Source organism: Pleurodeles waltl, chromosome 4_2 (genome assembly GCF_031143425.1).
Source record: "Pleurodeles waltl isolate 20211129_DDA chromosome 4_2, aPleWal1.hap1.20221129, whole genome shotgun sequence".
NCBI classification, from domain to species: domain Eukaryota; kingdom Metazoa; phylum Chordata; class Amphibia; order Caudata; family Salamandridae; genus Pleurodeles; species Pleurodeles waltl.
The window spans coordinates 3,206,661-3,278,749 of record NC_090443.1 but is presented as its reverse complement, the minus strand read 5'-3'; the positions used below and the strand labels follow the sequence as shown (position 1 = coordinate 3,278,749).

The following is a 72,089-nucleotide window of genomic DNA, read 5'->3' as shown; positions in this document are numbered from 1 at the left end:
TGTAGGAAAACCTTGTAGGATCTACACAAATTACCCTGTGCTAAATTCAGAAGAATTTTGTCTACTTTTCAGAAATGTTTAGCTGTCTGGGATCCAGCATTGGTTTCACACCCATTTCTGTCACTAACTGGAAGGAGACTGAAAGCATAAACATAGTAAAAATGGGGTATGTCCCAGTAAAATGCCATAATTGTGTTGAATATGGGGTTTTCTGATTCAAGTCTGTCTGTTTCTGAAAGCTGGGAAGGTGGTGATTTTAGCACTGCAAACCCTTTGTTGATGCCATTTTCAGGGGGCAAAAAACACAAGCCTTCTTCTGCAGCCCTTTTTTCCCATGTTTTTGAAAAAAAAAAAATCTTCCCTTTATTTTGGCTAATTTCTTTTTCTCCTTCAGGGGAACTCACAAACTCTGAGTACCTCTAGAATCCCTAGGATGCTGGAAAAAAAGGATGCAAATTTGGCCTGGGTAGCTTATGTGGACAAAAAGATATGAGGGCCTAAGCGCGAACCACCCCAAATAGCCAAAAACGAGGCCTGGCACCTGAGGGGGAAAAGGCCGGGCAGCGAAGGGGTTAATACAATGGGACATCCAATAACACGTCAGCAACCTAGGAAATAATTCAGGTCGGAGGGATACAGAATTAAACAAGGACATTTCCTCTTCTGCTGCAAAAATGAATCTTCAGGCCTAGTCTAGTTAAGAAAGCCTCAATGCACATTAACATACATAAACCCTATTGTGCACCTTACAATTTGAATCAAATATACAAAGCAAGTTATTTAACTGCAATCATTATTCACATATTAGAACACAATTTTAAACGTGCATTCATTTCTCTGCACAGATATAACCCAAGTTAATAAATTCATTTAAATCAACATAAGTATGATTAATTCATGCTCATTTAATATACTTATTTCTAATATTCATCTAGTAATAATACTTTTGATAATATTACATGTCAGTAGCTTACTCAGTTATATATGCACATCATCTGTTGTGGCAAAACGCATTGTCAAATACGAATAGAGACCACATTGTCCACCATGTTTCAAAAGTGCACATTTTACATTCCATGTTAATTTCTCTGTTAAGCTTTTTAAATGAAGGTTTATAAGTCACTGTATGCTAACTTCTGTGCCACAAATGTATTAGCAAAGTTTGATCTCTATCACACTGAACAGAGAAGATTTGCATGTGGTCTAGTGCATAAGTTCCTAGCTTCTCACCTTGGAGGATCTAGGGTTCAAATCGTGCAATCTCCCAGTGCATTTTCAAGTTAGGGATAGCTACAAAAGGTACAAATTGTAAGTAATGTTATGGTGAACTCCTTCTTCTAGATTGGCAAATAAATTTTTTTCACTGTTAACAAAAATAACTCAGTTTAAGTACATCATTCTCCAAGATGTAAACAAACTGTTATTCTTCCTTTCTCTCTCTCTCTACCTCTCTCTTTCCCTCTATCTTTTCAACTGTTGTTTCTCTCTTTGGAATGGAAGACAGAGTGAGAGAGAATCAAAATGCAATGCTTACTGAAATCAAGGATTCTTACTGTGAGGACATCACATGTATGCTACGACTGTTATGTGTAAGATGAGGAGACAACAGGAAGAGTCATTGGTGGCATAGTAGTTGAGATTTTCATCTCTACCTTTGTAGGTTGAGGGGTTCAAGTCTTGAGATCGTAACCATAATGTACATTTTCAAATAATGGACAGATACAAAATGTAAAAATGTTAACAAATGGTGATCTCCTTTTTCTTGATTGGAAAATTCATTTTTCTTTTCACGGTGTCCACAAATATCTCACTTTAAGTATATCATTCAGTAAAGTTAAAACAACTTTTGGTCTCTCTATCTTGCACCTTGTCTCTCTTTCTCTATCTGTGTCTTTCAATCTTCCTCTTCCTGTCTCACTCTCTCTTCCATACTATTCTGGGATGGAAGACAGAGAGAAAGAGATGCAAAAACCAATGGTTTCTCAATTGAAGGATGACAAACTGCCTCCATTTCCACGCTTGTTACGAATGTCATATATATGTTTGGCAGCTAACTAAGCAGAGTGACATTTGGTCTAGTGGTTAATGCCCTAGCCCCTCACCTTGGAGGATCGAGGTCAATTCCTGCAACCTCCTAGTTCATCTTCAAATTACGGTCATCTACAAAAGTAAACAAATTAGTTAATGTTATGGTGATCACATTCTTATTGTTTGGCAAATACATTTTTCTTTTCACTGTGTCCAGAAATTACTCAGTTTAGGTCTATCATTCCCTGTAGATTAAAAAAAAACTTCTGGTCTGGAAGAGAGAGAAAGAGATTCAAAATACAATAGTTACTCAAATCAAGGATATATACTGTCAGCACATCCACATATGTGGGACAACAGATCCCTCCTTCTTGATTGGCAAATACATTTTTCTTACAAATGTCTCAGTTTAAGAATATAATTCAGTGAAGCCTAAAAATGTTTGTTCTACCTATCTGCCCCCATCTCTCTCTTTCTCTCTTTCAATATCTCTCCATTCCTGTCTCTCTCTTTCTCTCTCTGCCTTCCATCCCATTCTAGGATGACAGAGAAAGAGATGCAAAAGGTTTGGTTCCCAGAATATAATTAATCTTGTTTTAAAAAACTACACAAACACAATATTGATTGAAAGCAAATGATGTTTCGGAATGCAAGATGAAGAAAAGGATGTGAAATGTAACCAGGGGTTGCATTGCTGACAGATTACCTTATAGTGTTAAAATGATTCTTGAGAAACCTTTCAGCACTAGTTGGGAACTTCAACCTATTTCAGGTCAGAGTGTTGGATTTGCTGGTTTGACAGCAGCGTCGAATGGCCTCTCTGTACAACAGTCTGTTATGCGAGTCCACTTTTTCTACTTAGAGTCTGTTGCTGCTACTTCTACTACTGGACTGTCCACCTTGGGACTTGCCGAGGGCCAACATGTGATGGAACGATCATGGTAAAACATCATCTGCAAACTCACCTATCATTCTCTGATTTAGGATTGGATGTAGGACAGCACTCTGCCCCACTGTGTGACCCAGGCTGCCAGGAAGAAAAATAACATTCCAGCACCACACTGGAGGTCAAAATTATGTTTTTTGGGTGGGGGCTCCACCAACTGATGAGGGCCCAGGGTCGACAGGACTCATGACCCAGGGGAACACAAATCTACCAGCTCAGCCTCTCCACAACACACAGCACTGAAGATCACACATGGGTGGGAGAAAGAGAAGGTGCACTGCAAGTCAGGAGAAAGCACAAACCTGCCTGTAGGTGCCATGATTCATCTGCTGCCTTGCCACAGTCATCGTAAGGGGTGTCTTGCCAAAAAATTTAAATTCAAAAGAAAGCAAGGCACCAACGATCCATGTGAGGGCTGAAGACAGTGCTCATTCCCCTTACTATGTCTACTGATCACATGGTCCACCATGAGAGCTTATGAGACAGCCATCGAGTGGATTGGATGATCTGAATTAGAGCCTGCACTGAGCTAACCAAAAAAAAAACAATACAAACACATCAGCCCTCACCCCTCTAAGCCTGGGTGGCTCAAATCTCTGACAGAATTTGTCAGAAGGGCTCTGAAGTAGCATTGAATGGCACAGCAGGCCCTACTGCCAGAACAAGCTAAAGGTACACCAGTTGCATTTTTTTTTAAATGGTGGTAGGCTTGTTTAGCGCCTCATCCCTGGAGGTACTGGGGGTGCTATTAGGCAAGGTTAATGAATTTTAGTGCAATGAGGCGGACATCACTACTAAAATGAGTTAGTCTAACCCCTAATGTGTGGTTCTTGGCAAGACTTCCAAATACATTTTCTAGCATTCGAGCTAAGAATTTTTCAATTCTATTAAGGACACGGAGGCGAGGATTATGCTTCTCTTTCTTCCTTTTCAATTATTTCAGCAGCCAATTAGAAGTACAATCCACAAAAAACTAAATATCTGATGACGTAACATATCATGTGACAATCATAAAGAATACACCCTATATACAGCACACAACATAGTATCAACTCTCTCTTTGCACAAAGTCAGAACATGAACAAACACCACCTAAGGTGGCTAAATGAGTCCATAAACCTCAAGATTCACAGAACTACAATCCTAGAAGAACTCCAAGTCCAGCCTGGAAGAAACAAAGATGCCTAAAGAGCTGATACACCGGATCACATCCGAGGGGAAATCTCCTCCATAACACAACAGGATAATTTATCATCATTTCCTGGAAGGAAGACAAACAAAGGCCAAGCCATGAAACTGAACCAGAACCACTAAGTCTCCAGAAAGAAACAGGGAGGGAAAGCCTTATAATAAAAAATCAAATACAACAATATCACATTATAATCAATATAGTAAAATAACAGATCAAGCAAATTGTGGGTGGCATAATCCTCGCCTCCGTGTCCTTCATAGAATTGAAAATTCTTAACGCGAAAGCTAGAAATATTTTTATTGTATGTCAGGACCTGAGGCTCTGATTATGCTTGTTTAAAGCTGACCCACAACAGAAGCTAATGTCAACAATAGGTTTACAGTATAATGATTTAAACGTAGATTACGATGACCAGTCAGACAGCCTTAAAATGTCTTCCAACCTGGAACCTAAGGCAAAGGACTTAGAAGCCATGGCCCCTCTAGTTGAGGTGACACCAAACTTTGAAATGTCAATGCCAGCCTCGCTCAAGAGCCATCAAACCCATCTAGCCAAAGTAGCAGATGTCACCAGATGATATGGCTTCACTAGCTAAATTAACAACTATCCCCCCATATCAGAACGAAATTCTGCCGTACTTACCTCGTAAGCCTTCAGACACTGCACAACTCACAACTTAGGGTTGTCAACAAAACAAGGGTAAGACACTGATTTGGAGTTGCATTTAGTGCTGCGAGAAATGGAAAAAGTTACACCTTCAGGGTAAAAAACCCTACCTGCCAAGTCTAAGGCCCTTACATCAGAGACTCGTTTGCAAGATATTAAACAAAAAAGCACAGTGAGCTTAGCAGAAAGCTGCTTCCTGGAAAGAAATCTGTCAGCTGGCCAGGATTCCAGAAATCTCAAAACTGCGTTGACATCCCAAAGGGTAGAATAGAGAGGATAAGGTGGATTAGACAACCTAATGCCCTTCAGAAGTTTACAAACAATGGGTAACTCCCCCACCGGTTTACCTACCACCGGCAAATGCCCCACCCATAAAGCTGACTGATAATTATTGACTGACCTGTAGGCCAAACAGGACAACGCCAGGGAAGAAAAGAAATTCTTACCAGACTGCAATCCGTTGAAGAGGGATCCGTGTTCCGTGCATGCAGAAGCATGTCGCTTATGAGTGCTGGATGACCAGGCCTTTAAAATGAAGTCACTAGACTCTTCCAAAAGACTCCTGGAAGACTCCATCTTTCCCTGAAAATCTCCACGCCACCAGCAAGAGTTGTTCCCATAAGCTCAGAGGATGAGGAAGGCCCATCGGATCTAGAAGGAAGTTCCACCTGTGCGGAATCAGCACCAGAGGAGCACAGCTCAACTCCAAAGCCACTGGGAACCACGCCTGGGCTCTCCAAATAGGAGTCACCAGAATGAGATCTGCCTGCTGATGACGGGCTTGAGCCAAAAACCTGGGGATCATCAAAAAGGGGGGGGAAACGCATATCCCTGAAACGGGGACCAGTCCTGAAGAAACACGTCGGTCGCCAAAGCCTCTCGATCTGGTCTCCAACTGAAAAACCTCCCCAGATGCCGATTGAGGTGGAAGGCAAAGAGATCTATTGAGAGGGGGCCCCACAGAGCTTGGAGAACTCAAAAAACCTTTGGATGATATCTCCAATCGCTGTAGTCCTGAAGATGGCACGAGTGCCAATCTGCCACCGAATTGTTCTGTCCCGACAGATACTCCGAAACCACTGAGATCCGATTTTGAAGACAAAAATGCAAAAAATCCTTGGCAATATCTGCCAGAATGCAGAACTTTGTCCCGCCCAACATGTTGACATATCTCACTGCTGAGATATTGCCCATTCGAAGAAGATTACAACAATCCGTTTTGATCGGAGAAAGACTTCTGATCACAAACGAGCAAGGAGCTCCATACAATTGATATGAAGGTCCAACTTTGTCTTGGACCAATGGCCCCCTGTGGACACTGGACCGCAGTGAGCCCCCTAGCCCCTAAAGTCTGGCTTTGGACTCTATTACAATCTCCAGAGAGGACCCAAAGATTACTCTGCCGTCTCAGGCCTCCATATGATCTCGCCACCAGTGCATCTCTGTCCAAGCTTCCTACTAGAGGGGGTTCTGATCCACATAACTGAGGCTCTTCAGAAGATGGTAAATCTTCAAATGCTGCAGGGATCTGTAGTGAAGGGGACCTGGCAAAATTGCCTGAATCAAGGAAGATAGCAGGCCCACCATGCGAGCAATCGCCCTCAGTGATGCAGTCTGTCTGTACAACAGTAACCTCAATTCCGTGTTGATGGAATGAACCTTTTGAAGGCGAAGTACCAACTGAGCTAGGGAGGAGAAACCAGAAAACCCAGGAAATCCATTTGTTGAGACGGTAGCAAGACCGACTTCTGAGCGTTGACAATGAAGCCCAGACACTGAAGGAGAGAGATGGACCACTCCAGATGAGTGAGGACTGGACGTGTTCATTGAGCCATAATGAGGATGTCGTCAAGGTAAAATATCAATCGAACACTCCTTGCTCAGAGATGTTCCGCTATTGGTCGCATCAGCTTCGTTAAGCACCAAGGTGCTGACGAGAGGCTGAAAGGAAGCACTTTGTACTCATAACATCGCCTGCCCCAAAGGAACTGGAGAAACCGATGACGAGGTGGAAAAATCGGGATGGTCAAGTGTTCTCATTTATGTCTAAACAAACCATCCAGTCCCGTTCTTCAAGGATGTCTCTTAACAAGTGAATGCCCTCCATTTTGAAGTGGTGATAAATGAGCCACCATTGAACTCTTTGAGGTTCAGAAGAAGAGAAGAGCTCCTGCCCTTCTTGTCTACCAAAAATGTCAGGCTGAGGAAACCCAATGGGTGAGGGTAACTCTCGACAATGGCGCCCTTGCGTAAGAGCCAGGAAACTTCTGTGAAAATTAAATTGCGATCTCAAACGGAAAAATACATCGGAGGCAGAGGGGCCAGTTGGTGGGGAAAACTGTAAAATTCTAGTTTGTAACCCTGGATGGTCTCTAGAACCCAAGAATCTTGAGTGATCTTGTGCCAAGCATGTAGGAAAGACCCAGCCATGCCACGCAAAATAACTTCTGAACTGAAATTAGGCTCACCAGCAGATCCTGTGTCCAGAGAATAGACCTGGTTCCCTCTGGACCTCCCTCTCCAGAATCTGGAGCAGCCTGCTCTGGGACGGGAAGAGTAGAAGGTGGATGAGGAAGAACCGGAATTCTGGAAACTCCCTCTGCCCTACTGATAATAATCTCGTTGAGGGCCCTTGTTGTAGTTGCAGCCAAAGACTCGCCCTCTGTAGCATCTGGCCCTTCAAAAAATTGGACGCAGCACCTTTTTAATAAAAACCTGGGGCTGTGTCCAGATTGGTATAAGGAATTCCCTTGCATTGATAGTGCCTACCGCCATGGATCTCATGGCGGTTCCCAACCACCCGAGATCCTTGGCGGTATGCAGTCGTCCGAAGTGGCGGATGACCGCGGCGTTAATTCAATTTTTTTTTCGCCGGCCTATTTGCGGTCTTACCGCCGCTTTACCACCGACCGCCAGGGTTGTAATGAGGGCCTTAGTCACTTTAGAAGGAAAATTTGGTCTGGGGCATTCGGATCTTAGCCGAGAACTACCCTCTTTCTCAACCCCATGACGAACATGGGACTCTACATAATCCGGCACTTCGGCAGGAGGAATCCAGAGGGTAGATCTGGGGTGGATTATGTCTTCCGGCTCAAAGGTAAGTACCTTAGGGGAATTTAGAGCTTCTTCAGGGTGATGCGTCTTCTTCGTACGCTCATGGGGAGGATCTTCCCACTGGGTAGGGGTATGGGGCAGATGAGGAGTAATCCGATTCTTCACGTGCCTTGGTCCTCGGGAGGTGTTGTAGTCATGCTCTTTAGCCAGAGACCTAATAAGGCTCTCAAAGTCAGCAGAATGGGGATTTTTATCAACCTTGGGGGCTTGGGAACTGTGAGACAGGGAGGATTCCTTGCTACCCTGGTTCCCCGAGGAGGACAACCAACCCTGTTGCTCGGCAAGGCCGGTTAGATGATGTTTAATAGGCAGAATAGCCTGGGCCAAGGCTTGATTTACCGTGTAGCGAACACCAGGATCCAAGGCATAGACAAGGTCCTGTTCAAAAGATCCCGCAGGAACATCAAAATAATATTCATCACCCAACCCTCTTCGTGTGCAGCCATGCTGACCAAATGCAATCCAATAAAACTCCAAAGGAGCAGTCAGATGAGGTAATCACTTCAGTAGGGCAGGAAACCAATTAAACCCTGCAATCCAGTGTGCATACAATTTTAAACTTAGATGTGGAGGGAGCCCTGCCCACAGAAAATAGGCAAAGCCTATTACATTTAGTATTATTACAAGCCCAAGGCTAATGCTTATGGGGCGTAGATTAGGAAGCAGGTGCTCAAAGAGGACAGAGATCGAAACACACGCGTCTCGACGTATTCACTGCCAGTAGATAAGGCTGTAACATCACAAGCACGCTAATCCTCTGAGCTTATAATAGAAACTGAAAGAGCACTGCTCTGCCTAGCAATGCATCCTCGCTCCCCTGCTCCAACTCCACCGAAACATAGACAAGGCACAAGCGCAACCTTAGGGAGGAAGAAAATGCTCCCTGAGTCGCACGCCGAAACAGCAGAGATTGCTCTGCCAAGCCGCACGTCTCCACAACAAAGGTGGAAAAATAGAAAAGGCGGCGCAGAGCCCGTGCAAGGAAATGCCTACAAACAAATCAGGAATAGAATGCTCACTTCTCAGAGAGAGTCAGAGATCGTAACCACTAAGCTACGGGTAACGCGAAAAGCCTATTGGATAAGGCGCGAGGGGCGCAAGCTCCTACAGCCAATAATCGTGTAAGTTATAAACATGAAATACAACCAGACAATACTCAACAATTACAAAGGAACAATGTAGTACTTAACTGGCTACGAAGCAGCAAAGAAAGAGGAGTTGTTACTATGTTGTGTGCATTATATAGGGTGTATCTTCCTTGGTTATCGCATTATATGTTAAGTAATGGGATTTGCAGTTTTTTGTACATTTGACTTCTAATTGGCTGCTGAAATAATTAAAAGAGAAGAAAGAGAAGCATTATTGGAGCCTCCGCTCCTGACATAGAATTAAAAAAATTCTAGCACTCGCATTAAGAATTTTAAGTACTATTAAGGCCACGGAAGCGAGGATTATGCTCCTATTTCTTCACTCTTTATTCAACAGCAGCCAATCAGAAAGTTGAACAGAAAAATCTACATATCCCAAGAGTACAACCAACACGTGACAACCATAGAGGCAGACCCGCTATATAACTCTGGCAAACATGAAACAACTCCTCTTTCTTTGCTCGAACCTCCAAGACAAGTCTATTTGAGTCGATAAAAACACAAGCAGCGTGGATTCCATCTAAATGTAGAGGCGCAATCCAGAAGAGGAACATGAAGAACGAATAACAATGAAAATTTTACATCCATCTCCATAACCAGAGAAAAACACTGGACACCTCCACACATCATTTGTCCACAGTACCTGCAAGGAAATGAAAAACCAAGCCATAAAGCTGAACCAGGAAAAAATAATCATATAGACAGTAACAGGGAGGGAAGAAATACTGAAAATACTGTAATAAACATTGTGACAAAACAATCAAATATTTAAACAATAATACTATTACAGTGCGGGTGAGATAATCCACGCCTCTGTGTCCTTAATTGAATTAAAATTCTTAGCGCGACTGCTAGAAAATCTTTTATTCTATGTCAGGACCGGAGGCTCAGATTATGCTTGTTAAAGCTGACCCACAACCACAGAAGCAATATCTGCAATAGGCTTACAATAAAATGATTTAAATGCAGATTCGGACGACCAATCTGCAGTCCTTAAAATGTCCTCCAATCAAGAACCCAAGGCAAAATATTTCGAAGCCATGGTCCCTCTAGCGGAATAGGAGCCAAATTTGGAAATATCAATGCCCGCTTCACACAAGAGCCAGCGAACCCATCTGGCCCAAGTGGATACGAGACAGGATGACAAGGTTTAACCAATGAAATCAACAACTGACCCCCATATCAGAACGAAATTCATCCATACTCACCTCATAAGCTCTCAGACATTGAACCACACACAATCTTGGATTGTCCACAAAACTAGGATAGGAAACTGATTTTAAATTGCACTTGGTACAATGGGAAATAGAAAAAGTTACTCCCTCAGGGGAGAAAACCCTGCCTGCTAAATCCAAGTCTCTAACATCAGAAACTCGTTTGCATGAGATTAAACATAATAATATAGTGAGTTTGGCCGAAAGTTGCTTCCTGGAAAGGAATCTATTAGCCGGCCAAGACTCTAAAAATCATAAGACTACTTTCACATCCCAAAGTGTAGAATAACTAGGAAAAGGAGGATTAACCAACTTTATACTTTTCAAGAGCTTGAAAACTATGGGCAATTCCCCCACTGGTTTACCATCTATTGGCAAATGACCCGCCGAAATGGCCGACGGATAATTATTAACCGATCTGTACGCCAAACCAGATTAAGCTAGAGAGGACAGAAAATTCAGGACCAGACTGCAACCCGCTGAAGAAGGATCAGCGTACCATGCACTGCACCAAGAACACCATCGGTTCCAAGCGGAAGCATATCTCTTGTGGGTACTGGAAGACCAGGATCCCGCAATGAAAGCGGTAGACTCCTGCAAAAGGCCTGGGACACTCCATCTTTCTCTGAAAGACACCAACCCACTAGGGCCAGCTTTCCCTAAAGAATAAGAGGATGAGGAAGGCCAGGAGGATTCAGAAGGAGGTTCTGTCTGAACAGTATTAAGAGAGAATGTCCGCAACTCAATTCCAGAGCCACCGGAAACCATGCCTGGGACCTCCAAAGAGGAGTCACCAGAATAAGATCTGCCTGTTGATGACGGATCTGAGCCAACACCCTGGGAATCATCAAGAAGGGAGGGAAAGCATACCCAAATCCAGAGACCAGTCCTGAAGGAAAGCGTCTGTTGCTAGCGCTTCCGGATCTGGCCTCCAACTGACAAATCTCTTCAACTGTTGGTTGAGGTGGGAAGCAAAAAGATCTTCTCTTCAACTGTCGGTTGAGGTGGGAAGCAAAAAGATCTATCAAGAAAGGACCCAACCGGGAGAGGAGAGCTCGAAAAACCTTGGAGTGAAGCCTCCAGTCGCTGAAATCCCAAAGGTGACGAAAGTGTCAATCCGCAACTGAATTGCTGCTTCCCAGCAGATATTCCACCACCACTGAGATCCGGTGTTGAAGGCAGAAGTGCCAAAAATCCTTGTCAATCTCCACTAGAATGCGAGATCTGGTCCTGCCCAATTTGCTGACATATCTCACTGCTGAGATATTGTCCATTCGAAGAAGTATACAACAATTCGCCTTGAGAGGGAACAAGCTCTTTATTGGAAACAGGCCTGCTAGAAGCTCCAGACAATTGATATGAAGTTCCACTTTGGACCAACGACCCCCTGTGGAAATCGACCCGCAACGGGCCCCCAGTTCCCAAATACTGGCATCGGACTCTATCATAATCTCCGGGGAAGAACTGAAGATAGCCCTGCCATTTCAAGCCTCCATGTGGTCCAACCAACAACTCATCTCCGACCGAGCCTCCTCCGAAAGGGGAACCTGGTCCGCATACCTGAGGCCTCTCTGAAGATGAGAAATGTTCAACCTCTGCAGAGCTCTGTAATGTAGAGGCCCCTGAAAAATTGCCTCAATGGAGGAAGGGAGCAGGCCCACCATGCGGGCAATCACCCTCAATGATACAGTCTGTCTGGACAACAGTAACCTTAATTCTCTCTTGATTAAATGAATCTTCTGAGGGGGAGGATCAATTGAGCTAGAGTGGAATCTATCCGAAAGCCCAGAAAATCCACACGCTGAGACAGAATTAAGATCGACTTTTGGGCATTGATTATGAACCCCAGACCTTGAAAAAGGGAAATAGTCTACTCCAGATGGGAGAGGACTAGACTGGGACATTGAGCCATAATAAGAATGTCGTTGAGGTAAATTATTAGATGCACCCCTCGAGCACGGCGGGACTCGACTATCAGCTGCATCACCTTCGTGAAGCACAAGGAGAAGGAAAGGAAGAACCTTGTATTCGTAACAAAGGCCCTCTCACAGAAACTGGAGGAATCGACAGTGGGGAGGAAATATAGGAATGGTCAGATAAGCATCCTTTAAATCTAGACGAACCATCCAGTCTCCTTCCTGAAGAATATCCCTCAATAAGTGGATTCCCTCCATCTTGAAATTATGATAAACCAAGCATCTGTTGAACTCTTTGAGGTTCAATACAAGATGAGAGCCACCCCCTTTCTTGTCCACTAAAAACACCGAACTGAGAAAGCCTACAGGATGCTTTGAAGCCTCGACAATAGTGCCTTTTTTCAAAAGCAGGTGATGCAGGCCAAATAGGGCAGAATATCAGCCCTGAAACGGGGTAAATACCGGTTAGGATGTGGAGGGAGCTCTGCCCAAACAAAAACAGTCCCAGCCTGTATTAAAATTATTGCAACCCCAAGAATAGCACACTTGGGGTGTGAAACGGGGAGAAGACAGCCTGTAATTGATAGAGACGATAAAACATGCGTCTCAGCGTGTTCATAAGCACTAAGGGCTTTGCGCATGCATGCTGGATTAAAGCTGTGGCAAGAGAAAGAGGACTGCGCGGCAGCATCGTGCGTCCTCACTCCCCTGCTCACACTCCCTGACAGGGGACATGGGCTGATTGGCCGCCCCTGGGAGGTAGAAAAACACTCCCCAGGCAATAAGTGAACTGACAACCACGCTCTCGCAGAGCAAACACAATGCTGTAATCACACAATCACGTAATAATAAAGAAAATTGAAAGCACTTAACTGGCTGCGAAGCACCAAAGAAAGAGGTGTTGTTTCATGTTTGCCAGCGTTATATAGGGGGTCTGCCTCTCTGGTTATCAGGTGTTGGTTGCACTCTTGGGATATGTAGTTTTTTCTGTTCAACTTTCTGATTGACTACTGTTGAATGAACAGTGAAGAAAGAGAATCATAATTGGAGCCTTTGGTCCTGACATAGAATTTAGTAGGAAGGCAGTCCCAATTTGTGCAACCAAAAATGGCTTTCGTTTAGCATTTTCCCGCTTGAAATTGTCCCCGTTTCCATATGTCAATAGTGAAAATAAATCCCACGTCCCCTATTTTTTTTTTTAATCTCCGTTTCTGCTTTCCTAATGTTGGCATGAATGGAGAAAGCAAACATTTTTGCTACTTTTTTCCTAACATTAGCAGAACTGTAGGCCAGGCTCTAATGTGACCATACCACATTCATGCATCACGGCACATGCATTAACCGCTTCTGTGCCGCAGACATCATGGTTACGTCCTGCGGCACAGTGCTCCTGTGCCAAGGACGTAACCATTACGTCCTTGGCCCGGAGCCCGGGGGTTCCCTCCCAACCCCCAAAAGGCAGGGATGGAAGGGGAAGCCCTTCCCCTTCCACCCCCGACAGCCCACCCCGACCCCCCACTCCCCCTGTGACGTCAGCGCGCGATCGCGCGCTGACCTCACAGAGGCCTCCTCCCATTGCGCTGGAAGCTCAGCTTCCAGTGCGATCGGAAGAGAAATGCTCAGCATTTCTCTTCCGATCACGTGGAGGAGGCCTGAGAGGCTTCAAAGGGAAGGAAAGGAACTTCCTTCTCTTTCAAGTCTCTCTGAGCATTTTAGCAGCCGGATTGCGAAGCGATCCGGCTGCAAAAATGCCCACTAGACACCACTGGGCAAGGGTCGCTCGCCATGGGGGCACTTTTTTTGTAAGGCCTTTTCTGCCCCCAAGAGGGGGCAGAAACCTCTAGGCGCCAGGGATCATTTATTCTTTTTTGTTTTGTTTTTGTTTTTTTAGAGGTGGGGAGCGACCCCTTAGGCAAGGGTCGCTCCCCTAGGGGGCAAATTATATTTAGGCCATTTCTGCCCGTCTTGGGGGCAGATTGGCCTATTTTTATGTGGCCAATCTGCCCCCAAGGGGGACAGAAACCACTAGACACCATGAGGTTTTTTTTTTTATGTGAATTTCACGCAAGGGGAGCGACCCCTTAGGCAAGGGTCGCTCACCAGGGGGGCATTTTTTTAAAGGCCTTTTCTGCCCCCAGGGAGGCAGAAACCTCTAGGCGCCAGGGATCATTTTCTTTTTTTTTTTTTTTTTTAGAGGTGTGGGATTGACCACTTAGGCAAGGGTCGCTCCCCTAGGGGTCAAATTATATTTAGGCCATTTCTGCCCCCCTTGGGGGCAGATTGGCCAATTTTGATGAGGCCAATCTGCCCCCAAGGGGGACAGAAACCACTGGACACCAGGGAGTTTATTTTTTTTAACGTGAATTTCACGCAAGGGGAGCGACCCCTTAGGCAAGGGTTGCTCCCCTGGGGGTCTGTGACGGGCTGAGAGCATCTCGGTAGCAACACGACTAATGTGGACTTCCTGTCTCGTTATCCGTCATCGGAGTGCCCCGACCGGCCGCTCCCTAGCGGGAGTGTATGTGACGGGCTGAGAGCATCTCGCCCGCACAGGAACGGGACTTGTGCTGTCTCTGCCCCTGCTATCCCCGACCTTCCTGACCTCCTTCGCTGTGATTGGCTGGTTCCCCTCTCATCGCGGGCAGAAGGGAGGTCAAATACGGCAGCGCCAGAACCTGAGGGCGCAATCGTGGGAGGTGGAGAAGGAGACCTGGAGGACGCCGACTCACAACGAGGACGAGAAGAAGACAAGCAGAAGAGAGCCGAAAACATGCAAGGACGAGAAGAAGACGAGCAAGCTGACCTAGAGGGAAAGAGAGGCCGGTGGCCTGACTTGTGGAACCGTACATCCAGACGGGCGCCCATCAACAACACCGGAAGCCTCAACAACGAGAAACCCCGGGGAGGAGAAGCGCTCATTCCCGTCACGCTTCAGGAGAAGCGTGGCTCTACCAGGTGCGTGGGACCTGTGGAATAGAGATAGCGGGATGGGAAGAAAAATAAAAAGGGGGGGGTGGGGTGGTACTGGGCACCTTTGCACAAACAACTAGAGCACGTATAAACAAGATAGTACACTAAAACCAGAATAGTGAGTAATTTGATTGTTAACACAACAACTACATAGGACAAGACAGAAAAAGTGTGGGTACTGTGGAACAGAGACAAAGGAAATAATATAGGAAGAAGAGGCATCCTAGAAAGAAAGGAACAAGAAGAGCTGGAGACAGAGACAGATAAGGCAGAGCCAACCGAATAACAGGCAAAGGAAGAAAAGACAAGGGGGGACAGTTAAGGAGAAGAGAAGGTGGAAAACAGAGGGCAGAAAATGAAAGGACAGGACGACAAGAGAAGACAGGGAAAGAGCTAGATGAAAGGAACGTACCTCAAAGTACTTACCATGGTATCTTTCTGTCTCTCCGCATGTGTTTTCCCGGGGAACCTGTGAGACGAAGGAAGCCAAAAAGAAGAGAAGAGAAGAATAGACCAAAGAACAACCCCGTAAAGACTAGAAGAAAGAAGACAGGAACAGAATCGAAGCTCAGGAGAAGAGAACAGAGAAAGAGAGAGACTGTATCCTAAAAAGCTATCTGAGAATAAAAACCACATAACTCACCGACAACCGACTCCCGAGTTTTCACTATACACAGAGTACGTCACAGGGTCAAATTTATTTTAGGCCATTACTGCCCCCTTGGGGGGCAGATCAGCCTATTTTAATTAGGCCTATCTGCCCCCAAGTGGGGCAGAAACCACTAGGCACTGGGGATTTTTTTTTTTGTTGTTGTTTTACAGATGGGGAGCGACCCCTTAGGCAAAGGTCGCTCCCCTGGAGGGGCAAATTGTATTTAGGCCATTTCTGCCCCCTTTGGGAGCAGATCGGCCGATTTTTGCTACGCCAATCTACCACCAAGGGGGGCAGAAACCACTAGACACCAGGGATCTTGATTTTTTTGCGTCAATTTCACGTAAGGGGAGCGACCCCTTAGGCAAGGGTCGTTCCCCTGGGGGGCAAATTTATTTTAGGCCATTTTTTCCCCCCTTGGGGATAGATCAGCCTATTTCTATTAGGCAGATCTGCCCCCAAGGGGGGCAGAAACCACTAGGCATCGGGGATTATTTTTCTTTGCACCAATTTCACGCAAGGGGAGCTACCCCTTAGGCATGGGTCGATCCCCTGGGGGGGGCAAATTTATTTTAGGCCATTTCTCCTCCCCTTGGGGGCAGATTGGCCTATTTCTATTAGGCCGATCTGCCCCCGGGTGGCGGCAGAAACCACTTAGGCACCAGGGATTGGTGTGTGTGTATGTGTGTGTTTTGTTTGGGGGGGCAGCCCCATAGGGGCACATTACTGTTGGCCATATCTGCCCCCTTTGGGGGCAGATTGGCTTATTTTTGGAAGGCCCATCTGCCCCCAATGGGGGCAGAAAGCCCACCAGAGACCAGGGAAGATTTTTTTTTCAAAATAAGAGGGTGGGGGTATGGCCATACCCCCACCCCAAATAAATGGGGACAAAGTTGTTCTGCCCACCAGTGGGCAGATGGGGCAATTACCCCCGATCCACACCCGGGGGGGGGGCAGAAAGTCTACTAGATGCCAGGGAATAAAAAATTAAAAAAAATTGTGGGGTGGTGGCTACCAACCAGTATGGGTCTGGTTATGCCCCTACCCCAGCTGAAAGGGGCAACAGTCTTTCAGCTCTCCCCCGCACACTAAAACATCTTATCCCACGGCAAGCAAGAGGACATTTGATTATTTTGGGTTTTCGTTTTACATTTGGGCCATGGGAGCTTGGCTAGCTCTCAAAATCTTCCCACTTGGAATGGTGAGGACTGCACTTTATGGACTTTGGGATGCTGCCATGTAGAAAAATCCACAAGACCTAGACACATCTGACAACTAAACATCTGGGTGATTACAGGGTGGTGTTTTTCACATGCACCCGCACCATTTTCTTACCCACAATACCCTGCAAACCTCCAACTTTGCTGGAAATCATACATTTTTCCTACATTTTTGTGATGGAACCTTCCGGAATCTGCAGGAATCCACAAAATTCCTACTACCCAGCATTGTCTCATCTATACTGATAACAATTCTGCTGCACTTGTCAGCCTAAAAATGTTTTTTTTCTCAAACTGCCCTTTTGGACCCACTTTGGTTCCCCCTCAATTTCAACATGTTTTTGGCTCTTCCCTGTCACAAGCACTTGGCCCACCTACACAAGTGAGGTACCATTTTTATCAGGAGACTTGGGGAAGCGCTGGGTGGAAGGAAATTTGTGGCTCCTCTCAGATTCCAGAACTTTGTGTCGCCGAAATGTGAGGAAAAAGTGTTTTTGGGCCAAATTGTGAGGTTTGCAAAGGATTGTGGGTAACAGAACCTGGTCAGAGCCCCACAAGTCACCCCATCTTGGATTCCCCTAGGTGTCTAGCTTTAAAAAATGCACAGGTTTGGTAGGTTTTCCTAGGTGCCAGCTGAGCTAGAGGCCAAAATCCACAGCTAGGCACTTTGCAAAAAACAGGTCTGTTTTCTTTGGGAAAATGTGATGTGTCCACGTTTTGTTTTGGGGCATATCCTGTTTTATCGGGAGACTTGGGGGGACGCTGGGTGGAAGGAAATTTATGGCTCCTCTCAGATTCCAGAACTTTCTGTCACCGCAATGTGAGGAAAAGGTGTTTTTTTGGCCAAATTGTGAGGTTTGCAAAGGATTCTGGGTAACAGAACCTGGTCATAGCCCCACAAGTCACCCCATCTTGGATTCCCCTAGGTGTCTAGTTTTCAAAAAATGCACAGGTTTGGTAGGTTTTCCTAGGTGCCGGCTGAGCTAGAGGCCAAAATCCACAGCTAGGCACTTTGCAAAAAACAGGTCTGTTTTCTTTGGGAAAATGTGTTGTGTCCATGTTGTGTTTTGGGGCATATCCTGTCGCGGGCGCTAGGCCTACCCACACAAGTGAGGTACCATTTTTATCGGGAGACTTGGGGGAACGCTGGGTGGAAGGACATTTATGGCTCCTCTCACATTCCAGAACTTTCTGTCACCAAAATGTGAGGAAAAAGTGTTTTTTTGGCCAAATTGTGAGGTTTGCAAAGGATTCTGGGTAACAGAACCTGGTCAGAGCCCCACAAGTCACCCCATCTTGAATTCCCCTAGGTGTCTAGTTTTCAAAAATGGGCAGGTTTGCTAGGTTTCCCCAGGTGCCGGCTGAGCTAGAGGCCAACATCCACAGCTAGGCACTTTGTAAAAAACAGCTCTGTTTTATTTCTGAAAATGTGGTGTGTCCATTTTGTGGTTCCTGTTGCGGGCGCTAGGCCTACCCACGCAAGTGAGGTACCATTTTTATCGGGAGACTTGGGGGAACACAGAATAGCAAAACAAGTGTTATTGCCCCTTGTCTTTCTCTACATTTTTTCTTTCCAAATGTAAGACAGTGTGTAAAAAAGATGTCTATTTGACAAATGCCCTGTAATTCACATGCTAGTATGGGGACCGCGGAATTCAGAGATGTGCAAATAACCACTGCTTCTCAACACCTTATCTTGTGACCATTTTGGAAATACAAAGGTTTTCTTGATACCTATTTTTCACTTTTTATATTTCAGCAAATGAATTGCTGTATACCCGGTATAGAATGAAAACACACCGCAAGGTGCAGCTCATTTATTGGCTCTGGGTACCTAGGGTTCTTGATGAACCTACAAGCCCTATATATCCCCGCAACCAGAAGAGTCCAGCTGACGTAACGGTATATTGCTTTAAAAAATCTGACATTGCAGGAAAAAGTTACAGAGTAAAACGTGGAGAAAAATGGCTGTATTTTTCACCTCACTTTCAATATTTTTTTATTTCAGCTGTTATTTTCTGTAGGAAACCCTTGTAGGATCTACACTAATTACCCCTTGCTGAACTCAGAATTTTGTCTACTTTTCAGAAATGTTTAGCTTTCTGGGATCCAGCATTGGTTTCACACCCATTTCGGTCACTAGCTGGAAGGAGGCTGAAAGCACAAAAAATAGTAAAAATGGGGTATGTCTCAGTAAAATGCCAAAATTGTGTTGAAAAATTGGGTTTTGGGATTCAAGTCTGCCTGTTCCTGAAAGCTGGGAAGATGGTGATTTTAGCACCGCAAACCCTTTGTTGATGCCATTTTCAGGGGAAAACCCACAAGCCTTCTTCTGTAGCCCTTTTTTCCAATTTTTTTTAAATAAACGAAATGTTCGCTGTATTTTGGCTAATTTCTTGGTCTCCTTCAGGGGATCCCTCAAAGTCTGGGTACCTCTAGAATCCCTAGGATGTTGGAAAAAAGGACGCACATTTGGGGTGGGTAGCTTATGTGGAGAAAAAGTTATGAGGGCCTAAGCGCGAACTGCCCCAAATAGCCCAAAAAAAGGCTCAGCACAGGAGGGGAAAAGGCCTGGCAGCGAAAGGGTTAACAGAGGGTCTCTACGCGTTTGACCACAATTGCCGAAGATACGAAATCAACCAATCTAAGCTAATCCTTCATGTTCTATTATGATGCCGTTTCTTCACGACCAATAAAGTAATAAGTTACACTGAAGTTACGATGCAGGAAAATAGTTGGGAGCACGAACAGGAAGTGGAGTAAACATGCTCAAAATAGAACGTTTCACAAGATGTTATGTTAGCTAATAAAACACATTTAAGTTATTAAACTACAACATATATATATATAAAATATTCAACGTGATTCCTTTAGTCACATATGTAAAACAGACAATATAAATATGAATATGTTTTTTAAATTTTATTTGGCAATCTTACTAGAAGTCGTGAAGCAATAGCCATAAACTAAAAAAATTATCAGAAACATGAGCTTGATATTACATTAATGCTGGGGTGTTTACCTACCTTCGGATCGTTAGGGCATACCCTACTCCATTCCAAGATGGTTGCCGTATTGGCATGCTTCGGAAAGTCGGTGCGGAAGTAGGAAGTTTGGCACACTTCCCGTTTAGGTCCTAGCGCTGCCGCGGCTGCTGCAAGATGGGGGTTAAACTGGAGGTTTTCCGGGTGAGTTCGACAGAGGAATGCAGGGGCAGTACTGAAGACCCTTATGAGTTAGAGGTTGACAGTTTTCCGTGTGCGCGCTTATGGTATGTATGAGTTTTAGAGGGCACAACAGAATCAAGATGTGCACACAGCTCGGATTTAGGATGAAACGCAAATGAGAAGCGGTCGCTAGCGTGGACTAGATTACCTGACACTTTTCATTTATAGTAGCGATATTTTTAAAGTGTTGTAAACCTAATTCATTCTGGAACATGTGGTCCCGCATTTTGCATGTTTGTCCGGCAGTCCTAGCTCCGCTTCTGCTGACAACATAGAGGCACAACGGGACTCCCATTGTACTTGTGTGTATATATATATATATATAGATATATGGCTTGGATATATATATATGTAAGCTATATTTACAACGTGCTTAATATCTTGACGAAACTTATACATGCGTATCTACACACATGACGCGTGGTTAAGTTTTAGTCGCTGGAATAAACTCCTCTATATACATACAAGCCCTACATTTTGATTCCCTGACGCTTTTAACTCTATGAAAGGAAGATCACCTTCAGCACTCTATAAGCAGCCCTGCCAAGTACCACGCATCAGGGGTTAGACTCACGCATTTTAATGCTGGTGTCCGCATCACCACACTAAAATGCATTAGCCATGCATATATAGCTCCCTGACTCCTTGGGGGATCATTAGGCGCTCCTAAAAGCAGCCTCTTGCACAGTGCTTAATGTGTGCACTGCTGCCGTTGCCTGTGAAATAATTTAGCCTGCCAACGGGCCTGGGAAAACAGTTGTTATGGTGACTGGCAGAGTTAGAGACATTATTTCAGTCAATAACAAATTGCGCTCCTTCTGGTGGCCCTGCCTGGCCACTCTGAGACACACGTGGTTCATCATCAAGCGTGCACAGGCGACTAAGTTGTAAGTCCATGAGGGGTGGTTCTTCCTCTGCCAAGGGAACACACCGAAATTAAAGGACTATCGATATGCAGGGGGTTCTGTGAGCGTGGAAGCGACGTGAGTGTGAATGAGGTGTGATTTGACTGGAATCTAAGTATTCAGATATTTACAGCCACTGACTGTGCAGCCAGAGTGAAACACTCCTCAGCGAAAGAGTTGTGTGTAACACCTGTCCTCACAGACACTGTTTTTAACTGCTGCCTATGGTTGCAGCCTGTCACCACTGTCCCCAGCCCGGCCAACGCCCCAACACTTTGTTCACCCAGACACTTGTGCTACGGTCAGGTGAGTCACGTATTCTGCCCTGTGTTCAATTGATATGCAGACTCTAGCATGTGCCTAACCGTTTTAGGACACTATAAAGAACAATAGCTTGAAGTGAGACATGCTTTTACGATGACTGCTTTACTTTTAGGCACTCAGCCTCCTTTGTGCTGAATGCATAATGGTGCACTCACTGTCTTGGACTCTTGCCTGCATTTGTTTGGAGCACTTGTGTAATTTTAATTTTACACTAAAAATATTTCTCTCTTTGGGAAGCCTGCATCACATGGATTTTAATGGCATTGTTCGGCGTCACTGGACATGCCCTGTGTCTTTCTGGCAAAGCTTTATTTTTAATCCATGCTCTTGTGGTTATAAACAGACTGCAGATGCTTGCTCATTGAAGGCTTCTGCTGTTCTTGGCCTCCCATTCCACTTGCCGAACTGCCGGTATGTTGGTAACGATCATCCTTCAGTGCACAGGCCCTATCTGACGCTCTGGTTGCTACAGTGTTATCACATGCACTTTCTTCTGGTTGCACAAACACACCAAGTAACAGAAGATAGTTTTCTTCTCTCCTGCGTTCTCGTGTTTTCAGTTTAACAGTTCTCATTAAACAGAGCAATGCTGTTCATGCTCTGGGGAATAGTGACATGGGCAGTACAGTGTTATGGGTCGCAGCCTGTGACTGAAGCACTGTATGCACATTGTTTTAAAATGGTATTAACTTCAATTTCTGTGGCTTTGCAGCACTTCCACAATATTTTAGAGCTTTTTATTGATCAAAAAGGTTGTAATTCCTCATATTTACCCCTTTCCATGCACTTCAGTACCTGCCTTAAGTTTCACATATTTTTTCTGTTGAATGTCACTCATAAGTGCACTGAAACCATGGAAGTGTCACATAAAAGATCTGAAAATCTGTTGGCTCTGCTTCTTAGATCCTTGGCAGCTATGTATAAGCTGTACAAGAGGTACTCTATCCATTGCTTGGATGGAAGACCTGCAGCACAGGAGGGTTCTAGCAGGTTATGGAGATGCAAACCCATCCACTTACCAATAAACAAACTTAAACATGTGTGTTAAACAGCCCAAATGCGTAAAATAGAACTACTCGGGGGACCTGTCCTAGGAGTATGTCCTTGGTGTTTATTTATTCTATCAGGCATGTTTTAAAGTACTGATCAGTGGATAGAGGCACAGGGAGAGTATGATGATTTGCCTAGGCGCCATCAGTTTCTTAATTAGGAGGCCTGAGACTGCAGCACACTGCTACTTGCTGCAAAGGATGTTCATTTGTCATCATATTGCATTTTGGCGAATATACCATGAGAGTGGGTACTTCTTCCCTCCTCAGCTACTCCAGTCCATTTTTTAACATATGTTATTAGCAGTTTTTACATTGACTTTAAATACTCCCATTCTTGCCAAAAACTGAGCGTTACAAAACGGTTGCCCAAAAGTGCACATTTTGGCAAAACTGATGGCTGGGATTAAAAAAAAGTGCCTCCTGGAGCTCCTTTGCAACTAGCCCATTAGACTGCAACTAGGTTGACATTAATTTACACGGCAAGACCAAGGGACTGACCTTCCCAGAGGAATATTGTGTTGTGGGCCGTCCACAGCTTTAGAATACAGTATCTATTTCCAGCATAAATAGGCGCAGTTGTAAAGCTGATAGGTGCCAAGTATCGTAGTTTCATGGGCAAAACTATCCGTTGGGGCAGGTCCTGCGGAAGTAGGTGGTTCCTGGACAGGGTGTTTGTTAGATACTGATATTTACCATTGATGTTTCAAAGCTTAACGCTATTTTACTCCATTTAGCTTCCAGAGCTATTCATTTTCTAGACTTGTTTCTCAAAAAGTGCAATATTGAACAGTCATGGCTTGCTCCAGGAGGTGGTGAAGGGATTAAAACTCAAATGAAATATGAATAGTAATTGCGGAAGTTCAATCTCTGGCAGAGTGATATCTTTTAAAATGGTCTGATTTAGAGGAGATGGGTTTAGAATAAATTCCACAAAAGTGCTATGTGACTCACAGTTCCCTGCCTCCCAGCAAATGTCATCTGATGTCTCTGTGTGAGTAAAGTGCCTCTGCATGCACAAAATGTGCTGCTAAGGGATAAAGGAATGTTGGTCACACTGATCTTAATATGTTTCAGTTGATTCAGGAGTGCACAGTCAGTCCTTATACCGTATATTGTAAGTGAAGGACAGGACTGTAAAAGTATTGTTCTCATGCTTACATTCCAATCTTTGGGCAGAGAAAGATTTACAGCAAATGAATAGGAGAAGCCAGATTTGATTTTTAGAGCCACAAATTACTTTATCATAGCGTTCTGTTGCTTAATATTGACTGTGCTATAATATAAGTTAATGTAAAAATTTAAATCCTCCTATTTATTTCCCTACATTTCCCTGTTGTGTGTTTCTAAAAAGAGCATTTTTTACTCGTGCGAGCAGGAAGATGGGGTGGTGATGGGGTCAGGGATGTGATTGGTTGTGCAAGGTCTGTTGTAAGTGCTATTCTCAGGTGAAGGTTACTTAGTTCATGTATTGTGTTCATTGCTGGGCTCAGCATGTGTGTCTACTGGTCAAGGGAGTGATGCTGTGCAGGATGTGCACGTGCAGCCCAGGGAAATGTGGTGCAGGACATTCCGGTGTTGGTTCTGGTATCTGACCAGCCTTTTTAAAGACACACTTTTTAAAGTTTTGGGAGGCTGCAGAGAACTATTTCGGCTCCAGCACGAGGTAGTTGGATGGTCTATATAATTTGACAACATTCTCTGACTAAAAGGAGTGCAGCTTTTGTAGGTTTCAAAACCACTTATTTGCAAACTCGTGGCATCACTGAAAATGACGCTGCATTACCTGGGGTGGGCTAAATTGTCAGATTTCGATTCTGCCGATTCACACAGAATTACATTAAACTCCTGCCAGATTCTGCAGAATTCCGCAACAGGCTGCGGTGGGCATTTGGTACTAATTTGATAGCACAAAATGCACCCTCGCGTACAATAATGGATGTGAGGGTGTGTTTTGCGATATGAAAATAACACAGCCGAATTACATTTAGTGCCCTTACATACTCTGCAGTGATTAGGAGTAAATCACTGCAGAGTACGTAGGGCGCTGAGTGGGTAGTAAAACGTTGAATCACTGTTGAATATGTAGGGGCGCTGAGTGGTGTGCAGTGCTTTCTAAACTTTAGAAACAACTGCATAATCTTATTGCGCAAGTGGAGCACCAGAATTTTAATTAATCAGTAACTCCAAGTTACAAGAGTAATGCAGAATTATCAAAATTCCTTTGATTTCACCGGAGGAATGAAAACCTCCGTCTGGGCCTACGCATTACATTTGACATGACAACGAGTGCATAGAAAATCACAAACAATGAAATGGAATCCATATAAGAGAGAATCTTCTAGTGGCTTCTGGCCCAGATAAGATCATGAGAGATAATTTAATTTCCATGATGTAACTAAGTGAAATGCGATCACTGTACACAGCTTTTAATTTTCTGTTGTACCCTGTGTAATGAGACATTTTGGAGAGAGTTGCATTAAGGCAACAGCATGCACAGCATAAGTAGAGATCCTTGTGTACTCAATTTCATTAAATTGTTTTGTTGCATTTGTTAGCCAAGGGCCATTATTTACCAAAATAAAAGGTTTACAGATGTAGAGCAAGTTGATTTAGTGGGGAGGGGGATAGGGGCATGAGAAAGGATTGATTAGAGCAGGATGTGAACTTAGAAAGTGTCATAAACAGAAAGTTGTGCTTGGTAATAGGAGCAGTCAGAGCAGATTGGGCCTTAAAGAGCCATCTGAGGCTTTGATGTGGGGAAGACTTTTCAATGAGTTTTGTCATGGGTCAGATTTTTTTTCTGAGTTTGCGGTCCTTTTACCTGTACTAGACCTTTACGCCACCCTTTGGGATTTCTTTGGTTGTTGTGATGGTTTGTCTGCCGCTCTCGGGTTTCCCCTTTTCGGTTTCCTGAGTTACTGGTGTTTGGGGAAAAATTGGGACTACTGTTTCTAGATCAGAGCAGAGAGGCTTTGAGGTTGCATTAATCTATTTAGTGCTTTGGTTGAAGGTTCATTTTTAGGCCTCAGCGCTAGACGGCACCCTTGTCTCGATGTCTTGAACTGAGGTGTGCTGTATCTACATCATGAGCTTCAGCCCCGCCCACAGGCATGCCATTAGCTGACTCCATTATGCATTTTCCCCATTTGTCCATGACGTTCATATGGGTCAAGGCGCAGTGGGGTGACCGCTCGCATTTGGGGTCACCCCAAGGGGCTACAGGTGCTGCAGTGGAGTCGGGTGTCACGGATGTCGGTGACACAGCACTTGGGATTCACGATGTTGGGGGACTTCAGTGAGGCTGCGGCGACGTTGGGCCTTGGTTGGATGTTGGTCAGGGTCGTCACACTCCAGCGGGGACCACAGCTTCAAGTTGCAGGCAGTGGCTCGAAGTCATGCAGTGGTGCTGATTCTGGAGTCGCCCAGAGTTGGTGCGCCTATTTTTTCTTGGTTTCAAGCCAGCTTTCCTTTCACTCAAGGGGGCCCAGGAACAGTATTGGCACCACTTGGCAAGTCAGGGTCCTCACCTGGAGTACCCAGGAGCTGGCAGGTGAAGTGTTTGATGTCCCTGACATTTCTTAACAGGAGACAAGCTCTGTCCAAGCCTTTGGAGACACTTCACAAGCAGGGTTTCAGAAAGCAACGTCCAGTCCTTTCCCTCTTAAGGCAGAAGCACCAGGCCAGCACATAAAAGCAACAGGCAGAGTTACGGGCCCTCCTCAAGCATCAAACTTTTCTCCTTGGCTGAGGTTCTTCTTGATCCTGAATTAATCTAAAGTTGTGGGGTCAGCAGTCCAATACATATACTCATTTCTGCCTTTGAAGTAGGCAAACTTCAAAGGGAAGTCTTTGTAGTGCACAAGACCCCGCCTCTTCCTTGCCCTGCCCCAGACACACTCTAGGGGGTTGGAGTCTGTATTGTGAGAGGGCAGGCATAGCCCTTTCAGGTGCAGGTGACAGCTCCTTCCTCCCACTCTAGCTCAGGAAGACTCATCTGGATATGCCGGACACACCTCAGGTCCCTTTGTGTCCCTGTCCAGAGTGAATTCACAAACAGCCCAACTGTCTGTCTGACCCAGATGTGTATTCACCAGCCAGGCAGAGGCACAGAATGGTGAAGCAAGAAAATGCCCACAATCTGAAAGTGGCATTTTCAAACAGAAAATCTAAAAACCAACTTTACTAAAAAGCATATTTTTAAATTGTGAGTTCAGAGACCTTAAACTCCCCCTCTCTATCTGCTCCCAATGGGAAACTACAATTAACAATATTTAAAGGCAATCCCCATGTTAACTTATGAGAGAGATAGGCCTTGCAATAGTGAAAACCAGATTTGGCAGTATTTCACTATCAGGACATGTAAAACACACCAGTACATGACCTACCTTAAACATACACTGCACCCTGCCCATGGTGCTACCTAGGGCCTACCGGAGGGGTGACTTACATGTAGTAAAAGAGAAGGTTCAGGCTTGGCAAGTGGGTACACTTGCCAGGTCAAATTGGCAGTTTAAAACTGCACACACAGACACTGCAGTGGCAGGTCTGAGATATGTTTACAGGGCTACTCGTGGGTAGCACAATCAGTGCTGCAGGCCCACTAGTAGCATTTGATTTACAGGCCCTGGGCACCTCTAGTGCACTTTACTAGGGACTTACTAGTAAATCAGATATGCCAATCATGGAAAACCAATTCAATTTAGACAAAGAGCACTGCACTTTAGCACTGGTTAGGAGTGGTCAAGTGCCCAGTGTATCAAAACCAGCAAAAACGAATTACAGCACACACCAAGAGCTGCCAGGTCTAACACTGCCGCTTGTTTTTTTTTTTTTTTTAGAATATATTTTTATTAACATTTTGCTATTACAACGTTACATATTTATTCATTTCACATGCACTTTTATATCTGCTTCTTATTTTGTACTTTTTCGCTTATTGCTCGATCTTTAGTAACAGTCGTTTTATTTCTCTTTATTCAACCAGTTACTCTTTTACTTATTCAATCACTTTTCTTTGTTACAGCTCTTTGTTCTGCATAAGCAATAGTCAAGCAACAGGTTTAAACCCCTTCTTCCTTGTAACTTGGAATAATGATATAGAGGGTTAGGTGCCACCCAATTGGGTGTGGGAGGAAGGAGGAAGAGGCGGGAATAAAAAAGAACAGGCCACACAGGGCCAACCATGCGGCTATGTGCAAATGATTTTTATAGTTGTTGAACTGAAGGTGCTATGTCAGATCCATTTTTTATTTTAATTTTAAGCAGGGGGTGATATCGACCCAGGGCGCAGGGACGCGCCGTGTAGACGGAGGGGCACGCACACTGCCTATCATGTTCGATGGCGAGGTGGGGATCCACGGCCCAGCTGCCTTCAGGCCTCTACACTTAATGAAAGCCACGTGGAGGTCGGGTTTGTTCTGGGCGCCTATCTATGTGCTACAATCGCCTGGCTCCGACCTCGGCGTGGGTTGGGAGTCGCAGGTTTCTCTTGCTGGGTTCACCAATCTCCTAGTTATACTCTCCCAATTCGTCACTAAGTTCTCCCACCCCGGAGCTATGGGAACCCGGCGGATACTCCTGGCTTCTTCTGCTTTTAGGACCTGTAATTCAGCTCTAGCCCACGTTAATGTATCATTCTCCCAGACAGTCAGTAAAGGACAACCCGCAGCTTTCCAGCCCCTCGAGATTAGTCTCTTATATAGTGCCAGGGTGAGGTCCAAAAAGCGCCCCTTCACTTTTCCACGGAGTGCCGTTGGTCCAAGGCCCAGCAAGCACATCTCGGGGCTGGGTCTTAACTCAACCTCAAGCAATTCAGTTAAGGTAGTCAACATTTCCTTCCAGCCAGTCTGGATCCCAGGGCAAGTCCAAACCATGTGGTCGAAATTCGCCCCACCCCCCCCCGCACCTCGGGCAGGTCGCTGGAGATCCACAGTATATACGGAACAGCCTGTGGGGTGTGAGGTATGTTCTATGCAGGTAATTATATTGAAGGTACCTTAAGCGTGTATTACGGGACACCATCCGGGGGTAAGCCAGTATCTTTTTCCACTCTGAGTCTGTGAGTTCTCGACCAACCGTGCCCTCCCAGCCTCCTCTCAGTGAACGTAGGGGGTCTAAAGCTGCCTCAACCTGGGACCGATATATCTTGGTGATGAGACGTGTTTCCTCACCTAATGTCATCAGTGAGTGCAAGACCCCGTGTGTGTCAGGTTCCGCATTTGCCGTGTCCCAGTGAGCCCTAAGGGTATGTACCAGTCTCCCGTACAGTAGAAACTGTCCACCGGGAACACCCTCCTCCATCAAGTCAACAAATCCCCTCAGGACTCCCTCTTTGAAAAGTCCTCCCACTACTTCTATTCCCGCTGCTAGCCAATGACTGAGTCCCATACTTCCCGGCCCCCTCCCCCTGGGTTCTATAGCAAGTACTGCCAGCGGCAGAGCTGGAGAATACGGGTGACCAACTCCTACTCTTTTCGTGCATCTTTTCCAACATCCTATTGCCACTTTTATCATTATGTTGTTCCCAGGGAGAGTTATCTTCCTGTTTGCCATGTTTGCCGCAATCCACGCCGTATCAATCACTCCCTGGGCCGTATATAAATCCAATTGGCCCCGACCCGTAAGCCACCCGGCTATCCACTGCAATTGGGATGCAAGGTAATATGCCTCAAAGTCAGGTGCCCCCAGGCCTCCCGCTTGGGGAGGCCTGCAGATGGTCACGAGAGTGGTACGTCTTCGCCCACTATCCCAAATTAGTTCTCTAAGCAATGTGTTCAGATCACGGAACCATGCCCGGGGTATTAGCAGCGGTAAATTGGCAAAGTAATAGAGCAGTCGGGGGAGCATGATCATTTTGGATAGCGCCACTCTAGCCATCACTGACAATTTTAAAGAGCGCCAGAATGTTACTGATGATCTCAGCGAACGAAGCGCTCCACCTAGGTTACCCTCTCTTAGGTCAGCCATACCATGGTAGATCTGGATCCCCAAGTATCTAAATGTACGCGGAGCCCATTTCAGGTCCACCGGGCACGCTATGGGGCGACCATATCCAGACGTCAGGGGGAACACATATGTTTTATTACGGTTAAGTCTTAATCCTGATACTAAACCAAATTCCTCAAGTACGTTCAGGGCCCAGGGGAGTCCACTCGCCCCGTCTCTAAGGTATATCAAAATGTCGTCTGCATATAGCGAGATAATGTGATCCCCTGGTCCCCACCGAATCCCTCTGCCCGCTCCTTCACCTCGCACCCACGCCGCTAAGGGTTCCATCGCCAACGCGAACAACAATGGAGACAGGGGGCATCCCTGTCTAGTTCCCCGATGCACTGGGTAAGCAGCTGAGACCGTCCTACCCGTCTTGACCCTTGCCAATGGGGACGAATATAACAGGTCCACCCAGGCAACCCAGCCACCACCCAGGCCCATTTTTAACATTGTCGCCCTCAAGTAATCCCATCTGATCGAGTCGAAGGCCTTTTCAAAGTCCACAGCTAGCAAGGTCCCGGCTGGTGGCTTCGCCTCATCAGGCATATGCATTATAGAGAAAATCCGCCTAAGATTCAAGGAGGTGCTGCGACCAGGAATAAAACCGTTCTGGTCAGGGTGCACCAGGGTCGGCATAAGGGGCAGTAACCGATTAGCTAGTATCTTACTCAAGATCTTAAAGTCGCTATTTAGCATTGATAGTGGTCTAAATTCTGTTACCGATGGATCACTAATGTTTGTTTTTGGGAGCGGCACAACCAATGCTTCACGGAGCGTGGAAGGGAGCACCCCATTCTTTACCGCCTCCATATACATTTCCTTCAGTCTGGGAGTTAATAAGGATTTATACTTTTTATAAAAATCCATCGGAAGACCATCTGTGCCCGGGGTCTTCCCAGGAGCCAGCTGCGTGATTGCTTCGTTTATCTCTACTGCAGTCACTGGACCCCCCAAGCCGGCCCCGTCCTCCGGGCTCAAAGCCGGCAGAGACATCCGAGTTAGGAAACCATCAAGGATCCCCACCTCCAAGTCTGTGGGCTTCCTATACAAGTACGTATAATAATCTTTGAATGCGTCGTTAATGGATTCTGGACTAATTCTGCGTGTCCCACCCCTGTCCAATACACTTGCAATAGGACCACTATCACCATTCGGGCGCACTAGCCATGCCAAAAGTCTACCGGATCTCCCCTCCTCTGATTGCATGGATACCAAGTATCTTTGCACACTGTGGCATCTAAGACGCTCTTCTATTCGGGAGTGCTCCCTACGCGCACTCTCGTACTCTTCATCCGCTTGTCTTGTGGGGCCCTGTCTCAACTCCCCCTCGTGGATGACCTTCTCCAGTGCGTCTAATTCTCTCTCAAGTGTACGTTTTATCCCCACTGACTGTCCCAGACAATGACCCCGCGTCCCCACCTTGAGTGTCTCCCACTCTATGCCTCTGGAGGAAGTGGATCCCCGGTTATCCTCTATGTGTTCCTCTAAGTAGCTTTGTACCCCCTCCCTGTACGCTTGGTCCTCCAAGGCCGACGGAAGCATTCTCCATGCCGGTATAGGAGGTCTGTCCCGAGATACATTCAATGTCATCAATAGAGGATTATGATCAGATATTGTGCGGGCAAGGTACTCCGCGTGGGTCATATTTCGGGCCAGCCCTGCTGTGCAAACTATTCTGTCGATTCTAGTATGTACCTGGTGGAGGCCCGAGTAAAACGAATAATCCCTGGCAACAGGGTGTTGTAGCCGCCAAGCATCCACCAGTCCCCAGGCGTCCAGCCACTCTGCTAGTTTTTTTGCTGCTTTAATTGATGTTGCTCCCTGCAGTGGGGGGTTAGACCTATCTAGGTCGATATCAAGCACTGCGTTAAAGTCTCCTCCTATTAGTACTTCCCCCGTGCATTGACAAGTGAGATGCCCAGACAGGCCCGTCATGAATAATGCTTGTTCCTGGTTGGGGGCGTATATACAACTCAGGGTCAACTGGAGCCCCTGTAGTTTCCCTTCTAGAATGACAAATCTTCCCTCCCTGTCTATGTTGGAGGAATCTAGCACAAATGGAACTCCCGCTCTAATCCAAATTAGGGTTCCTCTTGCGTAAGCTGAATATTCTGTGGCAAATACCTGACCCCTCCATCTCCTCCGTAATTTCTCCCCCTCTCCGGGCGCGAGGTGAGTCTCCTGTAGCATAGCTATATGCACCCCTCTTCTTTTTAAAAAGGAAAGAATTCTATGTCGCTTACTCGGAGTGCCCATCCCCCTAACGTTCCAGGTCATAGTGTTGTAGCCCCCCATCGTATTCTTAGAACCCGTTGTACATGGAGTCTACGTGCCCCCGGCCCCGGCCAAGCCCCCCAGAAGCTTGCACCTTCATTATGATCAGCCCACATCGCACATATAGCCGGTATAACTAATAACAAAAAAACCCAACTCCCCTTCCCCAGGGTGCCTCCAAAACTGTAGGCTGCCCAATAAGTCCTACAACACTGCAGATCACACAAACACATCAAGTCAATACTCGCCGGTCAGGGTTGACAGGCGAGAAACAGGTCCGGGGGGGCGGCCAGGTCCGGAGGGGCCACCGTACTTCTTATCTTGACTCGCCTTTCAGCGCCGGTGCGGGTTCTGTTTAGATCAGTTCATCAGCCGTTTGTGGGGTTACCTCCGGCGCACTAGTCGATCCCCCAGAGCCCTCGGGCGAGGACACCACTATGTCTTCTGATTCCTCTTCAGAGACCGCCGGCGGGGACGATTCCACTCCCATCTTGGCTGCCGCTTTTAGGGCTTCTCTCTTTCCAGTCTCCCTTTGTGCCTGCGTGGGTGCTAGCCGTCGGCCGCCCCCTGGCCTTCTCCCTCTCAGGGCCCGCCGGGACCCCCCCCCACCGCGGCCCCCCGGCGCAGGCCGCGCCGGGCCCGACCCCGAGCTCTCAAGCCACTCCCATGCCTCCTCCGGAGTCTGGAGGAAAGTGGTTTTCCCCTCCACAATCACTCGTAGTCTTGCTGGATAGAGCAATGAGTACTGTATCCCTTCTTCTCGTAAAGTTCTTTTAACGGCCAGGAAGGAGGCACGCTTGTTTTGGACCTCCAAGGTGAAGTCAGGGAACAGTGTTGCTTCGCCATTGGCCACTTTAAACGGACCCAATTCCCTGGCTTTCTGCAGGAGGATGTCTCTGTCACTATAGTGCAGGAGTTTAGCAATTACAGCCCGGGGCGGTCTGCCAGGGGCAAGCGGTCTAGCCGGCACCCGGTGTGCACGTTCCAATGAATAAAAGGGGGTCAGGCATCCTGGTGCCACAACCGTACTTAGCCATTTCTCCAGAAACTCCACCATGTTAGTCCCCTCGACCCCCTCAGGGAGACCCACCACGCGAATATTGTTTCTCCTGTTTCTGCCCTCTGCGTCCTCAGCTCGCCGTTCGAGCTTCGCCACTCTGTCTGCCAGAGAGGTCACCTCCGCTGATACTTCTGCTTGTTTTGGAACAACTTCCTCTAGTGTTGCTTCTGCCTCCTTTACTCTGTCGGCCAATTTGTGGTGGTCGGCTCTCAATAGCCCCACCTCTATCGCCACCTGATTAATGTCACGCTGTAGAGTGGATTTGGTGTCCTCAATGGCACCCAGTATCTTGTCCAGGGTGTCCTGAACCTTGGTTTGTGACTGGCTCTGTGTGGTCAGCTCGTTGTCCGCCATTGGTATCAGTGTCATGGGTTCCATGGCTTTGTTCTTGTGTCTGCCCTTGGAGGGCATTGGATATGCAGAGGAGGGCGTCTCAGCGAGGCCGGCGCGCCGCGCAGGTAATTATGCTGCCTGCTGTTGGCCTGCCCGTTCACCCAATCTGTTGCCGTCAAGATCTCAGGTTCTGGTCGCTCTAGGAGGAGTCTCAGACACCAAGCCAGTCATCTCCAGCTCGTTGGGCCACAGTAAGCAGGTGCGCCCAGGATCCTCGATGTCGCCGTGTAGCTCGCCTCCGCCGAGCGTCCCCACCAGCGGCGCAGTCGGAAACAAGGTGGTCTGGATCGGGTCGGGGGTGGCGCCTCCCCCAAGACCGCGCCGCCCTGCGCGGGAGGGGCAGCCGCGGCAGGCCCCCAAGGCCGCGCCGTCTCCAGCAGCCAGGAGGGACCCCAACCCCGGGCAACAATGGTGCGCAGTCTCAAATTTCGGATGATAACAGCAATCAGCACGGGGCGGACCCTCGCCGCCACACCCCGCGACGGGCGATCAGTGTCCAACTTGAACCGTCCTAGGCACAGGGGGCCCCCCCGCCACCATACAGGGGGCACCCGGGCAACGGCAGTCGTACGGCCCCCAGGGGGCACAGGAGAAGCGGGCTCCCTATCAGTCCTCCTCGGGGCGCCTCTTGTCCCCTTGTCTCCTCACCGTCCGTGCCCCCGCAGCCGGGAAGCACCAGGCCCCGTCTCCCGGGTGGGAGGCCAATTTCACTCCGTCCGGCGTCCCCACTCGGCACTCCGATCTGCCCCTCACACCTCGGGGCGGGCCCGCGCACAGCCTCCGCGCCCGACGCGGCACGCCGCACGTCCCAGGACCGCGGCCGCAGCCCGCCAGCAGGCCCCCGGGCACGATCCCCGCCGGGCCACACGAATCCGCAGGGGGCCACCCCCGGGGCAACGGCCCCTCGCCAGTGGCCCCACCCGCAATCGCCGCTCACCTCCTCCTTCGCTCCGAGCCAGCGGCACCTCAATTCAGCGCGGGGCGGCCCCGCCCGTCAGCTAGGCCGCAGCCCCGATCGGCCCCGGGAACCCAGGCGCTCACCCCGGGGGCCAAGCCGCGCCGCCACCGTCTCCCCACGTCTTCAGCAGTCGTTACGCTCCACTTTGAGCGCGACACTGCCCGCCCCAGCGCGTCTAGGCATACGTTTGAAGTCGGCCCCTCCGGAGCCGAGCGGTTAAGCGTGCGCCATGCTCAGCTCCGTGGCCACGCCCCCCTAACACTGCCGCTTGTTTAGTTTGTTTTCAGCTGCTGCGATGCACATTTTTTGCTGGTTCTCAGCACTTCTTAATGAACACAAACATTTGTGTTTTCAGCTGATCCTGGCCCCCTACCCCCCAGCCCCTCTCTCCTGGTGAAAGAAAACAAACAGCAGTGGGCTCCAGTGCAAAGACACACCAGTGCCCAGCCCCGGCATATCATCCTCACCTTCACCCCCCAGCCCCACCTCGCTCCCCATTTAACATGTTAACACTCACAATGAGGTGTGAGGCGTCTCAGGGAAATGAACAGCTGTAAAATATCTGTCTGATTAGGGCAGATTAATTAATTATTGGTTGCTCAACAGGCTGGTTCAGAACTTTCAGTTTTGGGGTGTAAGTCTTCTATACCCTTTCCCGACTCCACTGCTTTCGTCATAGCTTGTGTTATCTCTGAAGGATGCCAGTGTCTGGGAGTTTAGTGTGTGTTTTAAATCACTGAGGAGTTTGTTGGCATCATTATAGTTTTCAGCCCAAGCACTGAGTGGCATTAAGGTCTGTCCTGGACCACGTTCACTAAGAGCGTTGGCAATGTTAATGCTTAGTTTATACCAGTTAAACCAGCCCCAGAGCCGTACAGAAATGCATTAACATTGCCAGTGCCTATAGCCCTCGGATTGCCAAGACCTATTGGCTTTGTCATTGCTTTTTTGGTGTTACTAACCTTCCAAGCATTTTCGGGCCACTTCACCTTTGTTGTATTCTTGTTCCTTAATGATGGCTTTTTTGTTGTTGTTGTCTCTCATTCATCATAAGGTTTAGGAAGCAAGCCACTGTGGCTGATATGTATTGGTTGATTGGCTCCCTTCTAGATACAGTGTCATCTCTTCATAGTTTCTGATGCTTGCCTCCTTTGAGGCTTTCCATATAATCCTCTTCCACTGGACCTTGTACCAAACAAGGAAGTGGTAGAGATTCCTTGATTGCTGACAATTGCATCCATATAGATTGAGTCCCTTTGGCCCGAGCAACATCCGCAATCTTATAGGTCTAAGATCTTATATCTAGTCATACAGAAAAGTATCCTGCCTTCATTGTTTATTGTGCGTTAAGTGTATTTCTCCACACAGTGGTGGTAAGGTGAAAACATGGTCCACTGTTGACAAGGGTGCTTAGAAAACCTCACTGGTAGGGTATAATAAGCTGCTTGTCTTCAGTCTGTCCTTGTTGGTTGTGGAGAATTATTTTCGTGAAAGATCAGGCCTTCAGTATCAGCTGTTCAGTTTGTTGGAAGTATGTGTATGTACCATTAATTTTTCACATAGTGGGAGAATGACACTTGCACTGGGAGATCGGAAATAACAGTTTGGATGCACAGGCAGTGAAAATTGTTTGAAGGAGTGAAAGCCACCATATTTAGAGATGTTTAAGCATTGATTCACTGTGAGATTGGGTCTGGTGATGTGTTTGTCTTTCATTCTGTCAATTACTTGATGATTTTTTGCAACAAAAGCCAATCTTGGGTTTCGTGAATACTGGAGTTGTCTGCCAGGAGGTAAGTCATTCAGGACTGTGTGAATGGCGGAGACCAAGTTTGTTCTAATGCAGACTCTTTGAGGACTCTCACGTTAATTATTTCGGCTCTTGACACGGCTTCGTTTAGATGCCTGGCCGATGTCCCTCCTTTCTATCATGTTTAGTAGACGGATTAAGTCTTCCACTTATTGGCAGTTTGCAGGTGCCCTTAGATAATCACAGTATTCTTGAGGTGTCTGTGGTCAACCGTGATGTGATTACAAGTCTCTGGCTAAAGAGACTATACATAACGGGGACAATTAGCCTTAACCTCACTAACCCTGTGTCAGTTAGTAACCGCAGCAGGACCTGTGAGAAATGCATTTCCAGACACCGCACAACCAGTTTAGGGTTTTTTGTGACTCTCTTTCTACACTTAGTACTGGCATTTACTAGCTAACATGCTAAATCCCTGTTGATCTACAAAGGGTTTAGTATGATTGTGGTGAATCGAAGCTATAGTTATGCCTAAATAGCAGCAACCTGCTTCTTAAATAAAGTGTGATCTGGTAGATTTTCGTAAGACTAGGAGTTTTTGAAGCTATGTTGAGACTGTGGATGTTTACTTGGGTCCAGTTGAGGGAGGGCTAGGAGCTAACGTTGTGGGGAGTATGAGATTGGTTGTTTGCGGTTGTGTGTGGATAAGCAAGGGCGGTGTTAGGAGCTGTGTGAATGTGTGCCAGTGGAGTTTCTTCTTGAGCTGTGTAAAGATCTGCATGCACCAAGGATGTGGTTAGAGATGTGCACAGACGTGGTCCAGTCTGATAAATAGAGCGGTACTTAAACCACCACTGGTCCCCAGTACTGTTTTCATGAATGTGGTGTAAGCATTCCTGTGCAGCACCAATTTCGTGTTCTATCCTTTCTTGCAGATGATGCTCTACCTGTCGTTCCCAGTTACCATGTTCTGGATTTCCAACCAAGCTGAGTACTTTGAGGAGTATGTAGTGAAACGAAAGGCAAGTATCCCCCCACATTTACCCTTTCTAAAAAACAACAGTGCTGCTATGCTATACGCAACTCTGACTGTTCTCAACATTTCTTAGCTTCCAACCAACAGGAAACAGGCAAAAGCTGCGGACCTGGTTTATAACTCCAGCCAGTGCTGGCGTACTGCAGCCTAATACAAAAGAGCTGCAATTGACTAACACTGCACTTTTTTTTTTTTTTTACAAATGTATGTCGAATAGTATATCTCCGCATCTCAACTGTTCACAAAGCTGTTACGTCCTTGAAAGGTTGAAAGGTGCACTGAGTGCATAAAATGTGCACGGTATAGGCTAGTTCTAGCTTTCTTCAAGAAACTGGCGCTAAGCCGGGGAAACTATTTGTGAAGTAAATTGTCATTCCGCCTGGTTTCACAGTCACTCAAGCAGAAGTGTAAGACCTTGAAGGAATGTGATCTTGTGGGGAGATAAATCAATTCAAGAATAAAACGGTATAAAGCATTCATATCTCAGGTTAGCTGAACTTTCTGGCGTTAAGTGTAAATAGGGTTGTCTCGTACGATGCCAGTTGGAATGTTGTTTTACTGGTTTAAGAAATTCCGTACTAGAGGAAAACTGCATATCATGCACGAAAGTTTGAATCACATGCAACACTTCTAATAATGATATACGCCGAGTGTTTTGAACGTGTTATTACAGAGGAAAAACACCCTAAGTAGTGTTTGAACAAGGAAAGCTTGTGATATCAGTATAGTTTCTCTATCGCTGAGCTAGTCCCTTGCCCATCCCATAAAAGCTGGTAAGCACCTCTACTGAAAATGAGAGCGCACAGTGGAAACCTCATACAGATACCTAACATTTGATATGAGTCAAGCAAATAATAGATCTCAAAGAACAGAAGGGAAAACCTAGGGGTAAAGGCGTTTTGTTTACATCTGATAGAGCAATAGATGCAACGTTGACGCTGATCCCGAGAGTGACAGATCTATTTCAGGTTTGCGCAGAAGCAGTTACAAGTCTGTGTGCTGATTCTTGGCATGCACTGGTGGACTGCAGAAAGTAGTCGCACACAAGAAAGATACGGAAATGGCTGCAGGCTGTCATAGATGCATTTGTATGGTTGTTAAAAAAGGCTACTGATTGCCATTTTAAACAAGGCCTGATGCGAGAGCTTCGACATGGGTATCTTAATGAACTTAAAATGGCCTCTTTTGGTGGGTGCCTCTACCTACAGATTCCCCACCTTGAGTTTCAATCAGAAAATGCAAATTATCATCTAAAATCCAGGGCCTCCCCTGGTGTGAAGTCACAGAGCAGTACGTATGGCGCCACTTTGGAGCTTTGGCGTAAGTGCTGTTTCTTTGCATGTTTCGATGTGAACCTGGAGACTTCTCTGTTTCCCAAGTAACCTTAATACTTTTTACTTTGCACTGCTTAAAGGTAACGTAATCAAAGTAGAGATCAAGTTGCCTTAAGAGACATTTTTATGGTTTGTGGGACTTTTTTCTGATTCACATGAGGTCTGTGTGTCAAGCCTGGACTCCGTGCACACTTGTGGTCTTTCCTGGACCACGCCTTCTTGACTTCAGGATCCATAGAAGTCCTTGAAGGATCTTACTACACATCTGAAGGCTGCAATTAGCTCCAACATTTACACAGGTCACAATCTCAGTATAAATAGGTAGAAGCTGCCTTTTTTTATGAGCAAGTATCTTGCTCCTAGTTTAGGACTTATAGTGCTGATGACTCCTCTTCATTTGGACACCGATCCCTCTTCAGATATAGGTCTTTGGATCGGTGGAGTTGCTCACTGACTTCAATAGCGCCTTCAGTGTCCTGCTGTGGTGAACATGAGCCTGTTGTTGGTGCTCTGCCCTGTTTCGGCTCCACGTTTGGCTTTTCTGGCTAGTAGGACTGCTGGGATAGCTACTTTCACCCAATCTTTTAACTATGTTCTACCCTATTCTAACTTCCTTTGGTGCACCTTGGGGTCCCAAGGCATCTGCAGCTATCTCACTCATGTGCTTACTTGTAGCTTCTTCCTCGACACTGGTCAACTCCGTCTGTGAGCCTGACACTGCCCTGCTTTGCTAGCTGTTGTTTTGCCTTTTTGTCATAGACTCCGTTCTCAGGACACAAGGGGCGGTCTCTTTTGATGCTTTCATGATATTGCAAAAGTAGAGCCGGATGTAGATTCCCTATGATCTTGCTTGAACTTAAGAAGTTCCCTGTTTTGGGTCCCAGACACTATATAACATCAGTACCTCTACTGTAATTACTCCAGATTCTCTCCGGTCAGCCCCATCCATCTTTCATGGAGGTATTGAGCAAGGCAGTTGAGGTCCTAAAAACGTCTCTGTGCTTGGATGCCTGGCAAAGATGAAAACTTAAATTTTGAGCGAAATTCTGTAAACCGATTTCTTTATGTCGGAACCCTAATTGCCTTTAAATGAGGCGTGATTGGGCTCGGTCATGTTAGTTTAGAATAGACCAGTTTCTGCATAAGCTGTCAACTGTAAGGTGGCTTGTCGTCACTGACTGGCCTGGTTTACCTGCCTTTTTTTGTCATCTCTCACAGCTATATAGGGTGTAGGGCTATAGGTTTTCAATTTTACAGGTGCCTGAGCTGATCTTTCCTTACCTTCTCCAGCTGACTGGGAGTTGTGGCTGGAACTGATCGGCAAATATTTTCCTTTGGGAGTTTTTGTATTTGGATCCTCTAATTCTGTGTGGCTCCTGGTGCGTTACTTGCACACACTGTGGTTCCTCTGTTGCTGAATTGCATGAGATGAGACTTAGCTGAAGAGCTACATGACGAATTTTGAGATGCTTGACCAATTCTTAAGCCTGCTTATAACACAGCAGGCTTGGTAGCTATATTTATGGGCTCCTTGGTTGTCCTTCGTAGATGAGCCGAGTTGAGCTGCTTGGGCCTTCAAGGAGATACTGGTGCAAATGTGCTGGATGTGCTCTTGATGGATGTTAACTTTCTAAGAAGTATACTTCCCTAAACATAGATCATGCTGCTAGGGGTGTGTGTTAAAGCCTGATCTGTTGGTTTACCATCTTTTGCAAACATACTTGGATTTCGTGGGAAATTGGGACGTTTTACTGCTCTGTAACCTAACAGGCATTACCAACACTCAGATACTGAACACCAGCTCTTCCTTCTCTCCCGGGGATGTGGTGCCTTCATAGGGTACAGTGGCGCTAAAGCTACAATTTGTGTTATCTTTATCCCCAGCTTATCCTGTCAGAGCAAGTTTAATGCCTCCTTAAGGAATGGGTTTAACACAGTGGTGATGCTATTGGGAATGGTGCTGTTTGGGCTAAGTCTACGCTTAGGTTACTGTGCTGCTGGGCCCACTTATGCTGTCTCCCTTTTGATCTCCTAGTGCTCAATTCCCAGGCAAAATGAAGAGGCTAACTTTCACTTCTGTGGAAAGCAACTATTCCTTACAGAAAGGTCCTCCGTGATGACTTATGAAGTTGTGCCCAATAGTTGAAAGTATTTGGTCTAGTGATATAGTTGAAAGTATTTGGTCTAGTGATTGCTGATTTGATGGCTGTTCATTTCTTCCATGGTAGGGGATGGTGCCTAGGTTATGCTGTGGTTGATCATTTGACCTGCACTTAATTGAACTGGTGATCCCTTCTTCTTAGTTCAAGTGTTCCCTTTCTTGTGTTGAGAGAGGCCGAGTTCTTCATGGCAGTCTGCCCTGTTTTCGAGGTAGTGATACTTGGTCATCAACCACCTTTTTGAGTAAGTGGGATTATATGTTTTCAGCAACTTCTAGCTATTAGGTTATGGTCCCACTGGCGGCTTCTTGAGGTTGGGCGTAGCCCTGACTGGTAGGTATCTTTGTGCGAAATGTAATAGGAGCAGATATTGGGATACTTCTCACCATCTTGTTGGCAAGTGGAGCCAGTGTCTGTGAGTGCTCTGTTGAGTCTTGGTTGCTCCTTGACATTCTCTTTCAGATGTGGTTGACCAGGTTGTCTATGACTGTTAAAATCAGAAGTTTTGCTTGAATGGTCTTCATTTCTGTCAATGCAGTAGTGATCATGCTTGTGCCTCTTTTGAAGGCATTGCTTTGGAAGGACATGAACTATTTTGGAACAAGAATCTCCTTCTGATCTACTTCTGTTTCCTCCTCCTCCTACTTGGATTCTTCTGCCACCTAGGATTAACTGGTGTTGGAGAATTGGTCCCTGTCCACTTGCTCTGTCGATTGGCTTTTGTAGCTAGGTAGGTGTTCAGGTGGCATAGAACCTTGGTCCTTTTAAAGGGAAGGGACCTCTTGAGATGCCTATCCTAAACAGGAGTTTTCTTCTGGTGAGTCTAACCTGTTGGTTTCCCAGGAGGGTATTTCTACACTATGAGGAAATCTGGTTGCATCTTCTTTCGGGCTACCCTTCTATCCATGCTCGAGGGGAGTCTTTACATCCTTCTACTTTCTCTTCTTAATATTGCCGTCAGTTGAGCCTGTTTGACTTTGATCAGGGGTCTTTTAGCATCAGAGATGAGGGTCCAGTTTGTGACTGCCCGTAAAAATTGCCAAGTCGCTGATGAAATTAGATAGACGTGGGAGCTTAGAACCGGGGGAAATGGACCCTAGTCCCCCATATGTAGAATGAACTTAGGATAAATGGTAAGTTCCCACTTGCAAATTGATAATTTATAAGCATCCAATTGCCAAATATACAATGATGTTCCGTACTCCGAAACTAATGATCAAACTTGAAATTTATTAAGCAGTTGTAAGTCACTTCATGTCGTGCTACAGGTAGATGGAGCATAGAAACTAGTGGATACACAGCCAACACGTGTTTCGCTCTATGAGGTGCGCTCACCAGGGCTTTCTCAAGGCATACTTGTTTTTCATTTTCACTAGTAACAGTGTTCAGAATACTAACATGATAATGGTCAATCCGTACCAATAACTGCCGGAATAGGCCGAGCACCTCATAGGGCGAAACACGTGTTGGCTGAGTATCCACTAGTTTCTACGCTCCATCTACCTGTAGCACGACATGAAGTGACTTACAACTGCTTAATAAATTTCAAGTTTGATCATTAGTTTCAGAGTACGGAACATCAGTGTATATTTGGCAATTGGATGCTTATAAATTATCAATTTGCAAGTGGGAACTTACCATTTATCCTAAGTCTTTTAGTATCAGACCTTGCTATGTGGCATTACATTCTTACTTTTCTGGACTGTTACTGTTTGGTGTCCCAAGTGTTTTTTGTCAAGCCATGATGTTCTGAATATGTTTGCAGGTTTCTGTTACTTATGTATTTCACCTTTCTCCTGTGGGGGTGGTTATGTTCAGGGCAGTGGCGGTTGGTGCTGAAAGTGGTTAGGTGTAAAAGTTCTTAGTGCCCTGTGGCAAGTGAGTGTAGTGAGCAAGCCCTACTGTCAAAAGGGGGATTTGGCAGTTCTCCCCTGTGAAAACCTTGAAAAAATAATGGGAAAATTGTGCATTTTTAAGCAAATTTGAGAAAGCAAGAAGGTTAATAAAGTAATTGTGACATCAATAAAGAGATTTTGTATGATAATGATGTAGCTGGCTGCTTATTCAGTATAACCACATAGCTGTTAGTTGGTCTGAATTGGCTGCCCAGCTCGCTGTGCCCTGGCTCATCTCGAGGCCCAAGCTATATCCTCCCTCCTGCCAGCCACTACTGCTTTTGTGCTGTCCTTTATCTCCACCTAGTTCCCAGGCAGTCAACCTCTTGTGCTGCCTCTCCTCCATGTAACACATTGCTTGTGTGCTCTCTCCCCGACTCTAGACGATAACAGAAGTCTCATGTGCTATCTTTTTACACCTTCACATTTCTCGTGTGCTCCTTCTCCTCCTGATGCTCTCTTTCTCTGGACCATCAGCCTCCTGTGGTATCCTTCAACTCCAGTGCTTTAGTCTTGCAATTCCTCCTCCCTGTGCTCTCTCCTTCACTACACCCCCATCCTCAGGGGCGATTTCAGATCCAGAACATTACAGGCAGTGAATTCTCAAGATCATTTTAAGCTCTGGTCACAAACAACATACACAAACTCTTGTACATGCATAGAACTATCCAGAGAACTGTTAATCCGACAAACGTCCAGAGCCATTCGTACAGTAACATAATTGATCCATATTATCCTTAAAATTCCCTGTTCACAAATCCCTTACTTCACACAGGTGTTCGATTTCAGGACTTTATCTTCACAACTTTGTGAGGTTATTTGTAAAGGTTTGTAAACTTCATGAAGATAGCGATTTTCATATTTTTTAAAAAGGCAGGAGCGAAGATACATCAAAATTATTTTCGCTCTATAAATTAAAAAAGAACAAGCATTTGCAGTGCAGGAGGTCTCACATTTTCTTGATTTACAGCTATTGGCATTGTAAATTCATAACTGGACTTTTCTTGCCACATAAATTGGTCAACCCTGCCTCATAATTTCAAAATAGCTGTAATTAGAGTTGAGTGAGTTCCATAGGGCTCTGGGCTCTGGTGTTATGGCACCTGTTGCTCCATTGATAACTAGACCTCAGGAGAGAAAGCAGATGGGGAAGAAAGTGAGATGCGAAAGAAACAGACAAAGGGAAGAAAGAGAGGGGGTTGTAATGAAATAAAAGAAAGAAGGGAAAGAAAGAAAACGAGAAAATGAAAACAACTAAGAAGAAATAGAGCAAACGTGTGAGACAAAAAAGGGAAGGAAGCTAGCGAAAGAAAGATAGAGGAAAAAATAATAAAAAGTGTGAAAAGAAAGATAAAAATGAACCCTAGAGGAAAAATGAGATGGTGAGAGAAACAAGCGGCAAAAGAACCATGTACTGACACATTTCCCACAGACACAGAATGGGAAAACATCTTTGTCACGTCGATCCCAACAAGTAACTTGTGGCTTCCACATACAGACAGGAAAAAGAGGGATTTATAGTAAAAAGTGAATTGACAGAAAAATATAGGAAAAACACCAGAGAAAGGAAGGGAGAAAGACCTAAAAAAAGAGAAGGGATGCATACTGAGTCAAAGGAAAGAGCTAATAAAAAAGACATAGAAAGAATGAAGGAAAGAAAAAAATAGTGAAAGAATGAACGCCTGATGAAGTTAAGAGAAGAAACAAGGAAAGAAATAACAAGAGGAAAAGGGAAGTTTGAAAGAGGAGGTAGCAAGAGGAAAAGGGAAATAAAAAAAAAAAGGGAAAGGAGTAGAAATAAACAGTTGAAAGAAAGAGCAAAACTGTTAACGTGTGGATTTTAAGAGCTGGAAAGAGAAATGTGGGAACGAAAGAAAACATTGAGAGTAAACAGAGTAAAGGAAAGAACAGAGTGAGGTAGGTGAAACATATCCTCACAAACAAAGATGGCAGTTAAGAATAGATTTAATTGGCTCCCCCAGGTCCTCAAATAGAAGTTAGAGTAAGGAACAGCAAGGGCACTGCATAACAGCAGAAGGTGCATTAGAAGAGCTGGATTTGAACCCCAGTACAGCAATATTGGGGCTCTTCAGATCAGGATAAGAGGTATAGACACAGCTGTGTCCTGGCCCAGTGATGGAATAACAGAAAGGCAGTGGGTGAGGAATGAGAAACTGAGGGCCATGTAATTCCTGGTATTGGAATAATGGGGTGCAGCAGGTTAGGGTTGAGGTCCACTGACAGAGTTGTATGTGGTCTGCAGTTCTGGAATAGTAACGGGCAAACAAGGTCAGAAGTGAGGTATGTTAATGGAGCCATGTGTGGATCCTAGTGTTGATGTGCCAGTGTTTTGCGGAGTGTTAACCTGGAGGTGCCCTGGTGAAGCTGCGAGTCGGGCCCAGTATGGGAGTGACATTGCCTCTAAACCACAGAAGCAAGGAGTCCCAAAGGGCATGTGTGTGAGCCTTAGTACTAAGAAGAAATGTGCACTGAATGTTAGAATTCATGGATTCTGGCGGAACTGTGGTGGTTCCCATCAACAGTGGCGTTGGATGTTAGACTTGAGGTGCACTTGCTGAGCTGTGTCTTGCTCTTTTGGGTCCAGTATTGGCTTGCCATTAGGACTGAGTATTCGAATTGAGCTGCTGTAATGGAACTGTATGTGAGCAGGGTCCCAGTATTGGAAAGGAAGTGGTCTTGCCGGGGTAGAACTGAGGTTCACTGATGGAGCTGTGCCCGAGGGCCTAGTACTGAAACAGTAGAGTATACTGACTTGAAGAACTGAGGTGCTCTGGCATACAGCGTGTGTGGGTTTCTGGCACGGCTGAGGGCTTTGAGTGTGTGAACTGAGGTGCACTGATGGAGCTGCGCCCGGGGTTCCAGTACTTGAACAGCATAGTGTACTAACTGTAAAAACCGAGGTGCTCTGGGAGACGGCCTGTGTGGGGTTCAGGCACGGGCATTGCGGAGGGGCTTGGAGTGTGTGAACTGAGGTGCACTGATGGAGCTGTGAGTGGTATCTCAGTACTGGAGCAGAAGTGGAAACTGTCTCTAAGGATTGTGGAGCCCTGGTAGAGCTGGGTGCCTAGGCTATAAGCAATTACAAGGGATCCTCTGCCCTTGCTCTCAGCACACAGGAAGGCACACTTGGTAAAGAAAATCCAAGCCAAGGAAGGCCTGGAGCTAGGCATCTGAGAAACTGTGCAGAGAGCCCACAAAGACCAAATGTGACCAAGATGGCCTGATTTATAGCCTTGCTTACAGCTAAGCCCAGAGGAAGAATGTTCTGCAAATAAAAAGAGAAGCTTCCCTGGACAGGAGCAGGAAACAAAGTAAAAAAACAAAAAACCTACAGACCAGATAAACAGAACAAAGCGTAATTATACAGTAGTTGGTCCCTGCTACCAAACACAAAAGGAGGGATAAACAGCATGCCTGACCACTTGCAAGCAAGGATTTTTAAATGACACAGAATCTAACAAATGAAATAGCTGGAAGTCCACAGAAGAAGTATACTTAAAAGTATACAAGAGGTCGTACGTTTACGCTCAACCTAAAAAACACCACCTAACTGCCGGTATAATAAAAACCTTGACCATCTATTTGCATGCCATCTCTCCTTATTTCATGAGGAGCCTTCCAAGGAACCACCATGAACATAAGCCGTGCCACTATTGCTACAAGTATATAACTTCTGCACATCATTCCTAAATAATGTTATTAACGGTGCATTTACACCAGCCCTCCAGTTTGACAAAGAGCCCTGCAGATAACAATTAATCTCACACTGAGAAAAGTTTTCTGCAGGAAGTTAACTTTTCCCTATTACTAATAAAATACACTGTTCACAGCACCCTGGCTCCAGTCTTTATATCTCACCAGGAACTGCCCAAGGGGCCTGGAATGCAGCTGTTGTAAAAATGAAATATAGCCAGTTTCTTTCAGTTCATGCAAAGATGTGCTTGGCTGTGTTTCTCTGTTTTGATAGAAAACATCATTAAGTATGGAAATTCAGAATGCGCCCTTCATTTGCAGGCAATTATGAGTTTCCCACTCTAACCTTCTTACAGGAATTAAAACGATAATGCAATGCTTACCAGAAGTGGCAGGGAGTTAAGGGACTTCCGGTAATTTCAACCCCACCTCGTCTTGAGCAGAGAGCAGGAGTCAATGACCTTCACCTGCTCCTGCCCCCATGCTATCAGGGTTTTCCCGGGACTATCGGCCAAGCCTTCAAACTATCTCAGTCAGGGCACGAACACCGTAAAAGGAATTTCAAAGAAAATTATTATAGCCTAAGGATTCATTTTACAGCTGCTTAGCTGTCTGTGGACAAGGTCATTCTGCCGATCGTTTACCCTTCTTCAGTTAGTAAAATGAGGATGATTGAGCTAATCAGCGCATGTTGTTTAGAGCGCCACAGTATGGGTGCTTAAAATGATATGTACTGAATACACATATAATATGTTTTTTTTACAGGGACACCACACTTACAAACTTTCTCTTACCTGTGTGGAGGAAGCACAGAGGGCTCTTTTCAACTCAGTGCATCCAGCATAGCATAGTTACCATACTAGTAACCAACACTGCAGCCTGTTTCTCTTCATGCCTCACAAAAAGGAGAGAGAGCGAGAGAGAGAGAGGAAAAAAAAAAAAAGAAAAAGAAAACGCGAGAGCGCTCCGTCCCTCGTATTGGATCATGTTCTGCACACACAGCAGAGGCCCCTAGTAAGGCCACACCGCTTTTCTAAGCCAATCTAGATAGACACTGCTCCTTCTGTTACAGCAGCGCCCGGATTGTCTGGTGCAGACAACCTCACCACTCATTACTGGGACTGGGGGCTGTGGCTTTGATTCACCCCAGCTACAGTATGCGCAGGTGGAGACTGATGGCCTCTAGTGCTCATGTCGGGTTGGCCAGAGAGAGGCAGCAGTTTTACCCGGCATACGCATTTGGGCCCCAGGTGCGCTGCCTGCTAACCGTGGTGCCTGTCAATAATAAGCCTCACCTCCTTGGACCCGAACTGGCTTCTCCAGGACCCGGTTCAGCCTCAAAACACTAAAATGCAGAATGTAAAACAAGTGCTTTACTCACATTTAATTGGGGGGAACAGAGAGGCCAAAATATGAATGGGGTAATGTCGTAATGGAGGGATGAAAATGCCAGTTTGTCATCACCTGGCGTGTCAAGTAATGTCTTGCCTTCTGGCACCTCAATTTACATGTAGTGTTATTTACATGAAGCCATTGTGGTTTGTTGGATCTTCTCAGGTCCCTTTCTTTTCTTATACATTGGTTTAAAAAATAGAATTTGATTAAAATTAGAAATTATACGTAGGGGGTCTTCTTATGTCCCACAGGTTATGAGTTTGAACCTTGTAGGAGTTGTATATGTTTTCCAGATAGCTTGGCATCACTCTTGCCACGTGCTACCAATTCTTTCCTCCTTTTCTGCTTGTTAGTGGCAAGTGTATTAGCTGTATTGCTACGTGAGGTTTCTTGTTCCTTGTCTTTTGTCATTGATTCCAGCTTAGATTTACAGGACTGATTGTTTTCATGAGTCTCCACAATGCTTCAGATCTTAATACAGAGGATTATTGCTGGGGATTATTATTGTGGTATTATTTCAAGAGGTGAGGAATTTGCAGAAGAATTAGTTACTTAATAGAGAAAATACCCCTTTTTGCAAAATCACCCCCACTTTGTTATGAATTCAGTTGCTTTTTTTAGACTCGGTACACTGCGGCTCTACTGTCTAGTGCCCAGTGTGTGTGCTCTGACCCCTAAAACATGTAGAAAATGGCTAATCCCTGACTGGCATATTTACATTTCCTAAAAGGCAATAGCATATGGTGTAAAAACTGCACCTATGGTTTGGAAAGTTTAATCTCACTTGCAGACTGGAGCACTTACTGTGCCATTAACTAGTGTGACCAGGAAAGAATTGGTGCAAGACTTTCACTGTAGAGTGATTGCTGCAGTTTAAACCTGCATTGTGACACACTAAATTAACAATTTTTGACAGATAAAACTCTCCCTTTAAAAATATTAGTAAGTCACTGCAACATAGATATTGTAGCCCACGAGGTAGGGTGCATGTATTTAGAAGCGGGATATGTAGACAATTACCATTAGCATATTCCTACAGTGACAAGGCCCCAAAAGCTATTTTCACTGTGGAAAGCCTAGCTGTCCTAGGTAGAAAATCATAGTACATATTAAAATAATAATACTAATAATAGAAAAATAATAAAGAGCTATTCTTCACAGACATTATAAAAATCCAATTGACTAAGTCAGGCTTTTAAATAAATATTACGGAAAAGTAACTTTTGAAACACTCACATTTCTGTGCCTGAAGTTCCTGGAAGCTAATTTGCATTAACTTTCCAGCTTCTCCCTGTCTGTACTTGTCCTGAATAAGATGAGAATGAGTTGTGAAATTCCCCCTATAAGTTACTCAGTAGGTCACTGTGATGGACAGGTTGACCTGAATGTGGAAAGATAACTCTTTAATCTCAGCAAAAGGGTGGGCCTGTGCCCTTCCTGTTGACACCACAGTGTTAAATGCTGCATGGCAGGTCTGCCAGAGGCACATGTAAAACGTATGTACCCTTCAAAGGGAACAAACAGGATACCAGGACAGTTCTGGTGCATCACCTCTCTGGTTGCTGAAGGACCCTCCTTTTGTCTTTCCAGACCTCTGTCTCCTGGGTTGTTGCGTGTAAAGGGCATGTTTCAAACTGTATTTTAATGTTAGCTACGGGCAGACATTTGTTATTTACATAGTTCACTTCCATACAAACCCCTATCCTTCAGAGCCCAAGTTTAGATTTTTTGAAGACTTTGGCCATTGTACCTTTTGCCTGACACATTGCATTTTGGGCCTGTTTAGCAGAATGGCAAACAGCAATTATGAAAAAAGTAGGTACACCAGGGCCTGGTAACATTTACTGCAGTGATCAGAAAGGGACTAGGCATGTCTTATGGACTCCCCCACCCACAGAGTGGTGAATCCTACAAAGCTGAAGCCTCAGCCAGCCTTCTTCAGAACACTTTCTGGACATGTGGAAGAACAGAAGAAGGACTATACCTGCTGTTTGAGAGCTGTGAAGAGACGTGAAGGGCTGGTCCTGTTCCCACTTGTACCCAAGTCAAAGTAGTGGACTCCAGGGTTAATTTGAATGACCTGCTGTGTGGCTACAGGGACAAAATAAGCTGCAAGTGGCCTTTTCGCTAAAGTGCCCAGCGGACCACTAGCAAGTGGAACTGGACTTGATCCTACTGTTGTCCTCAACCTGACTTGAGCTGCCTCCCCTGAAGTCTTGGGTGCCATAGCTGTGTAGTCCCATGGTGATTTGGTCACCAGAAGAACATTTGGAAACTTTAGAAAATTTTCTTTCAGACCAAAGATACTTAAAAACATTTTTTTTTTAAACTTTTGACTTCCAGATTTTTACTGGGACCAGTACACTTTGCGTGGCTGACACGGGCTACATTGTGTTCCTCCTGAAATTGTGCCTTGTTCCTGGTCTACTGCAACTATTGACTATCATTGTGTTATGTTTGCAACTTTTAAACTGTTTTGATTTCTCTAAATACTTTACATATTTTCTCCAAGTTAAGCCTGTCTGCTCTGTGCCACAGCTACAAGGGGTTTTCCTCAGGTTTAAATTACTGGAATCTTTGACTTGTACCTAACAGGTTAGTAACTTTATTCATTGTAGTGATCTACCTAAATTATTAATAAACCTTTTCACATTCCCCTTTGGTAATGGTGTTTCTGGTGGATACTGTATATACCTGCAGATTCTTAACGACCTTCCCACCTCCACCCCATTTTGAAGTGTATATGATAAGGCTCAAAGTTAGTTTTTGCACTGCATTTCTCTGCTTCTCTGAATCTTGTCTTCGCCTCTAAGGGTTTTAGAAAAAAGGATGTGAACTGATGTTGAAGTGCCTTGCTGGCTCTGCTCTCCTGTGAAGTGGAGTTGTGGCTGTTCCTTTTGCATACACAGGAGCTCGAAGAAGACTGCAACTTTAGGCTACTCTGATGTGTAGAGTGATGTGTTCCTTTTTATACATGTCCTGAAAAATGAAAGTATTTACTTTAGCGTGATTTGTGACAGGTGTATATGGTTACCCCAGAATTTAACCTGCATGATGAGTCAGAAGTGACAGTATTTATATTGGTCCTTAATGACCCATATCCTTTAATTAAGCAGTCTTAAGTGGAAGCATGAAATTTGTTAAAGTGTTTGTTTTCTTCCCACAGAGGGAGATCTATCCACCAGAGTTCAATGAACAGGTAAGCGGTTAACCGATCCTGTTTGTGAATTAGAACCTCACTCATCTGTGAATGGACAGATGTCTGTTACTCTTTGCCTAGCTCACTGTAGATGGATTCAGAGTGGTGTGGACTGTAACATTTGCTGCAAATGTATCTTTAGTCTTACAGGTTACCAGTTCACAGGATCAAATCTCGGTTTGCCCTCCAAAGACTTTCAGGTTTCCATTTCGAACTTTACGATGACTACCTTTATAACAGTAATTGTCGTAACTGGACCTGTCTTATTGAAGTCACATTTTAACCTCCATTCCCTTGCATGGTTGGATGGGACACAGGATTTGTTTTCCACTGGTGTCTTGTGGTCTGTCGTACTACTGCTCTGCAGACTTGGCCAAGTCCACCCTTTCTGCACTTCACTCTCAGGGTAACAAAGGTGAGTAGTCAAAGGCTTTTCAAGAATGTAGTGTGAGGAGACGGGGGGACTCAGAACTCCGGCAGCCATCAGCAATTTCTATGTCGGGTCTCAGTAGCAAGGGAAGTGTCATATGGTATGAATATGTTTGTGCATTCGCCACACACCCTTTCAGTCTTCTGAAGCCAGGCCTTGAGTCAGTTTCTCAGTGGGGAGGCAGCTTGGCAGTTGCTGGATGTTGTGCTTCCGTGACTCCCACTTTTGATATCTTCTTTGGTGTTGCTTGATCAGGGTCATGGTATTGTTCCTCACTTGGCCAGCTGAGTTATTCAGTGTTGCACTCTGAATTGATGGGTGCCCATTTTGTGCAGCTGACGCCTCTGGGCCGGGGACAGGTGTCATGCGTGGGCAGCTCCTTGGAAGGAATGCACCACATGTTTACAGTAGCAGCACCAGTCCTTCAGGCATGCTGCACGGGTTCTGGACTTCACAGTTTCGTTCCGCAGTTTGCCATATGAACCACATTGTAGAAGACCCAATGACCCCTCAAAATTCAGATCAGTACCAGTGACGCTCCCACTTTTGCCAGTCTGCTTCTTCTGAGTGCTCCACACACCAAGCACCACAGCTGGCCCTCTCTTCCTCATACAGGGCTATTCAATTTCCTTCCCAATGAGAGCAAGCAGGCAGGCTTCGAGGTGCTAGGCAGTCCAGCAAGTTGGCAGACTTCAGATGGTATCCCCTCACCTCTGGGAAACTGGCTATTATGCAGATCCAGTCTCACAGCAGTTCTTTGAGCACACTGCCGAGATTTCCCTTACTTGATTATTAAGAGCTTAGAACTGTAAGAAAGTGGGGTGGTTTGGCCTCCGCAAGTGATCCCTGGCCGTACACCACGCTGAGAGGACCCAGTGCCGGAGCCACAACGGCCTCAGCATAAGGCACCAGCCCCTGAGAGTCATGCTTTTGCCCAATTTGGGGCGCGACTTCACCAGTTGGGGAAGGGGCATGAGCCAGAGGGGAGCTGCCCGAGAGCCTGCAACATCCAGGCCCTGCTTCCTGACGGCGCAGAAAAAAAGAGGAGGCCCATCTCAGGCATGCTGGCCCAAACACCTGGAGGCCGCAAGTAGCAGAGGTTGGAGTGGGGCCGCGTCCACTCGGAATTGAGGCGGCTGTGAAGAGAGACACTCCCACCCTCCCCCCAATAAGATGGCGGTACGCCTGGTCGAGGCACTCTAAACAGCTGGGACCGACCTAGATAGTGGTGCAAAACCGGGAGACGAGACCCTAGGCCCAACGTGAGGAGATCTTTGATCACTACCCAGTTTGGGCGATTTTCAACTTGCAGCCTGTGGACAGTGGGGCGGTATAATAGCTAAACCCGTGGTTCCTGAAGCAATGCTAGATATGGGAGGGCCTGATTGAATCAGCATTCACTATATGGGAGGCATATAAAACTGTCAGGGGCCAGGGGCTCTCCCCCATCTCAGGACTTAAGAGGGACAAAAGGGCCCAGCTGGAGGAGCTTGAGGGAGAAATTCTGGAAAAGAAACAACTCCTTACCACAGAGGTCAGACCGTCAGTGTGACATACTCTAGTCCTGAAATAGCAGGATTATACAGATCTGGCCATCGAGGCCGTCAGGGCAGTGCTGCATGACGTTGGAGGCAAGACGGGTAAGCTCCTGGCTTGGTTAGATAATAGGGATCAGTCCACAAAGTGGGTCCTGGGTTCTCAGACAGAGACGAGGAAATCGGTCGGTGAGGGAGACCGCAAGGATGCACTGCCTATCTTCGGGACATACAACTTCCGCAGTCGTCAGGTGAGGAGCTGGAGTTGCTAGAGGCTGACGTTGATAAGGGGAAAGTGGTGACAGCAGTGGGAGAGCTGCCGCTAGGAAAGGCCACGGGACCAAATGGCCTTCCAGTCGAGCTTTACAAAATGATGCTCTTTAAGCTTGCCCGCATATCCTCACTGTTTACAAATAGAGTAAACTGCAGGGTTCCCTGCGCAGGACCAAAGGATTGCCACCATAGTAGTAATACATAAAGGGGGGAATCCACCAGAGGATAGTGCAATTTATAGACCAATCTCTTTGTTAAATCTGGAAGTCAAGATGTTTGGCAAGGTACTGGATAACGCTGTTCTACAAAGTAATCAGCCACTCGCATATCCACCTGTATCAGTCCGGATTTATGCCCAACCAGAGCACCAGGCTTAACCTTATGCTCCTATATTGTGTTCTCGGTCCAAGGGCTAACCTAAGGGAGAAGGCGCTAATCATGTCCCTTGATGCCAAAATGGCATTTAATATGGTGGAATGGGATTACATATTTGCAGTACTGGCCAAACCGGGCTCCAGCCCCCAGCCCCCAGTTTATGCCATGGGTCTGCCTCCTGTACCCAAGTCGTCAAGTAGCGGGGCCTGGGTCAAGGAGAATGGGGTGTTTTCCAAGGGGTTTAGACTCCAGCGAGGCCGCAGGCAGGGCTGCCCTGGTCCCCAATGATTTTTGATCTGACACTGGAGCCTCTGGTGGCGTGGATATGCCAGGACCTGTTGGTCAGAGTATTGCAATGGAGTGGCACGTGGGAAGATAGAATATCCTTGCACGCGGACAACGTGCTCCTGTACATCGTCGGCCCAGAAATGATGGTAGCCAGATTAATGCAGATCATTACTAACTTTAGCAAATACTTTAGTTATTCTATCAGTTGGCGCAGGTCTATAATTCATCCATTGTGAGTTGAAGTTCTGAGCTTTCACTAGATTGTGAGGTGAAGGTGGTGCGGACAGGAACTCTACACTTTGTAGAACACCCCTATGATGTCCGCATGGTATATTTCATGGCGAATGAGGTAGAAATCCGATCGCTACAATGGGACGGAGGCCCTGCGAGAATTGCATTGCTCAAACTTACTAGAGGTTGGTACGATGGGGTCATTGCTCTACTGGACATTAAGAAATACTACTGGGTGGCACAAATGACTATGATGAATGACTGAGCATATCTGTCGCAGGCAAAACCAGAGCTACAAATGAGCAGATATATAAAGGGTGACTGGGGTACCTAGTGGCTCTATATGGAGTCGTGAGGTGGAATGACTTGCCTGACTCCACCATTGTGGTGATCAAACGTTGGGCAGAAGTTACAGCATATCTGAGATGGAACAACACAGTGATGGAATCAACTCCTGCCTGTCCTAATGCGAGGGTACCAATTAATGCTCTCTAAGACCTATAGGCAGTTGCAACTCTGCCACATGGTCTGGCGGTATTACCAAAGGGCACGGAGCTTTGGGATTCCACCCCGCTGGAAGACAGGATATTGTATGATCCAATGCCCCAGAAGGCTACATTTCTGACATGTAAAAAGATCGCAAATCACACCCCTGGTACCCTGCAACACCTGCAAGGACAATGGTCTTGACGATGGGGATTGGGAGGAGGCCCTCAGGCCCCTGAAGAGGTGGCCATATGATAACAGATTAGTGCAGCTGCAGATCCTCCATCGCTCATACTATTCATGACAGACCCTGGTCAAGATGGGGAGGGCCACCATTGACCTGTGCCAACGGAATTGTGCGCAGACTGGAACCTTCCTTCATATTCTTTGGGACTACCCTATGATAAGGGACTTCTAGTCTAGTGTTGTAGATTGTCTTTTGGAGGTGATACAGAAGGACTATCTCAGCCAAACAATCTGTTCTTAATATCTGGGGGGAAGCGAGGGTCAGCAGGGCACATCGGACTTGGATGAGATTGGGATTTATGATAGCGAAGCGGAATGTAGCGAAAGCTTGGGGTGCCGGGCAGGACCCTGAGCTTGAGGCCTTGAGCGAGATACGGACTGCTGCATGTTGGAAGGGAGGGTGTTGGATCCTCAGTGGAATGCAAGGAACTTATTATATATCGGGGACATGACATGGGTGGGTGCAGGGGACTATGGACAACTATTGAATATAATCAGATGTGTGTGTCAATATTAATGCTAACTGATAGTGCTGTTGTTAAAGAATTTTCAATAAAGAGATACATTTAAAAAATAAAAAAGTCTGGTCAAACTATCACTCTCAAACACTATATACTGCTACCACTGCTTTATGTAGTGCACCCAGGACAGGGACATTTGTACCACTTTGAGGGCACACTTGTTGTGCCACTGCAGGTTATAGGACAGGTCCAGGGCCTCATATAGTCAGGAACAGATCTATTTCTGTGTGCACACATTTGATTAGCATGGTCATAAGGCTACAATAAAAGTCAAGATAGCAGATATACATGCAGTCTGGGACTTTGGGCTGGATGGGCACACGTGTGTACCAAGCAGATGACATTCTCATTCCAACAAGCAAGATACTCTCTATACAAAAAGAAAAGGCTTTTTTTATGGGCTCATTGTTCTGGGAGTAGTAGAGAGCTGTTGGCCTGAACACACTGTTTATTAGTTGCTCACTGTAAACAGTCTAGACACAAAAGCTTTTCTTCTGCAACTGTAACTAGGCAGTTTGAAGTTTGAAAGAAGAAAGTCATTGCCATCATATCTGGATTGCCAGAAGTAGCACTGGCTGGACAGAGCAGAGACACAAGATGTAGGAATGGTGTTGAAGGAAATCTAAACAGAAATGAAATTATGGAGAAAAGTGGCTCAAAGGGGACTAGGTGGAGGTCAGACAGAGACTTAACATAGGTCTGTGAGAAGGGTCTTAATTGGGAATGGGGATGTATCCAGCGGGTTTAGAGGAGAATGATGGTTGAGGGTGATGTTCGACTCTCAAAAATGGGAACTCAAAATCAGTTTTTAAGAATTAAAACAAGCAGTAGAAACCATTAAAAAGTAAAACTTTAAATAAATTGACTTCAAATAAAATGTTTTTTAAATAGGAAATATCAATTTGATCAAATGTATACATTGGTTAAAAATGCGCAGCATTGACCCTGAACCTTCGTTTTGCCTTCTCACATTCTCTGGTGCAGGACTGAAAATGTGCTGATTTTATATTTTATAAGCACTGTGTTGGAAAAGGCCCTCTCAACAGGTCACCCTCAAACCTTTTTCCTTTCTCCTCTACTTTTTGCTGAATGTTTGCTTGTTGGCTTTAGGACTCTGGGCACATTACCACTGCTAACCAGTGCTAAAGTGCATGTGCTCACTCCCCTAACAAATGGCTTGATTGGCCTATACCTGAATGGCATACTTAATTTATATGTAAGTCCCTTGTAGAGTGGTATACCATATGCCAAAGGCCTGTAAATTACATGCTACCAGTGGGTCTGCAGCACTTATTGTGCCACCCACTTAAGTAGCACCTTACAACGTGCCCCAGGCCTGCCGTTGCAGCCTGAAAGCAGTGTCCCACTTCCATGTCGACTTGGCATTTAAAACCCCTTGCCAAGCCTTAAACTCTCTTTTTATTATATACATTTCATCCCTACGGTAGGCCCTAAGTAGCCACAGGGCAGGGTGCTGTATAATTAAAAGGTAGGACATGAACCTGTTAGTTTTACATGTCCTAATACTGAAAAACCACCAAATGTTTTTCCACTATTGAGGCCTACCCGTGCCATAAAGTAACATTGGGGCTTTCTTATTCAAATTAATAAGTTGTAATTCCTAAACCAGAGATGGTAAATTTGTCATGTTTGGTAACTATGAACATGTAATGATAAACCCTCTTTAATGGTAAAGTTGGATTTATCATCACAAGTTTAAAAATGCCACTTTTAAAAGAGTCAAAAAGCTCAAAATGGTCCCCACTGGTGAAGTGTAAGCCTTGACTTCCATGGCAGTAGTCTAAATAAAACCTCCCTAACGAGCTAGGAGCCAAGACAGGGGAATCAGGAAATTCATGGAACTTCAAAGAACCTTTCTGGAAACTTTAATCAACTTCTGGGAGCAGGGCACCAGGGTATGATAAAAGGGCTGTCAGACCTGCTCCTCAGTTCACTGCTGGACCTGCGGAAGGACTCCTGTAGGACTGCCTGCTTCTGTGACCTGCTTTGCACTCAGCCCGACTGCTGCTGTACCTAGAAAGACTGCTTTGCTGCCTGGAACCTGCTTGGAGTTTTCAGAGGCCAGCCCTGCTGTAGTGCCCTGTATCACCACCTGCACCCAGGACTTAAGAAGTGACTCCACAAGCTAGTTTAGCTGGCCTCCTGTTCCGAGCCACAGGGACCTAACAGTCTCCAACCATCTTAAACCTGCACCTGGACCCAGCCTGAGTAAGTCTGGAACCTTCAAGAGGTCTCCATTCATTTTCAGACCCTTAGTTGTGTGGCTAAAGGTGCCCAGATGGCATTTTCTAAAACTGAGGACGTGCTATTTTGAAACTTAAACTTTAAAAATTTGAACTCTGGTTCTGTTAATTGGATTTTGATGGCTTTGGTGTCAAATCATTTATAACATGTTATTTCTATTTTTCTAAATTGGTTTGGGATTTTTATTGTGTTGCTGTTTTTGTACTGCATGAATACTTGACATATTACCTCTAAGTTTAGCCTGAATGCTTTTTGTGCCAAGCTACCCAGGGTTACGTACAGGTTAAATTAGTGACTTTTTGTGGTTTTGCACTACAAAGGATTGTGGCTGTTGCTTGACCAACAACCCAAGTTCTCACACAATGCATAAACTGCTTTAATTACCCTTGCAGCCAGCAACATCCACTTTGTTCAATATATTTGAACTAATACTGATATTTTGATAGGAATTTCCCTTGCTTGGTTTTGGGAGCATCCTCACTTTCCAATGTTACCCTAATGGAAGTCTCTGCTATGCATTTAGATTTTTCTGGCCCTAGCGCTCACAACCATCATGTGCGTTCATTGATGACTGCTTAGTAGAACTGGTGTATGAGATCCAGAGGTCTCCGTATCAAGAGATCTACTTTTCCCAGTTGACTGTGTGTTTTAATCATACAGAGCAGACCTTGTTCCCTGTTCTCAGCACTTGGTGAGTGGCTGACGGACCATGTCCTTCTCAAGTTCTGCTTCTGTTTTGTGTGCTCTAGTCTTTTGGTACATTTGGTGTGTCTGGATAGAACGTGTGTGTGTAATAGGCATTGGCAGTAATTGGCCATGGATAGTGCACAATGTATGAGTGTTAGTTAAATCCATTTTAGATTGCTACAGCACAAATGTTGCGCAAGATGAAGGTTAGAGTATCATTATCAATTGCGAGCATTCCTGAAGCTTTTGTTTGGGTCCTGGCTATGTGGGAGGCTGGAAAAAGGGCTCCATTTAGATGTGCTGAAGTGACCTTTAGCTCTGTCCTATCTTTTGTTCCCTGCTGGAGGACCTTTTCAATATGATGGAAAGTGCGAGGAGTTTAGAGACAACGGTTTCATCTAAGGTATAGGGTTAAACTTTATTTGCGCCTGCCCCCTTAATTCCCAAAGAGGTGCTGCTTCCAAAAGGCTAATGGGTGGCTTGTGTGAAGACTTCTCGCCTCTTTGTGCTCATGCTGTGGGTTTCTTCCAGGATACTCTCACTTCGTGCTGTGTGCCATCTCTTGGAGAAAAATAGTGGGTCTGCTCTAGAAGAAGCTGGATACTCACAGTGAAGGTACTGCCCTTAACGTCTCAAGAACAGCATATGTGGAATACACAAACCATGTCTGAGGAAGGTGTGTCAGAGGAGGACTGAAACTGCTCTAGGACTTCTCACCGACCAGTGTAGGTGACACCCTGTTTGGGTGTTGGGATACTTCAGAGGTCCAGGTCTGGTCAGCCAGCCTAATAGAAATGAGGGGATATCGAATAAAGAAGTCAGCAACCATCTCCTGGAATAAGCTATGGGTTTTGTTCTGAATCCGCCTGGCCTGCTGGGAGAGTTGATGGGGGTATCCTTACAAGAGGTGTCTTCACCAGAGGAAGAAGCCGATCTTCAGCTGCCTTGTGACAATAAGACTCTCACCTGCTGAAGAGATAGCTGACACGCACTAAGAATGTGGCAAGCTCTGCGGTGAGCTGTGTCTCTGATTACCTACATTGGACCTCGGTTTTTGAGGCTACCTTCCTGTCCTGGGAGCATCTGAGTGGTGGCCAGCATTTACCATCGGAGGGACATTGTGAAACTCAACTCCATTGTGGCAGAAAAGGGTCTTCCTGTGTCCAGTGCTGCACAAGAAGTGCAACTATATCCTCTGGTTATGGCTGAGGGCTGAACTCTGCTCAAGAAACTTGTGGTGTCAAAAGGGTATGACGAACCCTTATTTGCAGTAATCACTGCAGTGTGACTAGGCTGATGCTGGTCTCTGTACCATGTGACCTTCGACATCTCTTGCTATGTACCAGAGATTCCCAGGCGCCGGCCCCTGGGATCAACTCTTGATCCCCCTACGAACTTTTGTAAACTTTCTTCAAGATCCGTGGGTGGGCTCTCCATCTTTGTTTGAGTAGAGGGTTTTGCTTTTAGGCCTGAACAAAATTGTGCCCTGCCATGGCTCCAGTGTGTCTCTGGAACAGATGCTCGAGCATGGAGAAAGGTTGGGCTAGTCGTGGAGTTGAATGAGGAGACCTTGTGATTGGGGTAATGTTACAGCTCTTGATATAAAACAGTGGACCTGGCCTCCATCGAGCTGAGTAAGACTGCAGACATTACTCTTAGCTTACGGGACCAAGAAACAGGAAGCTGTTCACTACTCACACTATGAACATACATTTGGTCCAGTTTTCACCAGACAGTAGTTTAGGTTTGTGGTTCCTGTAGAATTGCATTAGTAGACCCTGTGTTCCCTGGTTATATTTCTGTGCCCAAATTGATTATTTGGTGTAGGAAGACACTTTCTTTTTTATAAAGTCGAAACAATTTATAAACGTTTATTTTTTGAGTGAGATTATGTTGATTATTGAGTTCTGACCCTCAAACCCCACACCACCGCCGTGAGTAAGACTTGGACCGCTTGTCTGCTACCGAAAGAATAAAGTGCTAAAATTATATATTTGGTGCTCAGTTAAGGAGCGTCCATAGTAGGACAGGGCCCAGGACATCATTGGTAAGCAGATCAACAACAAAAACCCCAACAGTTGAGGCCCAGCAAGCCCTGTGTGCTCCAGGACACCTGAAACTGCTATGATCATCAACATTTTTGAAAAACACTATTTAAACAGCAGAGAGAAAGACTGCCTTCCAACTCTTCTCCGTCTAGCAAACTCTTCAGGGGGCAAGGAGTGGGGGGCTCTTCAGATATTCTGCACCACTTAAAAATAGGGGAGTATAGTCTCCAATGTCAGTCTGTTGTGGGTCCTCTGTCGCTATCACTCCCTGATTCCTCTTACAAACAATCCATGACTTTTTATTCAAACCATCTCCTTGGCTCCATGGCCCCCCCACCCCCCAAGAGCCACTCCGAGATGCCTTGATTTCAAAGCATGATACCAACAGCCTTTTCTGTGTGCCTCACTGTTTGCAGTCGAGTAACTATATGCACCACCTTCCCTGTTCCTCCTCTCCTGACAGTGTAACTGTGAGCAATTAGATGACATGCACCGAAGTTCAAAATAAGTAAATACAGAGTAAAATAATAATTTTGGATTTTTAACTAGGGAGCGGTTGCGACTGTCCTCAGTGATTTGTCCACCAGTGACATGGCATAGCAGTACATTTTATTAAGTTTAATGATGGTCTCTTTACACATCTTTGATTTTACTTTGAGGTCAGCTTTGATGATTCAGTCTAATGAGCATCACATCTTCATCCCACGCGTTATCCGCCCTTTGAGTTGTACAAGTGAAGTACCAATTAGGAGACACCTTCTGAAAAGAGACCCTTCAGTATGTAGGAGGCATTTCTCTTGCAGACAGAGAAGCGGAAACGGAATTAAAGAAGAGGATCTTATGAGTCAGGATGGTGTTTTCAAGGGTTGTTTTTCTGTGGGAAGGTGCCTGAACAGCTTTTGAAAAGAAGGGCTTATCGTCTCCGATTTTAGGAACAGCGTTAATGCAGCTGTGGGTCGATGGTAAACATAAGGAGCCTTTACAAGTGGTATAATATCTTCTCTAATGCAGAGGCTTCCACTTACACTTTGAGATACTTTAAAAAATGTTTAATAGAAGCATGTAAGGTAGGACATTATACATAGATGTTAGGGTTTAATGAGAGCATACATGTTGCGATAGCATGAGTCTTTGTTCCAGCATATCAATATTAATTCCAATGTTTCCCCCATCTGAATTAAAATGAAACAGATTTATTTTATATATATATATATATTCATTCCATGTTAGGTTACATATTGTGCCCTGCTCATCTTCTGCGACGGACAGATCGTTCTGAGAACAACATTCTTCCACATTCTACAGCCCACAGGACAGTTTTATCCCGGCACAAGCGTACCAGGGATAGGACAGCAGGATTTAGGACATGGCGTAGTTAGCTTTTGGAGTTAGAGTGTTTTTTCTTAACGAACAAATAATTGTTATGTGAATTAAATGCACACACATGATCCCCTCTCAGGGTGACTGGTATGGCTAACATGCATGCTTGAGGTGCTCATTAAGAGGCAGAGCTGTAGTTAATGGCTTTTGGGTACTCATGCACGGCGGCACATACATTTGAAGTTTTATTAAAATGTAGATGAAGACACCTTTGTTAATTCTTTGAAAAGCCTTCTCTCTGGTTCTCACACTTCATCACTAAGCCAGCAGTCTGACTCCGGGTTTATGAGGTTATTCCTGTTACTTTACTTAGATTCATGGTTGAAAGGCCACGTGAGGGGAAGTAAGCTAGGCATGGATTTAATGCTTTGGAAGCTGAAAGGTGAATTCCAAGCTGGGTATTCACTTTCTTAGTGTAGAGTCCATTTCATTTCATTTTGGTCTTTATTGCTTTTATCCCAATCCCTCCCTTCTTGATGACCCTTGTCCCTCGATTGCTCTGGCCAGTAGATCTCCTGTGGATTTCTAGACAGAATTTACCTGACTGTTCCTGACGGAGGGATGTCACAAACGTCTTTGGAGAATCTTTGGATTATTAGCTATTTCCTGTCTCGGTCGCAGAACTTTAGTTGTGGGTTGCAGCAATTGTTCTTGAGCCCAGACATTCCATGTTGAATTCTGTACTTTTCCCCTGTTCCCCTTGTCTTCGGGTAGTGCTCGTACTCTTTCAGAGGGATCTCCAGAGGCTCTTATTCTAAGCCTGGAGATAGGGAGTGAGATGTCTCTAGAGACATAAGAAGCCAGCCTACCTTGTCTAGTGTTCTGTATTGAAAACAAATGTGTATACTACTCCTATACATTCAATACATAAGCACACACAATTCAAGCTCTTTACCAACAAATGCAAAGCACCACACAACACCTACCTGAACAGCAGCATCCAGTTCCACCAACCAATCAACCTGTCACCTGCTCAGTTGAACTCCCACGAGCATATGCGCAGTGCATACACAAAGCAGATCAGGAGGTCCTGCCTTCTCATACATGGCTCCTAAAGCATGGGATGATCTCCCACACCACATTAGAGTCTCCTCATCGCTTCTTGAATTCCACAAGAAGCTGAAGACTTCGGTGTTTAAGTAAGGCCCCAGAGGACTGCCCACCCACCTGCAAAGCGCCAGGATACCTTCACAGGGTGTAAAGGCACTGTAAAAATCCACATAACATAACTTGAGTTTGGTTGAAAGTTAAAAGAAGCACACAACACACACAGAATGGTAAGCATATGAAACATATGGATATTAAACTTACTAAGGGCACAGACATAGAATGAGATACAAGGAATAATTCATACACCATTAATGTGTAGTGCAGGTTATTGCGGAAAAAAGAGAGCAACTCACTTCCTTTCCATAAAAGAGTGTAGGTGTACTTGATTTGGTCGCCACTACTGTACCAGGTGCTAAACTGAGATCAGCCCGGTGTTGCAGATGTGTTCTCTGAAAGTGTATATCTACGTCCAGTAGCTGGAAAACGCTGCACCCTCCAGGAATCATAGGCCCAACCAACGGTTCCTGCAGGGTGCCACCCAAAAAATATCCCTTTCTTTATCAATCGATAATATTCAGGGTTGAGAAAGTATTAGGCTGATTGTGCCAAAATGGCAAAATGTAGTGTTCTGGTTAGGAGGTGACGTACTTCCCTTGTGGACCATTCATATAAGCTTGCTCCGAAACCATGGTATATTCACACGTGCACATGTGGGAGTAATTAGTGTGAATATTGGTTCATATCTTTCTTGTGGCAAAGGATCTGTTTTATGTATGACTGGCACTGGTGTGTAGTGTTTGGTTATTATATATTCTGGTCTGTTTTCTGGGAATAGGATCACATATTCTGTCATTTTTGTACTGTTCTTCCCGGGCAAAATTGCAAACGTTTGAAGAAGATTTGTGAACGATTTTCTAAGATGTCAAAAGTAAATCTGGTGTCCCTCAGTAAGAATAGGAATTGGTGCAAGACATGTCATGAGAGGTTGTGCTGACAGATTTCTTTCTTTTTTTGGCAGCGTAAAGAATTGGAAGCTTTCCAGGAGCGGATGAGACTGAAAAGGGAAGAGCGGTTGTTGAAACAACTGGAGAAGGAATAGTGACATTACGTTTACTTTATGTATTTCTCTTACATAACCAACCAATGAGCGAAATGAGGTTGTGAGATTTGAAGATTTCATTTCTCCCAACCTTGGCACCAGTGTTTCTTTACCTCATGTTTAAATTATTTATAGTGGAAAAGGCAGGCTAAGCAATCTCCATCCAGACTGGGAAGCCGTTTTGATAACGGACATTGTTTGCAGACTTTGTGCAAATTCTTACAATAGAACAACTTATTGGATTACTTTGTAATGGACCCTAATTCAACTCTGCTGAATCCAGATGCATTATCAGAATCGTTTAGACTTTGTCACATTTTTCCAACTATTTTCAGGCTGTTTTTGAAAGGTTACTAACACCTCACTGTTATGAAATGTTCTGTTGTATCTGATGGTCATTTGAATGTTTATGTGACCCCAAAATAAAATTATTTATACATGCTTCTTTGTAATTTTTCATTTTTGAAAATAAATAAAAACATTGAGTCAAGAACATTAATTTGAGGTCAAATTACCCCATGTAGTGGAACATCTGCACAAATATGTTTCAATATGAGACCATTTTAATTTTCGCCTGTATACCGCTTTTGCCTCATTTGTTGAAAGAACAATTGTGGATCATAATACCAAAGCTTACAGTGGCCTTTGGGCCCGCCCCATTGCTTATCATTGGTTGACATTGTTGCCAATCCCATTTGCTTGTTTCCCTTTTAATGGCTATCCTTCCTCTTTTTGTGTTTGTCCATCACCCGAAGCGTAGCTTCTTCACCATCCTTTTGACTGGATGACTTGTATCATTCCACTACCTACATAAAGAAAACTACGCTTTTCTATGGTGACCTGATTTTCAGAATGAAAAACCGGGATGGGCACAGAGATAGAAATAGAACTAAATGTCCTGTTAGGTGTCATGGCATCTTATATACATAGGTATATATTTTTTCAAGGAAGACGCAGCTCTCCTGGGATCCAGTTATATCCAAAATTCCTTTATTCAGCACAAATATCTCACACCAACCTGTTTTAACTACAAGTCTTGTTCACGGTATGTGAGTCCCTCTTTACTGTTCACTTTTATACATATTCCCAGTTTATCCATTAAGTGGCATTCTAGACCGAACTTATCATGGTCATGAAATGATGTGTTTTGCACTGCCTCATATGGTACTTCTTTATGTTAATATATATTTACACTAGTAGTGTTTACTAGTAAACATATATTAACATAAAGAAGTACCATATGAGGCAGTGCAAAACACATCATTTCATGACCATGATAAGTTAGTTCTACAATATGCTGTGCAGTGGCAATATACAGGACATAAAAATGAATGCTAATATCAGTATCAATGCTTGCTTAGTGCATATTCAATCTGTGATTCATTATGTCCCAGTGTTGTTAAGTAACTTGATTGGTACCGCTGCCTTGCCAGAAACTCTACCCATTGTATTAATCTGCATTATGGCTCAGGGATATGCACATCTCTTCCCATACAGATATTGCTGACTCTCTATAGTTGTACTAACATAGCATGATGTATTGTTTATGCTTGACATTTAGTTCACTTAGTGCTAGTACATACAATAGTCTGGCAGCAAACTGAGCCCAGACATGTTAGTATGTATTCCCAGTTCTTGCTCAATGCATGGTTTATAATCAATGTTTTTTAAAATTCTATTTCTTAACTAAAACACCCTTGTAACCTTTTTTTTTTTGTGTGTGAATTTCTATGTTTTTTTTTTGAAGTAAAGCAATTTCTATTCCTATACGTTAATCCAAGCGCAGCCACACAGGGGGGCTGGCTGCAGGGGTTGGCTTGCGGCCAGACCCCTGCTGCCAACCACGAAACCCGTGCCGCACATGGCCAAAGGCCATGCGCATCGGGAGTTGGACGCGGCTTGTCTCTCTGGGTGTGAGAATAGATGTGAGAGGGTGTATCTGGGAGTGAGAGTGGCTGTGAGAATGTCTGTGTGAGTGTGAGAGTGGGTGCGTCAGTGTCTTAGTGGGTCTGTGAGTGGGTGCCTGAGGGTTTCAGTGGATCTGTGAGTGGGTCTATGAGAGTCTGAGTGGGTCTGTGAGTGGGCACGTAAGTGGGTCTGTGAGTGGGTGTACGAGGGTCTCAGTGGGTGTGTGAGTTGGAGGAAGAGATTGAAAGAGAAATTAAGAGAGTAAGAGTGAGAGAGACAGTTTTTTAGATCTTGATGAATTATATACTTGGAATGAGATATTTCTAGACAAATTGAAAAGAAAAATGTATTTGTCAATTAAAAAGAGTAAGATCACCTTTCAGTACGAACTTTAAACTTTTGAAGTTTAAAAGAAATTAAAGAAGGAAAATGCCCACGTACACACCTGAAGTAGAACCTTAAGCTTCTCTCTGGGGCCCCAACACCAGAGCTAAGGGGTCAAGGTGTCCCTACCCTGGCCCGTTTTACTTTTTAAAATATTTTTTTCAGGGAGAGTCCCAACACAGCTGCCAACACTTCCTTGTTGAAGTGTTGGCAGCCAGTCAGGTCTCAGCATAAGAGCAGGAGGGTTTGCTGAGCCTTCGCTTCCCTATACAGATATAGTTTTGTTTTTAATTTTATTACTCAAAAAATACTAAACGGTTTTAATGCAAATAATGGACCAAGAGCTACCTTTCTACCAAATTTGATGTAATTCCATCCAGCGGTTGGGACGCTATTCCTATTAAAAATCCCTATGGAGAAAGCGTGGAGAAAAAAGTGTTTTGGGACCCCGCTTTTTCTCGCCCCCGCTTGACGATTACCTCAAAACGTTCCAGACTGATGCTGAAGTGAGCATCGTATTTTCCTTGAAAAATTCGTAAACATTCATCAGACGGCACCAAAGTTATTAGCAAAACATAAAACATTTTTTCTATAGAAACTAGAGTCGTGTGACTCTCATGATTCCACGAAACTGCTGGACTCAGGGCGGAAGCACCACAGCTTATAGGTGACTGAGTCTCTCCTACATCGGTTTGGCAACTGTCGGCCAAACCCACCGGTTTGCTAGCAGTACCTCATCCAGACACAAAGGGTGAGGGTGATTTGTGGCAGTCTAGCACATGACACTCCAGAAACTTCTTAGGCGAGTCACTGTGAACAAGCCATGCCCTTTTCTCTCATCAGGAACAAGTCTCGTTCACAAACAAGCAGAAAAGGAGATGCAGGGTGATTTTCAATAAATTTATTGAAAAGGCTGCAATCTATGATAAATACGTGAGCTATGATAATAAGGATAATGAGACATACCAGAATTAGGATTGTGAATGTCCGTGATGAGAAGATGAACAAATCTAACATATTGCAATACACATGGATAAATGATTCATACCTAATTGCCAAATCTCTAGCCAATAGCAAGAGCATGGCAGTGTTACCCCAATCTGTCCGTTCAGAGTCCAGGACAGGCGCACCCACTTCCATTACCTTGGCACAAGGGTCTGCCCTCAGTCTCATGATCTGGTTGCAGAGACAAGGCTGAGGTGGTCTGCAAAGTAGCCTTCAGTATAGATGGAAATTTCTGGCTGGAAGGAACCCTCTAACGACCCTTAACCCATATGATGTTTATATAGGTTAATATGTTTTGTTCTGCAAATTAGGCTTGCCGTGAACATGTGCCTAAGAAGTAGATTGTTTATGCAGTCTTTTGGCAGCAATACCAAACAGTATCTTGTACTATTCTCATTCTGTTCTTGTCAAACCTAGGCCAAGAAACACAATGGTAAATGTAATGCACAACAAATGATAAAAATGTGTTCGCTAAATGACAAGTGATAATGACAATAAAACCTCACCTCTGAAAAGTAGGCCATTCTAAAATGGAATAAAACGAACAAATGAAAACAGAACACTGTATCTAGGTAAAAAGGCACATGCTAAGCTAAAAAAAAAAAAAAAACTAAAAAAACATGCCAGACAAGACTAAAATGGACCCATGAAATCCCTTCCCAGTGCCGGAACAAGAGTGCCAAATCCAGGCCTAAAGTAAAAAATGCTCTAACTTAAAACATATCTAAAAGCCTACATAGAAGAGAAAACGTGTAAGTCGACAAGCAAAGCAGGCTAATAAAAAGACAAAAGGCAGTTTGATAACACATTTTAGAATTTGAAAACGGCAATAGCCAAAGTCAACAATAATTATGGTCTGGCACAAAATCTCCTATTTCATCAATGGCGATTGAGACCAAGAAGGACTCTGCTTTGGCATGCGATAAGTTGACCCACACATTAGCAGAGGGATCCATGGAGCAAAAGTGTGCAGATCCCCCACTCTCAGAATGAACTGTGAGGTTGGCACTCCATTGTGCCGGATGTCGTCAGAGCCAGCAAATCCACAAGTGGCGGCTCATAAGATGCCCCGCGTACCAACCTCAGTCTCATTGGGCATGTCCGTGAAGGAACCCCCATCGAGAATATTAAGGCACAGAAAGACACTCCTCTGGTGCAGAAGTATCACATGCAATGAAATGGTTGCACACATGTTAGAACCTGTTGGAATAACAATTACCAATTCAGCTCCAGCTCTCAAGGAAACTCTGATGTACTGCATCATGACACTGCTGGGCTGGTGGTAGCTCCTTCACTCTGCTTTGCTGAAACCTCACAGCAATATACTGCCAGTCAGTTCCAAAGTTATCAGGAATCTGCCAAAGACACTCAAAAAGAGTGAATGTATGGCTGAAGGAATGACTCCGAACATGGTCTGGAAGGTGCTGAAGAAATGCACAATTGCTGCGGTATTAGATGCTTTAAAGATCCTGCCCATCCATTCTACAAAATGATTGGGGAAGTTGGTATTTATTAGTGACTGTAGCTCTGCTGATTACCTTGCTAGTTGGAGGTCATAGGTCTCTCTGACTGATGTCAGAGCCATATGTTTTTGAAACAGCAGTGCCTTTAGTCTGCTCAGCTTGTAAAAATTTACATTAGAAGTAGAAATGTGCGGCCACAAATCTGCTACTTTTATCTCTTGTGTGGGGGAAATAACATATGACTGCAACAAGTTACCATTTGGGGAAACAAAATTGCGAAGGCAATGCCAGGTTTCATTCCACAGCAGCTTTGATCGTTCAGCTCAACATAAGTTTCAATAGAAAGGAGGTAAAATACTGGACGAATCAAAGAGATGGGAGTACACTTTAGATAGCATGCCAAATTGGCAATGGCTGCATGGCACAGGCCATGCCTGGACACCTGGTTACAAATCATAGAATGACTAACAGTAGTCTCACATTCGCTTCCGCTAAAAAAGATCTCTGTTTTGCCGTTCATACACTTGTAATCGACAGGCAACTCCCACACCTCATAGATATAACTGTCCCCTAATCGCTCAAATCTGCCTACTGCAAAATGTTTTAAACATCCTGTGAACTGAAAGGTGGAAATGGGAACATTTATCACTCCATGTATTCGCTATACAGCCGAGGGAATTTCTGCCACAGTAAAAGCAAATGTTTCCAATTTCTCATAGTTAAGCATGATGTAACTAGCTTCTTTCTTATCCATTATCTGTTGTTGTCTGGTGAAATTAAATGTGGCAAATAACTCAGTACAGTTAATGTGCGCCAAGGCACATGGGCACTTTTAAGAATATGTAATGTCCTACCTAACTGCATGATAGATCGCAGTTGACTTAGTCCATGATATAAGGAGGACATGTCATTCTAAATAAAGTCTATTGCAGAAGACACAATGTTATTTAACGTATAAATTCTGTTGGACAATGTGTTCATGCCATTATCAACATGCGGCTAAACCCTTTTCAATGTTTTCCGTATCAATTTGCCTTAAATGTGCAGCAGCCTTAATCTAGGAAAGCTTCCAGGTCTCGTTCTAAATGGCATACACGAAGCGTTTGGAGCGAGGCTTTCTCGGCCCTAGCAAGAAATCTTGCAACTCGACTTTCTCTCAAAGGAGACTAAGGTGTTTTTTGACAACTGCTAATGTGGAGCTGATGTTGAGCCATGACATAGCGAAGGTTCGGCCAGCTTCCTTTGAAACCCCATGTGGAATTAACAAAGCGTGCCTGGCAACCATTTATTTCCAATGGCTGCAATAACCACCCACCGGGACGTAAAGGTGAAGAATTAAAAGTACCATTCTGAACCCAAGCCCTGAGCTGTTCAACCTTGATATTTAAAAATGTCTGCCAGTCGCTAAATTTCACTGATGTGGGGATACTGGGTGCATTTAGTTCTTTTATTTTTGCTAACCCAAAACACATAGGCCCTCATTCCAACCCTGGCGGTCATGGACCGCCAGGGTGGAGGGACATGGAAGCACCGCCAACAGGCTGGCGGTGCTTCCAGGGCCATTCTGACTGCGGCGGTAAAGCCGCAGTCAGAAAAGGGGATCCGGCGGTTTCCTGCCGGATTTCCCCTGGCCCGGAGAATCCTCCATGGCGGCGCTGCTTGCAGCGCCGCCATGGGGATTCCGACCCCCTTCCCGCCAGCCTGTTTCTGGCGGTTTACACCGCCAGAAACAGGATGGCGGGAACGGGTGTCGTGGGGCCCCGGGAAGCCCCTGCACTGCCCATGCCACTGGCAGGGGCCCCCTAACAGGGCCCCATAAAGATTTTCACTGTCTGCTTTGCAGACAGTGAAAATCGCGACGGGTGCAACTGCACCCGTCGCACCCCTACAACTCCGCCGGCTCCATTCGGAGCCGGCTTCATTGTTGCAGGGTTTTTCCCGCTGGGCCGGCGGACGCCCTTTTGGCGGTTGCCCGCCGGCCCAGCGGGAAAGTCGAAATGACCTCCGCGGTCTTTCGACGGGGTTACTTTGGCAGGCGGCGTCCAGCGTCCGCCGCCCGCCAAAGTCAGAATGACCCCCGTAGTCTGCTGAACTGTCTCATTTAGAAACATCATTTGCAAGGGAATAAGGCATGCTCTAAAGAAAGCCTCCCTACCCTGAATGTGCCAATCTTTGGTTCCCCAAACACTCTTCAATTCAACTGTGTTTTCCCAACACTCATAGCCTTCAACAGCAAGCCGGGAAATAAATGAATTTGAATATATTAACTTGGTGTCCGTACATAATACTGTCCTTATTCTAGATGGTGGCAATAATTAATAATAGGATTCAGCTTTCTTAACGTCATGCTCACTAAAATATGCAAACTTTACTATATCTGTTTTAGAACTCCCCACTGGTGGACTTAGACAATGCTCCCATTGTGTGTAATTAGAAACTGATCTTGGGGTACTAGCTTTGTGCAGAAAGTAACGTCCGTAATGGTGATAGCAAAACATTGCCCCATAATTTGCTGTATTCATATAAACATCTTCATTTTCAAATACAGTGTCGTATTCAAGCTCAAAAAGCAATGAATCAACTGTTTTAACATCCCAGTAATCAGAAACAACACTAGGTGTAATAACGTTCATAGAAATTTTAAACACATAAGGAATTTGGATGACCTCAGTAGGACCATATATGGTGAAAGGTTCTTTAGCCCAAACAATCCCATCTGGGCTAGGAACTGCTGAAATGTTCACAAAGGAAAAGTCTCTTCGGACATTCTGAGAAGAGAAGGAGGGTGCTAAAACCTCATTCACCCGCTCAACGGCAGAGCGCTCAGGAAGATAGCAACCATTTATTGAAAGAAAGAAAACAATGACAAAGCCACCCCAGAGCAGAAAGGCAAGCAATGTCAACAGAATCCACAGATAATACCATGGATAAATCAAGTAATTGTTTTAAGCCACATGTACAGCATATGTGTCTTTGATACAGTCTCAGTAACAGAAGCAAATATGTTTGAAGAAAACTCGTCAATGTCGATGAAATAGCCTGGAGCAGTCTGTTCAAACACAGGAGCCGGTGCAAAGCTGGTGGATTGACCTACTGGTGGTTCATAGTAGAGGATGGCATCCGTATGTGTTGAATTATAGTAGTATAGTTCCACATCTTGGACATTTCTTGTCAAGGAAGTAGTAACAGGTATTAACAAAAGTACATTCTATATCCTCCCCATGCTCTATGAGGCACTTGTAGCATTAGTACTAGCAGAAGTGTTGTTTACAGTTTGTAGAGGTATATCCAGTTGGGCAGTGAGAAGAATGGGAACTACCCAACGGTCCTCGCGTTCTACTGTGCAGGATCAGCCACATGTGCGATTTGATGTTGTCAATTGAAACAAATCTGTTCTCACTAGAACCAGGCAACGGTGATAGAATGACAGTTCTGGTACCTTGTATTCCCAGCACTGGAACCAGTGCTCTGTATGATGGGCCAAACTCCCTTTTCACAGCATTTTGTTCTCAAACTAGATACCCACTTTAGGAATCCAGCCTGTCGGTGTTGTTGGCAAATTCCTTATTCCCAAGGTGGTGGCATAGGTGGAAGAATTCTCATAACAAAACTTTTGTAGCTCCTGTAAAACAGTTACGCTTTCATTTATGTCAAATGGTGAGTATGTTGCCAGGCCCATCAAGA

At 45.2% G+C, this 72,089-nt stretch overlaps 1 protein-coding gene across 1 annotated transcript; it reads left to right on the top strand.

Moving 5' to 3' along the window:
- Window positions 1-20,137: 20,137 nt before the first annotated feature.
- Window positions 20,138-64,086, top strand: PET100 (PET100 cytochrome c oxidase chaperone). The gene is made up of 4 exons (XM_069230354.1): window positions 20,138-20,254; window positions 36,935-37,021; window positions 50,699-50,731; window positions 63,565-64,086. Exons 1-4 carry the CDS (start codon window positions 20,228-20,230, stop codon window positions 63,643-63,645), a joined length of 228 nt encoding a protein of 75 aa, XP_069086455.1. The 5' UTR covers window positions 20,138-20,227; the 3' UTR covers window positions 63,646-64,086.
- The last annotated feature ends 8,003 nt before the right edge of the window (window positions 64,087-72,089 follow it).

What these genes read in the sequence shown, in the direction of transcription:
- PET100 (XM_069230354.1), top strand. Translation starts at nt 20,228, where the DNA reads ATGGGGGTTAAACTGGAGGTTTTCCGG. An exon ending in TTAAACTGGAGGTTTTCCGG is followed by an intron (nt 20,255 to 36,934) that starts GTGAGTTCGACA and finishes CCTTTCTTGCAG; the next exon opens with ATGATGCTCTACCTGTCGTT. An exon ending in CACCAGAGTTCAATGAACAG is followed by an intron (nt 50,732 to 63,564) that starts GTAAGCGGTTAA and finishes TTTTTTTGGCAG; the next exon opens with CGTAAAGAATTGGAAGCTTT.